General features: G+C 43.4%; 1 protein-coding gene across 4 annotated transcripts; it reads right to left on the reverse strand.

The window, feature by feature from the left end:
- Nucleotides 1-2,361: 2,361 nt before the first annotated feature.
- On the reverse strand, nucleotides 2,362-29,022 carry eef1db (eukaryotic translation elongation factor 1 delta b (guanine nucleotide exchange protein)). Of its 4 annotated transcripts, none has more exons than XM_043690869.2 (9): nucleotides 28,943-29,022; nucleotides 20,296-20,431; nucleotides 15,405-15,476; nucleotides 12,214-12,288; nucleotides 10,066-10,144; nucleotides 7,142-7,254; nucleotides 5,995-6,198; nucleotides 3,069-3,263; nucleotides 2,362-2,451 (listed from the first exon to the last, which is right to left on the reverse strand). In XM_043690869.2, exons 2-9 carry the CDS (start codon nucleotides 20,425-20,427, stop codon nucleotides 2,413-2,415), a joined length of 909 nt encoding a protein of 302 aa, XP_043546804.1. In that variant the 5' UTR covers nucleotides 20,428-20,431; nucleotides 28,943-29,022; the 3' UTR covers nucleotides 2,362-2,412. The 4 variants fall into 4 exon arrangements, with proteins under 4 accessions (XP_043546804.1, XP_043546798.2, XP_043546801.2 ...); XM_043690863.2 differs by lacking the exon at nucleotides 28,943-29,022 and adding an exon at nucleotides 24,368-25,428; XM_043690866.2 differs by lacking the exons at nucleotides 12,214-12,288; nucleotides 28,943-29,022 and adding an exon at nucleotides 24,368-25,428.
- Nucleotides 29,023-72,089: the final 43,067 nt, after the last annotated feature.

The following is a 72,089-nucleotide window of genomic DNA, read 5'->3' on the forward strand; positions in this document are numbered from 1 at the left end:
AGAACTTTCCTCTGACATCTGTCTTAAATCTATCACCCCTCAATTTGTAGTTATGCCCCCACATACACGCTGATGTCATCATCCTAGGAAAAAGTATTTCACTGTCTACCCTATCTAATCCTTTGATCATCTTCTATGTCACTATCAAACCCCCCCTTAGCCACCATCTTTCCAATGAGAACAGACCCAAGTCTCTCAGCTTTTCCTCATAAGACCTTCCCTCCAGATCAGGCAACATCCTGGTAAATCTCCTCTGCACCTTTTCCAATGCGACCACATCCTTCCTGTAATGGGGGAAACCAGAACTGTACACAATATTCCAAGTGGGGCCACACCAGCGTTTTGTATAGTTGCAGCATGATATTGCAGTTCTGGAACTCACTCCCTCTACAAATGAAGCCTAACACATTGTATGCCTTCTTAACAGCATTATCCAACTGCGTGGCAACTCTCAGGGATCTATGTACATGGACTCCAAGATCCATTGACCCAGTACTCTGCCTGTTATTCTTCCCAAAGTGCATCACCTCACATTTAGCTGCATTGAACTCCATTTGCCACCTCTCAGCCCAATTCTGCAGTTTATCCAAATTCCCCTACTATCTGTAACATTCTTCCACATTGTCCACTACTCCACCGACTTTAGTGTCATCTGCAAATTTACTAATCCATCCACCTAAGCCTTTTATAAAAATGACAAACAGTAGTGGTCCCAAAACAGATCCTTTGGCACACCACGAGTAACTGGACTCCAGACTGAATATTTTCCATCATGATTTTATAAACCCCTATACAGTCACCCCTCAGCCTCCGACGCTCCAGGGAAACGAGCCCCAGCCTATTCAGCCTCTTACTTCGCTCAATCCCTCCAACCCTGGCAACATCCTTATAAGTCTTTTCTGAAGCCCTTCAAGTTTCACAACATCCTTCCTATGGAGCTCTTGCCAAATTTAATCCCTTGCCCCGGTTATTTAATTCAAGAGCTTCTCTCTCCTTTGTTACACAGTTGGCAAGAACATTGGTCTCAGCAATTTATAGGTGGAGTATGATCTGGTAGCCAGTTACTCGTGGTGTGCCAAAGGATATATGATCTGGTAGCCATTACTGACACATGACTGCCAGATAAAATGGCCTGGGACCAGAATTGTGAAGAGCATTGAAGGATAAAGGACACAGAGCAACAGCAGGGAACTAGGGAAAGGCAATGGGTGGATCTATTAGTTAGTAACAGTAATAGCACAATCGAGAGGAATGACTTCTGTCTGAAAGCAAAAATATGAGAACAGAGGAACTTACGTAGGCCATTCAGCCCATTGAGCCTGTTCTGCCATTTAATACAAGGATGGCTGATCAAACAGTTCAATGCCTTTTACCCCCACTGGGTGGCATGGTGACTCACAGTGCCAGGGACCCAGGTTCAATTTCAGCCTTGGGCGATAGTATGTGTGGAGTTTGCACATAGTTTCGCCCCACAGTCCAAAGATGTGGAGGTTGGGTCGATTGGTTGTGCTAAATTGCCCATAGTGTCTAGGGATGTGCAGGTGATGTGGGTTAGCCATAAGAAATGCAGGGTTACAGAGCTAGGGGGTGGGTCTATGTTAAGTACTCTTCGGAAGATTGGTGCACTCAATGGGGCGAATAGCCTACGTCAACACTGTTGGGGTTCTATTATTAACCTTCTGCATCAGTGGTGATCAGAAATATAGTGATCCCTCCCTTATTCTTCTGGGACAGGGAATTTCACATTGTTCCGACTAAAGATAATTCTGATCTCAATCCTGAGTGATATTCTCCCTCTTATTCTAAAATTATGCCTCTTGGTTCCAGAATCCCTGTCGAGGAGGAAGTATTTTGTAGAGAAAGAAATAGGAAAAGACTTAGGAAAAGAAAACAAAAGTGTTGGACATGATGTGAAGTTGTTGAAGTGACTGCTGGGAAGTCCCCTCACTGCCGGGGGGGGGGGGGGGGGGGGGAGGAAGAGCTGCTGCTGTTGGACATGATGTGAAGTTGTTGAAGTGAGTGCTGCGAAGGCTGGCAAGTCCTCTCACTGAGGGGGAGCTGCTGCTTTTCCTCCAGCTTGTACCTGACTTCACAGGAAGCACACATATCGACAAACGTGAGCACCGGACAAGACCGTGTATAGAAACAGCAAGCAGCCTAAGGTCATGGTCATGCCAGTCTCCCAGTCCGTTTGCACTGTCTAATATGGGAAATAAGCTGAACACAGCATAGCAGATTGAAAGTAGCACAGGTAACTCCCAGCCTCAGCTGGAAGGAGTGTGTGGGGCCTTGGACAGTGAGGGGCATAAAAGGACAGGCATTCCATCTTCCGAGAGTTCGATAAAGATATGACAGAACAGGTATCTCAATTCGCCTTTATTCTTCAGTAAGTTTGCAAAAACTCAGCAGTCTTTAGATCTTGTTAAAAGCAGCAATATCAACGCTTTGCACCTGAAAAAGAAAGAAAAGTTTCTGATTAGAAGAGCCAGTCACACCAACTTACCGCCAGGCTGCTAGGGCAATACAGCACTGGGGTAAAATGTGCAGATGCGAACCCCAGATTAGATTTATCATGCAAATGCCAGAAGTAGGAACATGGTAATGGGGAACAAGAGCGTTGTGTCAGCATAGAGTCCAGAGGACATCGCTGGGCTGCAGCTCCCTGGAGGATGGGAGATGGAACATGTTCAAGGACATATCACAGTTGGGTGGATAGGGCCCTGAATCAACCCGCAGACATTCACAGTCCCACCAGAGGGTCTGGTGTTGAGGCAAGGCTGGCATTAACTGCCCATCTCTGGTATCCTCAACCTGGTGGTGTTGGCTGCTTTCTATGATTTGTGCAATGCAGCTATTCTGAGCGGGCCAGTAGGGAAGGAATTCTGTAATCATGGCCCAAGGATATCGAAGAAATAGCTGATTTATAGCCTGCTTTGGAGAACATGTGAGGGAAGTGATGTGAGGGAGACACTCCATCCTACCATGACAATTCTAACTGACCCAGCGGCAGCAATGTTTCGAGCTCCCTCAGCCCCCCACCACAGCCAGCGTTACAGTTCAATACTCACGTAATCCTCAAACTTGGTGATTTCTTCCTCCAGCAGATCTGTGCCAACCTTGTCGTCCTCCACCACACACTGGATCTGGAGCTTCTTGATGCCATACCCGACAGGGACGAGTTTGGAGGCTCCCCACACCAAGCCATCCATCTGGATAGTCCGCACACACTCCTCCAGCTTCACCATGTCTGTCTCGTCGTCCCACTGCAGAGAACAGGCCCGCACCTCACTCCGGTGACACTTCAAATCACACTCCCAGAAAAACAACATTGACTGTCCAAAACAGCTGCTCTTGTCTGAACGTGTCCATCTACCATCTCAGTTGCGCAGCAGCCCTCACTGACGTCACTGGTCTGCCCCACCCCACCCCCTGCAGGGAGCCAAATGCCCATCTGTCTGTCATAAACCTAGTTTCAGTCCAGGCAAGAGCTGGATTTCCTGTATGGGCTGTGACTGGGAAGTTAAGCTCAATTGTACATCCATGTTTCCTGCCAACATCACTAATGTCGACTGTGTATACTAAATTGTATGCCTCACTGTGTCTAAGTACCTTACGATCTGTTTGTCCTTGTTGCTACGATTTGCCATTACTGCTTGCAAAACAAAACTTTTAATGTACTTAGGTACACTTGACTAGCATCAATCAAATCAAAATTGCAATTGGGGCCGAGGAATCTCCTTGGGACTGCATCACATCTCCATTACTTTATTAATAAAATTTCAATTGAAATCCATGCTCCCCCACCGTTTAGGCTATGAAAACGTTAAACAATATCGGAACAAATACGGATTCCTAAGAAATGCTTTTAAATGAACAGAAATTACAAAAGAGACTTCGGTAAAGTTTTAAAAGGCTAGAAATAAAAATAAGCTCTATAAAACCAGAAAATGACTTACCTGCTGCTCCTGGTTTAATTTCTGGGATTACATCTTGGACAGTGTACACACTAGAAAATGATGCTTTTTTTGGGGAATGGGAGTCTGTGAAATCAGGTCAAGGTGAGATTCAGAGGTGGAGATCAAATGACCAATAGACTTCTGATGAAGGGAATTACATGTTTCTGAGTGGAGGTATGCAGATTTGACCCAGAAATACTTACAACTGCAAACAGGATGGAGTAAGGGAGTGAGTGGTGGTGAAAGATTGTGAAGAGATCAGAATATTGTGGAGAGATCCCCAGAGCCTACTTCAGGATATCACTTGGTAACATAGCCAGCTTCACTCCCATTCATAACATGAACTGTTCATTCAACTATATCACAAAGGGATGCCTTCTTTATAAAATTAGGCAGAGTGAGTGGGGAGAAACTGTTCCCACTCATTGAAGGTAACAGGCAAAAGAAGCAACTAGGGGCTGAGGTCTCCATGGAGGCATAGGGGGAGATTTGTGAGAATGCAAAGATGATCTTGATTTGTAATAGGACCCATGCCACGCAGCTAAAGATTCTGCATTGGATCCATCTGGCCCCAGACCATGTCTCAAAGTTTAAGCTGGGAGCACCCCGTTTAGTCCTAAATTTAAGATAAACACCGGTACTCTCACTCATTGTTTATGGAATTGCCACAGGCTCCATACCTATTGGAGTTCTGTAGCAGGGATTACAGAGAGGGTCTTCAGGGCCAAGTTTAAGATGGACTGTATCGCTCTTCTCCTGGGCCTACCCAATATTCCCTCTTTGGATGCTCATGGGGAAAACTTTTTAATATCCTCACTTTCCACACTAGGAAAAATATTTTAATATGTTGGGTTTCTGAAAACCCCACAGACCTGTTGGGTTGGTACAGGCTTATCATGGAACATATCCCTCTGGATTTTTTTATGAGCATAGTTCATCAGAAAACAGAAAATTTTTAAGTAATATGGCAGCCCTTTCTGGACTACTTGGATGCAGATTTATCTGTCATTTTAACTAGCTAATTTCGTGTAGCTATGACTTAGTGTACTTGATGTCCTTGAAGGAAGAATTGAGTACTTTGTGTGACCTCTTGGAGGTCGAGAGCTAGTGTTTTGTTGTGCTGAACTGTTCATTAACTACCTTCACTGATTTGTGTATTTTGCACATGGGTTTAGTAGTGTTTCAGTTGTACTGTTCATGCTTTTTTTTCTTTTTGTTGTTATATGTATATAGAATAAGGTTCTCTGGTGTTGTAATTTCTTTTTGAATGGTTTTGTAAAGAAAGAAAAGTTTAATAAAATTCTGTTTAAAAAAAACAACAAAAGAAGCAATAGCAACATGAGAAATGATTTTCATGCAGTGTGGTTAGAGTCTGGAATGCACTCCTGGACACAGCTTTAATGGTGATATCCAAAAGGGAAGGTTAAAGGAGGAACGTGCAGGGTTACGGGAAGAAGACAGGCGAGTGACATGAAATGAATCGCTCATTGGGAGAACTACTGGCCTCCTTCTGAGCCACAATTCCAACGTTTTAAAAATTTCAAGTCTTGATTTGACAGAATCTGATAGCACAGAAGGTAGGCAATTAGCAATGTGCCTGAACCAGTTTCTTGAAAGAGTTTCTCAATCACTGTCCTCCTTTTCATGGAGAGATTGTATTGTGTGCTGAGTGTTATTAATCGATTTGCTTCCGATCCACATTACAACAACCCGCAGTGCAAAGTTTAGTAACCTTTTGTCAACCTGCTGTGCTCTCCAGCAGTTTTTGTTTCAAGTTTCCCATAGCCAGAGCTCTGTGTTTATTACAATATTCATTCTGCCTCTGCTGCTTTTGTCAATATCCTTCAATTTGTTTTCCTCTGGTTACCAACTCCTTGGTTAGTAAAACATTCACTCTGTGTACACTATGTTAGTTAGTTGGAAGGACATGGGATGAAGTGCACTGTGCGCGCGCGTGTGTGTGTGTGTGTGTGCAGGCATGCGTGTGCGTGTGTGTGGGAGAGGGGATGTTGGATTGGCTGAAGGGAGGATCACTTACTGGTTTCACATCCAGGAGGATGGAGGACTTGGCGATGACGGCAGGTTTCTTAGATTTCTTCTCTGCGTACTGACGTAAGCGTTCCTCACGGACTCTATCCTTTTCTGCCTTCTCATCATCATCACTGCTTCCGAAGAGATCAATGTCATCTTGATCATCATCGTCATCTTCATTCTTCTTAACCTCGGGCTTCGTTGTGCTGGGCTTTACACGCAAGTGGAATGGCCACAGGTTTATTGACAAAATTCAGTACATAGCAAGACAGGAGAAAGTCTACCAACTTCACACTGAGACTTATACAAAACCAATAAACTGGCCAGTGAGAGGCAGCAACCGCAAGTTATGAGGTAGGGTCAGGAAAATATAGGGTGGGGTAGCATGGAGAAACCATGACAGTGTCAAGGGGTGGTGGTGAAGACAGTGAATGAGACAACAAGCTTCAAACTGTGTCAAAGGTTTGCTGAACATTTTATACCCATTCCAGAGAACAGATGGCCTGTGTTAACATCTCACCTGTAAACTCTGCCAGTGCCACACTCCTTCAGCACCTGTCTCAGCCCTAAATCAGAGGGTCTGCAGCCTACAGTTCTGAAGCTGCAGGATTATATTAGAATGTGGAATATTCCTTATTGTCATTATGAGTTGACATCTATAGCACTGTCAGGTTATTTACTGAACTCTTCCCCATTCACTGTGCGTCTCGACATTTCCCTCAATAAATCCCTCACTCCGCTAATCTCCCCATTTTCAGGTCACCACCCCTGCTACTCCAACTTTATTCCCCAATTAAATGTCCACAACCAAAACTCTCCTATTTACAGGGACTCACTGATAATTCCCCCCCCCCTTGTTTTCTCCTAAATTATTCACAATCCCTGAAGCATAATGGAATTTTGTGGAAAGGTAACCCTTTCCACAGTTTTCCTAAAGGTTCTGTGCATATAGTCACCACATGAAGCACATGGACAGAGTCAGACATAGTCCTACATGATGCTCACCATGGTGGAATAGCACACTGACATTCAGGCTGTCAGGTGAGATACTGAATCCATTCTCCTACACTGGGTCCAGCCCATGTTCTGGGGCAGTGGGGGTTAAGAGAGAGATAGAGAAGAGGGGAGGAAGAGCAGAAGGTAACAAGATTTACCTTGTTGTGTTGGGCTTGTGGGCAGATTGCAGGCTGTGTCCTGACCAAAGATTTCTCCAACGTGGACACACGGGCTTCCAACTTTGACATTGCCAACCGCAGGTCTTCCACCACTAACAGGGAGCGAAGAGGAAATGCATCAAGTGCAACACACCCACAGGCATATACTGGGAACATAGAACATTACAGCACAGTACAGGCCCTGTGAAAATAACCTGATGCCCATCTAACCTAGACCGTTCCATTATTATCCATATGTATGTTGAATGCCCATTTAAATGCCCTTAACATCGGCGAGTCTACTACTGTTATAGGCAGGCCGTTCCAAACTCCTACTACTCTGAGTGAAGAAACTACCCTAATATCTGTCCTAAATCTATCACCTCTCAATTTAAAGCTATGTCCCCTTGTGTTAGCCTTCACCATCCAAGGAAAAAGACTCTCACTGTCCACCCTATCTAGCCCTCTGATTATCTTATATGTCTCGATTAAGTCACTTCTCAACCTTCTTCTGTCCAAATAAAAAACAGCCTCTGGTCCCTCAGCCTTTCCTCATAAGACCTTCCTTCCATACCAGGCAACAACTAGTAAATCTCCTCTGAACCCTTTCCAAAGCTTCCACATCCTGCCTATAATGCAGTGACCAGAACTGTACACAATACTCCAGGTGCGGCCTTACCGGTGTTTTGTACAGTTGAAGGATGACCTTGTGGCTCGGAAATTTAAACCCCTACCAACAAATGCCAACACACCATATGCGTTCTTAACAACCCCTATCAACCTGGGTGGCAACTTTCAGAGATTTATGCACCTGGACACCAAGATCTCTCCGTTCATCTACACTGCCAAGAACTTTGCCATCAGCCCAGTACTCTGTATTCCTGTTATTTCTTCCGAAGTGAACTACCTCACACTTTTCCACATTAAACTTCATTTGCCACTTCTCAGCACAGCTCTGCAACTTATCTATGTCCCTTTGTAACCCACAACATCCTTCGGCACTATCCACCCAACTCTGCCTACCTTAGTGTCATCCGCAAATTTACTGACCCATCCTTCTATGTCCACATCCAGATCATTTATAAAAATGACAAACAGCAGTGGCTCCAAAACAGATCGTTGCAGCACACCACTGGTAACTGAGTTCCAGGGTGAACATTTCCCATCAACCACCACCCTCTGTCTTCTTTCAGTTAACCAATTTCTGACCCAAACCGCTAAATCACCTTCAATCCCGAAACTCCGTATTTTGTGCAATAGCCTACTGTATGGAAAATTATCAACCACCTTACCTTCATCTACTTGTTTTGTCACCTTCTCGAAGAACTCAATAAGGTTTGTGAGGAACGACCTACGCTTCACAAAACCGTGTTGACTATCCCAATTCAAATTATTCCTTTCCAGATGATTATAAATCCTACCTCTTATAACCTTTTCCAACACCTTATCCACAACCAAAATAAGGCTCACTGGCCGATAATTACCAGGGTTGTCCCAACTCCTCTTCTTAAACATTTGCTAGCCTCCAGCCTTCTGGCACTACTCCTATCGACAATGATGACGTAAAGATCGAAGCCAAAGCCTCTGCACTCTCCTCCCTGGCTTCCCAGAGAATCCGAAGATAAATCCCATCTCACCCGGGATCTTATCTATTTTCAGATCTTCCAAAATTGCTAAAACCTTCACTTTGTCAACCTCAATCCCATCTAATCTTGTAGCCTGTATCTCAGTGTGCTCACTAACATTGCCTTTTTCCAATGTGAATACTGACGAAAAGTATTCATTAAGCACTTCTCCTATGTCCTCAGATTCCACACACAACTTTCCAATACTATCTTTGATTGGCCCTAATCTTACTCTAGTCCTTCTTTTATTTCTGATATACCTATAGAAAAGCAGTGCATCTCCTGTTACCCAGGGAAAATAGCTCCTCCTTGGGGAGTACGGCAGATTGGTGGGTTTTTGAAAATGTATTGATTTTGGTCTTGTGTGAAGTAAAGGCTACATCGTGGACCACAGCAGTGGAGACTAAGTACCAAATAAACCTATTTCAAACTTTCTTGGGCCATGAGGTGGATGCTTTTCAGGAGTTGACTATGGTTAGCAGGAAAACATTGGCTAAAGGGCCTGGTCCAGTGAGAATTCAGACAGATAACGAAAGCAGTAAAAATGTGGATGATTTGTTCAAGTTTCTATTGGACTGGAGAACAAATGAAGTTAAGTCAAATAAACTCTGCTCTTTCTGAACACCAGAATAGACACTCAAGTTGCTCAACCTCTGATCATATAACCCCAAATAAAAAGCAATCTATTGCAGATACTGGAAATCTGGGACCAGCACAAAGAGGATGGTGGAGAAACTCAGCAGGTCTGGCAGCATCTGTGGAGAAAAAAAAAAAGAGTAAACCTTTGGAGTCCAGCATGACTTGCTCAGAACTCAGTTCTGAACAGAGTTCTCAGGTGGACTGCAGCGGTTCAAAGCAGCAACTCACCATCACCTTCTCAAGGGCAACTAGGGATGGGCAATAAATGCTGGACCAGGCAGCAACGCTCACATTTAATCAGATACAACCTGTTTTGTCATCACTATCCTTTCCATCTAGATAGTGATGGAACAGAGATTTAGTTCCAAGTCACAATGGGATGGCTCACAGGAAACTTCACTAGCTTTTGGTGCCATGTCTTTCCCAAACGATAGACACCTTCAAGTTATCATCTTGATTATTCCACAACAAATCCCAAGGCACAGCTTGAACAGCAACAAATGGATTGCTCACAATATTCTGGCCAATGCAAGAGCATGTGGCTGAATCACTAACACAATGCAGATAGCTCAGATAGGAGTGACATATCTCCACATCACTCTCTTCTCCTTTTACAGTCACAGCACACTGACCAAACTGACGAAAGAAACTCCCACTTACCCTGGTGCAAGCTCTGATTCTCCTTCTCTAGGCTGATGACCCGGGCACACATCTCGATATCTGAACATTGCACAGCACTCTGAGGAAAGAGCACACAGGAATTAGCCTTACACGCACATGTAGAGAGAGAGTGTGTGTGCGTATATGTGTGTGTGTGTGTATATGTGTGTGTGTGTATATGTGTGTGTGTGTATATGTGTGTGTGTGTATATGTGTGTGTGTGTATATGTGTGTGTGTGTGTGTGTGTGTGTGTGTGTGAGTGAGTGAGAGAGTGACAGAGACACATGTTCAAACAGCAGCAAGTGAACCCATTCTTCCTCCAGCCCTCCTCCCCATTTGGCAAGTGGTCGAGTGACAGTAGGTGTTCTGATTAATGATAAACTGCAAAATCAGAGTCTTACCAAATGGGTGCAACAGAAAGAGAAACCAGGACTCCCCTGGAAATGAACAGAAAGCACTCTCTCTCATACATACATACTCAGGGCAAGCAAAGAAAGGAAACCCCGAATGCCCACACATTTGCTGATTCATGCATTTGTTATGAAATTTCTTTTAAGGGATAACTGATCAATAAAAAAAAAAGCTAGTTGAATGCTCAGTGCATCAGGGGCTTTTCCCTCCAGGTTAGAAAGAGCCATGAAGCTTGACTCCATGCCAATGTGTTGTTACAGGTCTGAGAAGCTCCCCGAGGTCACTATTTGATTCCATTCCAACCAGACTAAATGGACTTTGCAGTAATGCATGGGTTCAGGGCAGATAGTTCTCCCACTCCCATGACTGAATACTGGGCTGTATGTAGATCCACATTCCTTTATTGGGAATAGAGAGAGCTGCTCGGAGGTAAACACTGGGAATAGGGAAACAGGAACTGCCCCATGGTCCAAACTCAATAAGCACTGGTGAGAAAGTACAGTCATTTCAGGGGGAAGCAGAACCTCAGTGCAGAAATCCATTCGTCATGTACAGCACCTCTCACTGTATGGTAAAGCTGAGGACAAGGATTCATGTAGGTGATCCCCAAGGGAGAGTGCAATATAACAAGCAGGATGTTTCAAATGTCACCTGGGACAGAACATTCAGTTCTATGCACCACACCTTATTAAGGTTCTTTTGGCCTTGGAAGTGGGGGCAACACAGATTCATCAGCACGCTCAGGCTCAAAGAGGGTAAAGGGCAGCCCCGACTTGAATATGGAAGGCCAAACTGTGAATGGCATGAAGCTGGCAGACAGCAATCACGAACTGTTACAGGCCAACTTGCAGATTCACTCCGATGGGGCTTACCATGACACTGGGCAGCACCCGTGTCCGAAAGCTTACTGAGAGACAGGGTGCTGTGAATGAAAAAAAAACTGAACCTGGCTATGGTGGGCATTTAAATGCTTCCCTTAGCAGGACACACCACCAGACAAACTAGAAATGTGCGGCTCAGCTCTGCATGCAGCAAGTGTGAAAAAGCCACATTTTATGTCATTAAAGAAAAGGCAAATTTGAAGAATCGCTCAACTACAACCCACCCCCAAACCAAAAAAGCTGCAGCACTGTACTTACATTCTGATGACTTACAAGCAAGACATTCTTCTCAGGAAACAAAAACAAGCAACAGAGCTTTAGTGCTGTGTCAGCAGACATTATTAAAACTCTTTGTTTCAATTCCCATGCAGCTACAAAAACTGGAAACAACTCAGGAACAGCATGGCCCTTTTCCATGAGAAATAGTGGGTATTTTATGGAGGTGAGTGTAACGTGGAAGCTCACGAAGGTGAAAGGATATTATGATTCAGTGATCAGCACTTTACACTCCAGTGTTAATTATAGTCCAGCACAGAAGAGATCAACACCCCAAAGTGCACATGCGTGCACACACACACACACACACACACACGGATGGATTGTGATAACATTGGAGAGGAGAAATACTCAGATATAGTCTCATCTTTGTTCATAAGACAAGAGAACCAAGACAAGAGAACCAAGACAAATATACAATGCACAGGTCAACTCAACGCACTCCAAAATGTAAGATGGTGTAATTTAGTAAGTTTACAAACAGCAATACAGGTAATGGGTTTTAGTGAAGTTAGTGATGTGCTGGGAGAGGTCAGCATGCCACCCAGAATCCACACTGGTGTTGCCATGGAATCTCACGTGGCTTGAAGTTGGATCGACGTTATCCTGGATTGTTTCTTTGGGATTATCACTGGCCTCCCAAGTGGATTGGATCTGATTATGAAAATACATTCACACACTGTACTGTGGTGGTCTCAAAATACACCAACTTTATCTCCACGCAGACTAAAACACACAAATTCACATTACACTAACTCAGCACTTTAAGACAGGAACCCAAATCAGCCTTATTTTTTTTTGCTACTTTTGGGCTGTTTTCATGAATTTGCTTAACAGTATGGTCCAGTTTAACAGTGTGATACCCATTTAATTGTCACTAACCTTGGTGTCAATTCAGTGACTTTTTAAAACCCTGATCTGGGGGTCAGTTTCATTTACTCCCTTCAGTGCACTTTGATTCCCTATTCTTTCATGGGAGATAGTCTTTTTTTTAAATTGAGAAAAGCCCCCTCTTTAAACAAGCACCAAAGCTTCTAGTGATCTGAACGGGCAGTTCTCATTCCCACTGCTTTAAGATGCTTCAGAACACAGTCAAGTTGAAGCAGAATTTTCACATCAATTTATTTATGAAATTCAAATTGCCAACCTCGGCTGAACCATCCAGGGAGAGTGGGGATATGCCTGACCAGAGTGTGAATATTTCCTCTGGCATGCATGAACTCGAGTGGTCACTCTCCAAACTCAATTCTAATACGAACACCTAATGTGGCAGCCATCTTTCACAGATATGCACAGAAATATTTGGGAGGGGGGAGGTGGAAGAGAATAAAATACTTAAGTGAATAAAATGTTAAGTGATTTAGCAAAGGACTGACTGAGATGGAAGCTATTTAAGATGCAAATGAGACGTGTCATTGTCTGTAAATATTAAGCCCACAATTGGCTCTCTCCACAGTACGTTCTGCATAACTGTTGTGTGGGAAAGTTCAGATCCCTTTCTCACAGGACCAAGATTAATGTAGAACATCCTGGTTCAACTCTATAAGACATGAAAGGGCATGGGCCTGATCACTTTACAACACAGAAACAGATCACTCAGCCCAAGGCCACTTATGCTGCACTTGGAACTTATTAGCACAGCCCTATCAGCATAATCCCCAATTCCCTACTCCCTCACATCCTCACCTGTCCCCATTCCTCAATCGGGATTTGTGATACTGAGCTCCACATTCTGACCACTCTCAGTGTAAACAGGCTTCTCTGAAATTCCCTATTAGATTTCTTGGTGACTTTCTGATACTGATAGCCGTTAGATACACTTTTCCTCACAAGAGGAAACATTCTCTCTGTATCCACTCAATCAAAACCTTGCTTAATTTTCAAAAACCTCCAGCATCCCAGACTGGAAAGTGTTTTAAAAAACTCTCCAGTGCTTCTATATTTCTTTGTAATAAGGCAATCAGAGTTATACACAGTATTCCAGATGAAGTCTTGCCAAAGATCAATGCAAATTTGGCAAAACGTTTTACATTTCATTCATACAAATACTTGTTTTAGTGGCGTCAGGTATTGTGCACATCATTTTTGAGAGATTAGCTGCACTTACTTAACTAGAGTGATCCTGAGAACACTGCACTGGATGTTCAGTGTACAGAGAGTTAAACCAGCTAACTGAAACAAAAACAGCCCCATCTAGCGTTCTCTCAGCTGCATCAGGAGAAATTAAAATGTACACGTGCAACACATGCACATCTAATTCAGATCATCAGGGAATTCTGTACAATTCAGTCCAGCCCAAGGAACTAGCAAGAAGTGCAAACCAGCTTCTGTAAGGAGTAGATCATGCTTACTGACGCTGACCGAATTCTACATACGAACTAAGTCGGATTTCTCCTTCTGGAATTCGGAGTTAATAACTATTCAAATTGATATGAATAGAAGTCTAGAATAAAGATGACTGACTCTTCTCACCCTCCAGTTCCCTCACCACCATCCCAAACAATTACACAAACTATAGCTGTTAGAGGGTTATGGGTGATTTAACAATTTTCCAAGATATTAAGAAAAGCTAGGGTTCAGTTCTTTGCACAGTTGAGAATGAGGGAACGTGGCCTAAAAATTAGAGTCAGATCTTCCAGTAGTGAAACTAGGAACAAATAGCATCAGACTCTGGGTCAATAGATCAAGATTGATGGCATTCTGTTAACCTATGGGTAAAGAAGGATATTCTGTTTCCGCTAGTTGGTATGTCAGTAACTAGGGGTCACAACTTCAAGTCTGTCAGCAAGAGAGCCAGGAGTGAGAAGAGAAGATACCTCTTTACTAGAGAGCTGATAGGATTTGGAATGCACTGCCTGGGAGAAAGGCGAAGGTGGATTTCACAGGAGGGTTCAAAAGAGAGCTGGATATATATTTGTAAGTGAAGAAGTTAGAGGGCTACAGAGAGAGAGCTGGCAAGTGGGACTAACTGAGTAGCACTTTGGGAGGCAGTACAGACACAATGGTCAGATGGCCTCCTTCTGTACTATAACATTTTATGCTTTTATTCTATATAAGATTAAGGCATTTAGGGACAAAGTTGGATATATGGAACTTTATTGCATATCAGAGCTCAGCGAGTCACAGAACAGTCTCAGGGGCTCAATAATCTCCTCCTGTGGAATCCAGGTCCTGTATCTTCCACGAATCACATCATTAGCTTCCCTCCACCCACAGCAAAGATCAGATACAATAGGCATTACCCTTGGTTACAGAGAACAGAATCAAAAGCAAACTGCCTATTTTATACTATTACTCAGTTGGAGAGTTACACAGGATAATGATGGCTGCATTTATTTCAACAATATAGTAAGTAGCTACCAACGGGTTAAAAGGGACAAATAGGCCTGTCTTCTGTCATTTCTTATACCAGGAATTTAATGAATCAGCTGAATGTGACTTTATTTACAATTTGTTAAGTCAATCCTAAAGTTTCATTCAGACTTAATTGAAAGTTAATTTTGGTAATTAGCTATTTAGTTAAATTATGCTGCTTTATTACTGTCACATATTTAAGAAAGTTCTTTTTGTTAAAATACCCAATTCTATTCTTAGTCATGACGGGAAAAGACACCAACTTGCGCAGACATTTTAAACAGAATGCAGAGCAAAAACAATTTAAACCATTGCCTAGCTTTCAAACAGTTTACTGTCATTTTTTGGGAAATTCTTTATGTACAGCTAAACGGGCATCTCAAGTCTGCGGCCAGCTACGAGGAGCAGGTACTCACTCCGGCCAGTGACTTCTGGATATTCTCCCTGGCTCTGGCAATGTCTCGAAGGATGTTACTCGCTCCATTCTCCTAGGCAGTGCAGAAAAAATTGAGTCAACAGCTTGATCTCTGGTCAAACGACAGCAGAAATAAAAAGAAAAATCTGTGGGTTATAATCACTGGTTCAGGAAGAAAATTGCAAACCAGTAAAAATGCAAGAAACAGGTAAACTTAGTGGACCCCCAGTCAACCAATAGGAAGGATGGATAGAGACGCACGTCCAACCCATAAGGCAGTGATTTCGTTGCCAGAGAGTAGCTAGACTCTAGCTGGGTTACTCCTCCTCCAATTTTCTACGTTTACAGAAAGAGTGTGGGCCGTAGAGAAAAAGGACAGCCTCGCCAAACAGTAGTCGGAATAAAATTGCAATTTATTTGTAGAAGTCAATTCTCCTATCCCACCCAAATTTCATTCATCATCCAACAACTGAGATAAAGAGAATGATCAGAACAAACAGCATCAGCATTCAGAAACAGAGACCCTGCAGGCAAAATGGAGCACTAACATTTCTGTCATGTGCTATTTAAAGCTCTATCCCATAATTAATAACATTTACAAGTGTAAGGAGTGCGTTTCTATGCACCAATGCACTTTTTAAAACATGCATTCTGACAATCTGAAATGCACTGCCTCAGAGTGGTGTAAGTGTAACTTTCAAAAGGAAATTTCAAAGATACTGGCAACGCACAGTCAGCTGCGCAATACCAAAATACTGCTCTTGCTGGAAATCTTGTGTCAACGTTGGACACCAGAAACTGAGATTTACAATTATCATGTTATCATGTGCAATGGCTTTTGGTGTGGCGGAATGGATTAGAAAATTCCAATTCACAGAGAATGCTGGAAAAATTCTGGCAGCGTCTATGGAGAGAAAACACAAGTGAACGCTTCCAATATGACTCTTCTTCAGAACTATTTCTTCATAACTCATAGCATTAACTCTGTTTCTCTCTTCCAGATCTGCAGAGTTCCTCCAGCATTCTGTGCATTTGTTTCAAAAGTCAGCAGTGTATTGGGCAACAAGCAACGGAGGTAAGTCTTACTGGATAGTTCTTTCAAAGAGCCAACATAGTTAGGTCAGGCTGAATGGCCTCCATTTGTGCTCTTCCATTCTATATTTCTACAAGATGACTACTGATGGCTGTTGAGTTTCTACAGCACAGATTGAAGGGCTATTAGAAGCAAACGCATCAGGTGGCTCCCTCTCTACCTTTATCCATTGTCTCTCACTCTGGCTTGTGATTTGGCACTGGAGACTCCCCTGCACCCTGACCCAGTGGTACGCTTTGTCCACTACTTAGTCATACCCAACAAAGTGAGACATCGAACAGGGCCCACTTCAACTTCCTTCTCTCACCTAAAACCGACGGGAGCTGAGGGAGTAACTCCACCTCCAGGGGCTAACACTGGGGGGAATCAATTTCAGAATGCCTGAATGATCTTAAGATCAGTATAACATGCTAGGGAGTTCTCAAATATATTTTCATACAATTACACCAGTTTCCTGCTAGCTTAAATTTACTCCAAATACCTCCAAACAAATTATCAGCAAATTCAGCAATTAAGATTTAGATGATTCAGTAAGAACCAAGAAAATGGTAAACGACGGGGAGGTGTGGCATTGTTAATAATGGACAGTATTACGGTGCAGAAAGGATATTTGAGGACTCATCTACTGAGATAGTATGGGCTGAGGTTAGAAACAGGAAAGGAGAGGTCACCCTATTGGGAGTTTTCTATAAGCCTCCAAATAGATTCAGAGACATAGAGGAAATGATAAGATTATTCGATAAGAGCGAGAGTGACAGGGTAGTTATTATGGGGGGGGGTTTAACTTTTCAAATACTTACTAGGAATACTATAGTTTGAGTACTTTAGATGGGTCAGTTTTTGTCCAATGAGTGCAGGAGAGTTTCCTGACAGAACGTAGACAAGCCAACAAGGAGTGAGGCCACACTGGATTTGGTACTGGGTAACGAACCTTGCCAGATGTTAGATTTGGAGGTAGGTGAGCACTTTGTTGATAATGACCACAATTCGGTTATGTTTACTTTAGCGATGGAAAGAGAAATGTATATACTACAGGGCAAGAGTTATAAGCTGGGGGAAAGACGACTATGGTGCAACTAGGCAAGACTTAGGATGCATAGGATGGGGAAGGAAACTGCAGGAGATGGGCGAAATTGAAATGTGGAGCTTATTCAAGAAACAGCCACTGCGTGTCCTTGATAAGTATGTACCTGTCAGGCAGGGAGGTAGTTGTCAAGTGAGGGAGCAGTGGTTTACTAAAGAAGTTGAATCTCATGTCAAGAGAAAAAAGAAGGCTTATGTTAGGATGAGATGTGAAGGCTCAGTTGGGGGCGCTTGAGAGTTACAAGTTAGCCAGGAAAGCCCTTAAGAGAGAGAGAAGCGAAGTCAGGAGGGGACATGAAAAGTCATGGCAGATAGGATCAAGGAAAACCCAAAGACTTTCTATAGGTATATAAGCAATAAAAGAATGACTAGAATAAGAGTAGGACCAATCAAGGAAAGTAATAAGAAGTTGTGCATTGAGGCAGAGGAGATGGGAAAGCGCTACATTAATAGTTTTTGTCATTATTCACACTGGAAAAAAATGATATTGTCAAGAAGAATACAGAGATACAAGCTTCGAGAATAGGTGGGATTGAGGTGCACAAGGAGGTGTTTGCAATTCTGGAATGTGTAAAAATAGATAAGTCCCCTGGGTTGGATGGGATTTATCCTAAGATTCTCTGGGAAGCCAGTAAGGAGACTGCCAAGCCTTTGGCTTTGATCTTGATATCAACTTGTCTACAGGAATAATGCTAGAAGACTGGAGGATAGCAAATGTTGTTTCCTTGTACAATTATTTCCCGGAAATAATGATTCATTTCCACATTAAGAACCCAGTCTTCGAAGGCAGGATCAAAAAAGTCAAGCTTCCCAAATAACAGCATAACACTTAATCCCCCCAACTTTCAGACAACCGTTGCAAGCAAATTTCTTCAAGATCATATTTTTCTCTATCATCACCACTGAAAAGTGGCAGCCGGCATCCTGTCACCGAGTCACCCTTTACTTACACGTGCATAGTATTTGACACTGGGTCGAGCCTGCTTAGAACTAGCTTTCAGGGTCAACAGAATCTCTGACATGCCTGTTTTTTAAAATTTCTTTTCCTCCTCAGTAGAAAGACACCAACAGCAATAAATAACATACACTGACTGTGGGGTTCCAGGTTGTCCAACATCAGTCCCCTCTCCTCTTTAAAAAGAAAAAAGTGGAGAGTCCTTCATTCACAGATTCAGCTCCCTCAGAGCCAGCTCTCAGAATACATAGAATGGCTAACACTTTTTTTGAAAAATTGAAGGGGAGTGCACGGATTTAAATCAAAATAGAGTTAGAGGGGGTGGGGAGTTGGTTGTAGTACACTCCATTCCCTGCAGTGCCCACCTTTCCCTGAAAATCATGAGGGTATTCATGCATGTTTATTGCTGTCAGCCAGGGCTCCCTGATTGGACCAGATTGACAGCCCAATCAGGGAACTCATTCTATGAGGTCTTCCTGGCTGACCTCATTACAATCACTACAATTGTGTGTTAGACAGTTAGGGCAACAAGGTACAACCAAGTTAATCTTCAGCAGCCTGTTATAATCAGCCAGTACTGCCAAAACAACAGCCTCTATTCCAACACTTGCTCTGTGGTATGAGGAACATTGCAGTGGCAAAGATAGAATTTGGTATCAAGATTAAACAGAAGTTACCAGTTACTTTTGAGGATATGGGTGTAATGTTCCTCACAAACTGGACAGCTTTGTCACATTAGCTCAAAGATAAGGGACTGCAGGAGAGTCCAAACATTAGCACCGTACAATTTATAGGTGCGAATCACAGAGAAAAGTGAGACTTTAGGTTTGAATTCAAAGGAACTTTCATGTTTCTCCAGAAGATGAACAGAATGAGTAGTCTAAGTAAAAAGAAGACAGGATTGTGTTTTGGACACTCTTGATTAAGTGCTGCTTGTCACAAACCTAACAAAATGCTGCTGCAAAATCCATCAATCTGATCATGGGTGATATGGTCCTGGGGCTCTGTGACAGTCAGGACTCCCAGCTGTCTGACAGCACACTGAAAAATTTCTGATGTTCCCTAATTAAACCTCTGTCTCCTCCTTTGAAAATCTACCTCTCTGACTAATGTTTTGATCACCTGCCCTGATGTCTCACTTTGTGTCTCAATATTCAAACACTCTGTTATCTAAGCATTGTAGGATGATTATTAAGTGCTATTAAATACAAATTCTTGATGTTTTACATCAAAAAGGTTCCGGCTGTTGGAATCTATTAGGGTGACTGCATCAATGTAGTCAGACCTGCCGGGGATGAAAAGAAAGCTTTGATCGGAAACAAGTAGTAGTAGTAAATAGGGGGAAGGACAGCAGAACATGCAGCACCTGACAGGAAAAACATAAGGAGTTACAAGCTAAAGCTATCAAGCAGTTCATCTTCAGCCACTGACTGATGTTCTGTGCATGCTTCTGTTTTCAATCAAAACAGCCACATTTTGATACTGACTTTTAAACAATGGAAGGTCATGTGGATCAGGATCTCAAAGTCAACTCTTAAAATGGAAAACACGATCCACTGACAGCAGTGGTTCGAGAAGGCAGCTCACTACCACCTCCTACTGGGCAACTAGGGACGGGCAATAAATGCTGGCCAGCTAGTAATGCCCATGCCCTTTGAGTGAATAAAAAAAAGCAAAACCGTCACTACTTGAAGGGTTAATAATGTCTGATTAAACAAGTTACACAACACAAGGGGTTAACACTAATGCTTTGTAACGTACCTGCTTGGCTGGTGAATTCTGTACTTTGTCGGAGACTGGGCAGTTCAGTTTAATGTAGTATTGCGTCTCGGCATCATCATACTTGTATTTATCGAACCAGATATTTTCCTCTGCAAGGAAGTTAACTGCCATGTTCCTGTAAGGTAGGAAGGCAGACATTAGGCACAATTAGACACAGTAGTTCACAGTACAGTAAAGAGATACCATTCATAACATTTACACAACACATCACTATCAACAGACTGGAAGATGGCAGCTCAATAGGAGGGGTCAGGCGGCGGGAATTTGCACTTTGTCTTACCTCTCGATGTTGCCTAAAACAGATTTGTTGTTCCCCCGATGCACTGTATAATAACTAAGGGAGTAAGTAATTATAACATATTTACTGCACAATTACACAACATTTGCCCCTCAACATCAAAACGAAATGGCGGTGAGATGGCATACACAGCTCACTCCATATGGGAGTACCACATCTCTACAGTGAGCTTTATACCAAGTGCAAAGAGGTCACTACAACCTACCAACATCACCCCATCCTCTCAAGCAGAGGAAAGTCCAACTTAATCAGGCTCTTTATTTGCATGGATTCCATAGAACCTTGACATGGGTCGGTTTAGCTCAGTTGGCTGGATGGTTGGTTTGCGATGCAAATGGACACTAACAGCGAAGGTTTAAATCCCATGGTGATTACCAGGAAGGACTTTCCTACTCAACCTCTCCCCTCATCTGTGGGGTGGCAACCCTCGGGCTACATCTCTCTCTAATGAGAGCTCAGCCCTATGGTCTGGTAAGAATGTGGTGACTTTACCTAACACCTACAGCCTACTCCTCTAATCCAACAGGATGCCAAGTCACAGTGGTTCTGCAAGAGTGATCATCTCGCTGTGTATCATGTCCACATATGAATTTTGGCTGTGAGCTATTGAACCATGGGGTGCATCACAGTGCTCTCTTGTGCCCAGGAACTCAATTCAGCTTGGGAGCTGAAAGGACTAACCCTTTCTCATTGTACTGGGTAACTGCTCGGTGGCCCCTCACTCCACGTTTCCCCTTGTAAAGCAGCAGCAAAAAAACTAAACAGTGCCACAAAACAAATCTGAGAACCATGCAACATGCAATGACAGAAATGAGCAGCAGAAAGCCAACCCTCTAGGCTATCCCCAATAGCCTGTCCAAGGAGTCAGAAAAACCACAGCCTCTATAAAGCCTCCCCACTCTCAGAAAAAAACCACCCCAACATCTACAGCAACACAAGCTGCAGCCAAACACTCCTTTAAAAAAGTGCTCAGTTACTTATTCCTCTCAGCCCGATTAACTGAGGGAGACTGGAACGTGGGAGAAGTGGCTAGCCAGGGAGCATGCTGTTAAAAAGCACTGTTGAATTACAGCATGTTCACTGTGTCTGTTAACAAGACATCAGCCACCTGTGGGAGAAAGGAGTCATTAAGAGATGCTCATTTTAAAATCACCAGGGTGAGTAATTTTAGTTGTTGTAGCTCAGTTGCAGCTTGTGGGAAAAGGTTTAGAGAAATTTACAGACAGTAACAATGAAACTATGCAATATTTAAAGCAATTCACAAAATAAGGAGCAGATTAAAAGGATTCCATTTGATGTGAATGGGATGAAAAAGGAGTGGGGACATTGGAAAGGGAGACTGGGGTAACATTGAGCTGGTGTCCTACATCAGAACTTGCTGAAGGCACCATTCAATAAAATATTGACTTTCTATTCCTTGTGTCACATGACAATGGAACTATCTGCTGCCAGGGAGTTTATCATACAGAGCATAGACATTGGGGAGAGTGTGCATGCACAGATGCAGAGAAACAGAATGAGCAAGTATCCACAAACATACCTACCAACCATGGGCAGCATGAGCCCACAGGCTTCACCCATGCAGGGAAGGCCAGAGATGACAGGGATATTAGGAAACAAAAATGTTACTGGGGACAGAAAGCACTGACAAATAACAGGAAGGATAAGGTCAGTTTCAAGGAAACTTACTGTCCTTACCCTCTCTGTCTTAGTCAAGGCTTTTTAAAAATTCATTCATGGGATATGGGCATTGCTGGCTGGGCTAGCATTTATTAGCCGTCCCTAGTTGCCCTTGAGAAGTGGGGGTGAGATGCTTTCTTGAACTGCTGCCGTCCATGTGCAGCACAATGCCCTTAGGGAGGGAATTCTAGGATTTTGATCTAGCAGTAGTGAAGGAATGGCAATATATTTCCAAGTCAGGATGGTGAGTGGCTTGGAGGGCAACTTGCAGGTAGTGGTGCTCCTATGTTTCTGTTGCCGCTGTCCTTCTAAATGGAAATGGTCATGGGTTTTAACAGGTGCTGTCTGAAGGCTCCAGCCCTACTACCACATGCAGGCACATCAATCAGCAATTCATAAAAACACACCAAAACCCCCTCAACGCAACCGGCGCCAGGGTGAGATTTAAATTCAACATAATAAATCGGGAATTACAAGCTAGCGTTAGTGACAAAGGCAATGAAACCATTGTATAGATCATAAACACCCTCTGATTCATTAATGTCCCTTAGGGAAGGAAATAGATAAATAGATAGATACCCTACAATATGGAAACAGGCCCTTCAGCCCAACAAATCCACACTGATCTTTCGAAAAGCAACTCACCCAGAACCATTCCCCCACCTTGTATTTACCCCTGACTAATGCACCTAACACTACGGGCAATTTAGCATGACCAATTCACCAGGCCTGCACATCTTTGGACTGTGGGAAGAAATCCATGCAGACACAGGGAGAATGTGCAAACTCCACACAATCGCCCAAGCAGGAATTGAACCCGTGTCCCTGGTGCTGTGAGGCAGCAGCACTATCCACTGAGCCAACATACCACCCTTTTGCCATCTTTACCTGGTTTGGCTGACATGTGACTCCAGATCCATGGCAATATAGTTGACTCAACTGCCCTCTAAACAGTGCATTTTAAGGGCAATTAGGGATACACAACAAACCCTGACATTGTTAGTTACATTCTGGATTAGTGGTGGCTGGAAGAGCACAGCAGTTCAGGCAGCATCCAAGGAGCTTCGAAATCGACGTTTCGGGCAAAAGCCCTTCATCAGGAATAAAGGCAGTGAGCCTGAAGCGTGGAGAGATAAGCTAGAGGAGGGTGGGGGTGGGGAGAAAGTAGCATAGAGTAAATGACCTGGGAGTTGCAGTGGGAGAGGGACTCCCTGAGATTCTTGTAGAGAGAGGAGGAAAACTTCTTCAAGGCAGGCATCCTTGCAAGAGGATTCGCAGTAGGGTTAAAATCAACAAGGTAAAAACAATGACTGCAGATGCTGGAAACCAGATTCTAGATTTTACCTCATTTGTTAGTTACACCCACACTCCATTGAAAAATGCACCACAGGGCAGGAATGAACATAAAATTAACGGTACGCAGGTATGAAGGCTACATTAAAAAAACATAAAAAGGCACGGAAATAAACATAGCACTACCAGTAAATTCTTTTCTGCACCCGTCATTATTTTAGAATATAACATGACAGATCCTTCACCCACATCAAATACAATGGTATATGTAAAACAACTCTGCTTCACCCTCACTCCTCCATTACAGTCAGAGTCCCTAGATCATATCACTCCCTCACAACAAGTTGGAACTTTGTCGTGCACAGACTGGAAACTGGCAACACCCACATTCTAACTCAGAAAATTCATCACCCCACCAATGTGTAAAACTGCCTCTGAATTCTATTACTCCCCCCAATCCCTGTGGGTGGATGCTCATGTGGAGTCCAAAAATGAGTAGTCAGAACATACCAGCCACAAAAATCCACTCAGATCAAGGGTAACAAGGTTCGAGTGGGGCTCAGCAAGACTTAACATGGCCCTGATTAACTGGAGGCAGACATGATCCCACCCAAATCCACTTGCCTTCATAGTGCTGGCCCTACTTCATGAGGATTGAGCGAGAGACATAAAGCCAAAGCAGATCCAACGCATGCTGAAAGATGGCTCAAAAATCAAAACTAACTTCACAGCTAAAAGAAGGGGAACGGTTAGGAAATATTCAATATGTGTCAAGCCTACTTATCGTGGAGCCTCAGGCAAGGTGGTGCAGGAGCAGCTCTCTCCACTAGTGGCGCCTGCAATGGTTCTAGTTTCTGAGGCTGGTCGGCAGCTCTCTGCATTTGAGCCAGATGATAACGTAACTCGGCGGCATCATACATGGGTTTATTAAACCACACCAGCTCACTGTCCTCATGAACAAGGTGCTGAGCAGCAGCCAGAGAATCCTCGTTTACTGGGGACAGCAAGCAGTGAGAACCATTGCGATGGGCAGAAGCAAGGCTGGGGGCAGCAGGTCTCTGGCCCTTTGGCTGGGGACAGCCTTCTTTGACCAGGGCTGGGCCACCATGCAGCTTCTCATGGTAGAGTCGCTCAGCATCATCGTACAGCGGCTTTTCCAGCCAAACCTGGAGTGCCAATGGGCAGTGGCTGGCATTTGGGAACATGCCATTGACCAGAGAACTGGGGTCTCGTCCGGTGGGGAAACCGGGAGTGATGGGGGTGGCAGGGGTAGCGCTGATGTAGCCTTCATCTGGAGTTGCCCACAACTTTGGGGCAGTGGTGACCCCAGAGGTTGGGATGGGGAGGGAGCGTGGGATGTCACAGACTCGTGACCGTAGGATGAACAGACGCTCGGCCTCGTCGAAAGTGCTCTTGTTGAGCCAGACACCGTGCACCAGTTGATGCCAGGCAACTAGGGAGCGTGTCTCACGGCTGGGTTTGGCATCCCTGCCAATTGCTTTGGTTGTGGTTATTGTGTCCTTCACTAGCTCTGGACCAGGAATCATAGGAAGCCCGGTCATCTCCAGCTGGTGTGAACGCTCCACCTCTTCTGGCCAGGCACGTTGTGATTGCTTCCTCCGTTGCGTCATTCCCGCCTCTTGTTCCTGCCTCTTCGTGGCCACATCCCAGGTAGATGGTGCCAACTCAGTGCCCTGGACAGCCTGTACCACAGCAGAGGCAGCAAAGGCCTGCTGGCCCTCATGGAACAGTCTCTCTGCCTCATCGAACTTGTACTTGTCCATCCATATAGTCTCCAGCAGGTAGGGATGCTTCCTGATCCTCATCGTCTGCAGCGTCCAGTTCAACACAGCAGAAGGGAAAGAGATAACACAGTAAACAAAGAAATAAACAGAGATGGCACACTTCAAATAGTTATTAACAAATGATACAGACTAGGTGAACCAGGCAGGAAAGTCCTGATAGCTTTCAGTTAAACAGCAGAGCCTACATTCAGACGGCCTGTGTTTCAGATATCGCTGCTTTCTGAGGATAACCATATGACCAAATGTAACCTCCTCAATGTATAGCGTAACCAAGTAACATTTAAAAGAAATCTGGAGATTCTGAGCCTGAGTGATCAGGGAACAGTGTCCTAGTCCCACACTGTAAAGAGTTCTGGATTCCCTTGAGTCGGGGAGGTTAGAAAGCAGGCCCCGTGGCAGAGTGAGGGAACCCGGTGGAGATGAGTAGGGAAACTAGACCACCAGTTAGTACTGTATTGGGGACAGAGGTGCACACAATGAAATTTGCCTGGTCATTAGCTTTGTGCTGGAAGCCACAGGCGTCACTTCAACATGTAGCACACAGCAGCTTCATCAGGGATCAGAGAAAACTTGGCAACCAGCAGGCAGACCCGGCTGCTTGGTTTCCATATAGTCAGTCCGTGCTCTGGGAATGCTTCATTCACACTTGGTCTAACAGCCAGATGCTGTGAGGGCACATGGTTTAATCTGACAGCAAACTCTGGGCTGCTCAGAGCTACAAGTCTCTACAGGATAAACCCTGCAACACTGGGTGCTTTAGAGAAGACCCCAAAAGGTAGGGAGGGACAGGGAGAGGAGCTGAAAGGATGCTGTATAATGATAGGTACTCACCTTGTTATCCTACAATTGACAGCATTGAAGAAAAAAAAAGAGAGAACATTTAAAAAATGATTGCCACAAATACAAACATACAGCATTACAGCTCACCACCTCAAGGACAGATCAAAAAAGCAGTGCCAGCGCCAAGGCAACTGCTTACTCCCAGAGCTCAACTGGAGTCCCTGCAGGAGTCCCCATTGGCAACGAGAAGAGCGTAAGCTCTCCTGATCTGAACTCAGTCTGAGCACTGAAGATAACTTAGCAAGCAGCACTCACACCTAAATCAGAAAGTTTGAGTCTCACTTCTGACCTGACCAACCAGTTGATAGAGCTCTGTATTATCCGAGGTGCCATCTTTCCAGTGAGATGTCAAATGAAGGCATCGTTAAAAGATTCTATAATGGGATTTCAACGATCAAGGAAGCACACACACTCAATGTAATTAGAAAAGATCAGCTCCTTGATATATTGATCTTTGCGTGAGCTTGCTGTGTACACTGATTCCTACATTTCTACACTGTAACAGGGACTTCACTTCAAAAACACTTAATTAGCTGTAAACACTTTAGGATATCCTGATTTCATGAGTGGCACTTATATAAATGCAAGCATGCCTCCTGTTTGCTGACCAACAGTACTCTAGTAACACAGACTAATCCACTGTGAGCCCTTTGCATTAGGGAGCAGCAGCTGTACTGGACATCCACGTTCCCTGGTACCAGTGACACATGCTGGCATCAAACAATCAGACAATTCACAGTGAGCAAGAACCTCCTGGTCCCACTCCATCACCAACCCGGTCATCAAAACACTCTCCTGTTATATCACAGCTGTCAGCCCCCATTGACAGTATCATAGCTGACAAGTCTGACAGTCCAACATTGTACTTACAGTTCGATTCAGCTCTCACCATTCTCCGCAAACTCAGGCAAATCTTTCTGAGTTTACCCGTTTTGTATGAGGACTCCCTTGGAATCAACCATAGCCATAAAGTTACTGTCTGCTGACAGACATGCCACCCCTGATGACAACGAACACCCGCGCTCCAAAATACAGAAGTAGACCGTTTAGCCTGTCGAATCACACCTAGAATTAAGTGGAATGTACTTCGCAGGAACAGGCCATTTAGCCCCATAGTTTGCGCTAGTGTTTATTTTCCACACAATCTTCATGTCATTTTGTGTATTCTGTGTAGTGGCCTCAAATAAATCTTCACAGGGCCACAGTGGGAAGCGCTGAAGGTTTGCCTGAATGTAATCAGGATGCAGTCAGAAACTGCAAAAGTTAGCTGCCGCCACGGACCTGAGGCAAACATTGAGACAGTGAGGTTACACTTCATGCAGATTCGGCATTTTAACCCAACCCAACCCTTTTGTACCGATTCTCCGCATTAGGATGAGAAGGAGGTCATTTAGCATAATCGCGTCCTTTTCATTGTCTTGCAAAATACCAATGATCTGTAACCTCAAAACCAGGAGTCACAGCCCGTGCTCACTTTATGCTAAAACCAGAGAAACTGTTTCTATTGGTTGATGGCACACAAAATGTGAGGAATATGCAAGGAAGAATCTTGCTTGTCACCTCCAAATCCCACGACGAGTTGCAAAAGCAAAAATTACAAATTATGACAATCACTCGAGGGAAAATAAACCAACAAGGATGGAGCAAGCCAACAGAACCAACGGGATTACTCCAAAGACAGTATGGACTCAATGGGCCAAATGGCCACTGTCTGAGACATAAATACACAATGGCACACCCACAGCTATTCAGCTCATTCCATTCCCTGTCCAGTCCCCACCCAATTGTTTGCCTTTCAAATGTGTTTCCAATTGCTTTATCACAAAGAACTGAAATTAACTTAACTGATTAAAGAAAATATTTTTTAAATCTTCTCAATATCAAGTTTAAAATTAAGAACTAATTGACTATGTATTTGAGGGAGGAAGGTTTAAACGTGTCTCAGTTTTTCCATGCTCCTGACCTTTGCAGCAAAGCGTCTGTGGATTAGGAGGGTCAATGAAATGACCTTATTCACTAATGTCAAGAATAGAATGGTGCTGGAAAAGCACAGCAGGTCAGACAGCATCCAAGGAGCAGGAAAATCGACATTTCGGGCAAAAGCCTTTTATCAGGAATCAAAACCAACACTGCATTGTATAGAATCTTCCAAAAGGCAACCCAGGAAGGTCTAGAGTGGGGAAAGGAGGAATGTAGAGCTCTTGTAGCACACAGTCCCCTACCTCTGAGCCAGTAGGCCCTTGACCATCAGAAATTGGGGCAGAATTAGGCCGTTGGGCCCATCGAGGCTGCTGCGATATTCAATCATGGCTGATGAGTTTTCCCAACCCCATTCTCTTGCCTTCTCCCCATACCATCTGATCCCCATACTAATCGAAAACAAATCTATCTCTGTCTTAAAGGCACTCAGTGACTTGGCCTCCAAGCCTTCTGTGCCAGTGAGTTCCATAGATTTACCATCCAGGGACTGGGAGCTTCCTGTGCCCCACGTGGACAGTGGACGCTGCAGTTCACAACCGGTGCCTCCAGGGGGCGGATCGCGCGATCTACCCCCGCCCCCCCACAATCCCGAAAACAAACTCAAACTCTTCATTTTAACGGTCACCCACAGCAGGCACTCCCTTCTTCCCTCTCTCCACTCCCCCCGCCGCCGCGTCCGGGCCTCTCCTCGGTGTAAAGCGGAGTAAGGGCCGCTCTATCGGACACTCACCGCGATATCTCCCTCACCGCCCAGCGTCCCTGCCTTCACCCAGTGCCGGAAAGACCGCGCCTGCGTACTCGCGGCCCCACCCCCCCTACTGAAGAGCATCCGCATGCGCCGGACCGGACTGCACCACCGAGTCCAGCACCTAGGGGAACCCGACGCCCCCACCACCCCCCCGTTATTCGAAGATCAGATGGTATCGTCGCAGTGGGGAATGTGTTCATTCAGTGACAATCCCAGATTTAGGGTTCCTCCTCACTACCCAAGGTCCCAGTGCTTTTCCTGCACCGTACTTCAAAATAAATCTGGTGTTTTATAATCTGGTGTTGTATGATTTTTAACTTTGTCCTCTCAATCTAGCCCATTGCATTGAAAAGTGCTGGAAATCACACCGGTCAGGCAGCATCCATGGAGAGAGGGAGCAAGCTAATGTTTTGAGTCTAGACTGAATTGTATTGAATTGAATTGAATTGAATTTATTGTCACATGTACCGAGGCACAGTGAAAAGCTTTATCTTCTGACCAATACAGGCAGATCACATAGATAAGTAAATAATAGGTAAACAGCAGCAAAAACAAAAACAGAGGTATAGGCGTATGTTAAGAATTTGTGAGTCCATTCAGTGTTCTAACAACAGTAGGGTAGAAACTGTTTCAAAACTGGCTGGTGCGTGTGTTCAGGCTTCTGTACCTTCTCCCTGATGGTAGAGGTTGTAGGATGGATCGTTGAGAATGCTGGCGGCCTTGACAGCGGGCCTGGTAGATGGATTCTATAGGCGGGAGGTTGGCCTTTGTGATTGTCTGGGCTGAGTTCACCACTCTCTGTAACCGTCTCCAATCTTGAATGGTACAGTTGCCATACCAGTGGTGATACATCCAGACAGCATACTCACGATGGCGCACCTATAAAAATTGGTAAGAGTATTCGTCGTCATGCCAAATATCCTCAGCAGCCTGAAGAAAAAGAGACGTTGTTGGGCCTTTGTAACCAGTGAGTCCACATGAAGAGTCCAAGAAATCTTGTTGTGGATGACGACACCAAGGAGCTTGACACTCTCCATTCATTCCACCTCTGTCCTATTAAGGCGACATGTGTTAACATCCTGCCAAAAGTCAATAATGCATTCCTTGGTTTTGCTGGCATTGACGGCTAGGTTGTTCTCAGTGCACCATTTTTCCAGGTCTTCCACCTGTAGTTTGTTTCATCGCCATCTGAGATTCGACCATCTATGGTGGTGTCATCAGCGAACTTGTAAATGGCATTAGTCTGGTATTTGGCGATGCAGTCATGGGTATACAGTGAGTACAGTAAGGGTTGAATATGCATCCCTGGGGGGCTCCAGTGTTGAGTGTTAGTGAGGATGAAATATTGTCCCAAATCTTCACTGATTGTGGCCTGTGGGTCAGGAAACTGAGGATCTAGTTGCAGAGACTAGGGCTTAGTCCGAGATCACGAAGTTTAGTAATCAGTCTCGAGGGGATAATAGTATCCATACCTCAGGAGATATGGGATACAGGGAGATTTGGCTATCTGGATTCAGAATTGGTTGGCTGACAGAAGGCAGAGAGTGATTGTAAGTGGAGAGTATTCTGCCTGGAGGTCAGTGGTGAGTGGTTTCCCGCAGGGCCCTGTTCTTTGGCCTCTGCTCTTTGTAGTTTTTATAAATGACTTGGATGAGGAGGTTGAGGGGTGGGTTAGTAATTTTGCAGATGACACAAAGGTTGAAGGTGCCATTGATAGTATCGAGGGCTATTGCAGACTGCAGCACGACATAGACAGGATGCAGAGCTGGGCTGAGAAATGGCAGATGGAGTTCAACCTGGAAAAATGTGAAGTGATGCATTTTGGAAGGTCGAACTCAAATGCTGATTATAGGATTAAAGTCAGGATTCTTGGCAGAGTGGAGGAAAAGAAGGAATTGGTGTTCAAGTACATAGATTCCTCAAAGTTGCCACCCAAGTCATAGAGTCATTGGGATGTACAGCATGGAAACAGACCATTCGGTCCAACCCATCCATGCCGACCAGATATCCCAACCCAATCTAATCCCACCTGCCAGCACCCGGCACATATCCCTCTAAACCCTTCCTATTCATATACCCATCCAAATGCCTCTTAAATGTTGCAATTGTACAAGCCTCCACCACATCCTCTGGCGGCTCATTCCATACACATACCATCCGCTGCGTGAAAAAGTTGCCCCTTAGGTCTCTTTTATATCTTTCCCCTCTCACCCTAAACCTATGCCCTCTAGTTCTGGACTCCCCAACCCCAGGGAAAAGACTTTGTCTATTTATCATATCCATGCCCGTCATAATTTTGTAAACCTCTGTAAGGTGACCCCTCAGCCTCTGACGCTCCAGGGAAAACATCCCCAGCCTGTTCAACCTCTCCCTATAGCTCAAATCCTCCAACCCTGGCAACATCCTTTCTGTGTTTCTCTCATTTTGGGTTACCATTTCAACAGATGGGCCAGTCAATGTTAATTATTCCTCTTTTATCTTTCTGAACAACTTTTACAATTGTGTGGCTTGCTGGGCCATCTTAAATGGATCAACAGTCACTTACAGACAAGATCAAACAACAATAGCCATTTGTTTTTCTTCAATGCTGTTACTGAGCCAGTTAGTACAAGTATCTGATAGTTTCATGCGAGTGTCACTGATACCAGCCTTTTCTTTGAGATTAATTTAATTAATTCAATTCCAATCCACTGAAAGCCTTGATGTGATTTGAACATACACCTCCTGAGTATTAGTCCAGCCTCTGGCTAATCAACCCAGTAACATAATCACTATATCACCACACCCGAGACTAAACACAATGAGATCAGTGTTAAAATCACACAACGTCAGGTTATAGTCCAACAGGTTTAATCGAAAGCACTAGCTTTCAGAGCGCCGCTCCTTCATCAGGTGGTTGTGGAGAATAAAATTGTAAGACACAAAAGTTTACAGTGTGATGTAACTGAAATTATACATTGAAAAAGATCTGGATTGTTTGTTAAGTCTCACATCTTTTAGAATGACCATGTTGGTTTCAGTTCTTTCATACGTAAATCACAAAATGTTTTTTTAAAAATTACATTCTCAAGTGAACTTTAACAATTGGTGTCATGTTGACCCAGATAATGTCATAGACTCATAGAGATGTACAGCACGGAAACAGACCCTTCGGTCCAACCCGTCCATGCCAACCAGATATCCCAACCGAATCTAGTCCCACCTGCCAACACCCAGCCCATATTCCTCCAAACCCTTCCTATTCATATACCCATCCAGATGCCTCTTAAATATTGCAATTTTACCAGTCCCCAACACTTCCTCTGGCAGCTCATTCCATACACGTACCACACTCTGCATGAAAAGGTTGCCCCTTAGGTCTCTTTTCCATCTTTCGTCTCTCACCCTAAACCTATGCCCTCTAGTTCTGGACTCCCCCACCCCAGGGAAAGGCCCCTCATAATTTTGTAAACCTCTGTAAGGTCACCCCTCAGCCTCCGATGCTACAGGGATAACAGCCCCAGCCTATTCAGCCTCTTCTTATAGCTCAAATCCTCCAACCCTGGCAACATCCTTGTAAATCTTTTCTGAACCCTTTCAAGTTTCACAACATCTGGAAAGGATAGGAAGGAGACCAGAATTGCACGCAATATTCCAACAGTGACCTAACCAATGTCCTGTGCAGCCGCAACATGACCTCCCAACTCCTGTACTCAATACTCTGACCAATAAAGGAAAGCATACCAAACGCCTTCTTCACTATCGTATCTACCTGCGGCTCTAGTTTCAAGGAGCTATGAACCTGCACTCCAAGGTCTCTTTGTTCAGCTACACTCCCTAGGATCTTACCATTAAGTTTATAAGTCCTGCTAAGATTTGCTTTCCCAAAATGCAGCACCTCGCATTTATCTGAATTAAACTCCATCTGCCACTTTTCAGCCCATTGGCCCATCTGGTCCAGATCCTGTTGTAATCTGAGGTAACCCTCTTCGCTGTCCACTACACCTCCAATTTTGGTGTCATCTGCAAAATTACTAACTGTACCTCTTATGCTCGCATCCAAATCATTTATGTAAATGACAAAAAGTAGAGGACCCAGCACCAATCCTTGTGGCACTCCACTGGTCACAGGCCTCCAGTCTGAAAAACAACCCTCCGCCACCATCCTCTGTCTTCTACCTTTGAGCCAGTTCTGTATCCAAAGGACTAGTTCTGCCTGTATTCCATGAGATCTAACCTTGATAACCAGTCGCCCATGGGGAACCTTGTCAAACGCCTTATTGAAGTCCATATAGATCACATCTACTGCTCTGCCCTCATCAATCCTCTTTGTTACTTCTTCAAAAAACTCAATCAAGTTTGTGAGACATGATTTCCCACGCACAAAGCCATGTTGACCATCCCGAATCAGTCCTTGCCTTTCCAAATACATGTACATCCTGTCCCTCAGGATTCCCTCCAACAACTTGCCCACCACCGAGGTCAGGCTCACCGGTCTATAGTTCCCTGGCGTGTCCTTACCATCCTCCTTAAACAATGGAACCACGTTTGCCAACCTCCAGTCTTCCGGCACCTCACCTGTGACTATCGATGATACAAATATCTCAGCAAGAGGCCAACAATCACTTCCCGAGCTTCCCACAGAGTTCTTGGATACACCTGATCAGGTTCTGGGGATTTGTCCACCTTTACCTGTTTTAAGTCATCCAGCACTTCCTCCTCTGTAACCTAGACATTTTGCAAGATGTCACCATCTATTTCCCTACAGTCTATATCTTCCATATCCTTTTCCACAGTAAATACTGATGCATAATACTCATTTAATATCTCCTCCATTTTCTACGGCTCCACACAAAGGCCGCCTTGCTGATCTTGGAGGGGCCCTATTCTCTCCCTAGTTACCCTTTTGTCCTTAATGTATTTGTAAAAACCCTTTGGATTCTCCTTCACCCTATTTGCCAAAGCTATCTCATGTCCCCTTTTTGCCCTCCTGATTTCCCTCTTAAGTATACTCCTACTTCCTTTATACTCTTCTAAGGATTCACTCGATCTATCCTGTGTATATCTGACATATGCTTCTTTCTTTTTATTAACCTGCACTCCAAGGTCTCTTTGTTCAGCAACACTCCCTAGGACCTTACCATTAAGTGTATAAGTCCTGCTCAGATTTGCTTTCCCAAAATGCAGCAACTCACATTTGTCTGAATTAAACTCCATCTGCCACTTCTCAGCCCATTGGCCCATCTGGTCCAGATCCAGTTGTAATCTGAAGTAACCCTCTTCACTATCCACTACACCTCTAACTTTGGTGTCATCTGTAAACTTACTAACTGTACCTCATATGCTCTCATCCAAATCAAGTGGATAAGGTTGTTAAGATACCATATGGTATTTTGGCTTTCGTTAACAGGGGGATCGAGTTTAAGAGCCGCGAGGTTTTACTACAGCTCTACAAGTCCCTGGTGAGACCACACTTGGAATATTGTGTCCAGTTCTGGTCACCCAATTATAGGAAAGATACAGAGGCTTTGGAGAGGGTGCAAAGAAGGTTTACCAGGATGCTGCCTGGACTGGAGGGCTTGCCTTATGAAGAGAAGTTGATTGAGCTTAGACTTTTCTGTCTGGAGAAAAGGAGGAAGAGAGGTGACCTGATTGAGGTATACAAGATAATGAGAGGCATGGATAGAGTCGATAGCCAGATACTTTTCCCCAGGGCAGGATTGACTGGCACGAGGGATCATAGTTTTAAGATATTAGGAGGAAGGTATAGAGGGTTCGTCAGAGATAGGTTCTTTACGCAGAGAGTTGTGAATGCAGGGAATGCATTGCCAGCGGTGGTAGTGGAAGCAGAGTCATTAGGGACATTTAAACAACTGCTGGACACACACATTGCCAGCAGTGAGTTGAGGGGCACGTTAGTTAAGTTACTATATTTTACATGAAGATTAATCCTCAGCACAATATCATGTGCCAAAGGGCCTGTTCTGTGCTGTACTTTTTGATGTTCTAGTGTTGAAGGCTGAACTGTAGTCAATGAGTAGGATTCTTACGTAGCTGTTCTTGGTGTCAACATGTTCTAGGGAGGAGTGAAGGGCAAGTGATATGGCATCTGACATGGATCTGTTGGTCCGATAGGTAATTTGGAGTGGGTCAAGAGTAGTGGAGAGGTTGGAGTTGATTAATGCCATGACCAGCCTTTCAAAGCACTTCATGAAGTTAGGGCCACTGGTGGTAGTCATTGAGACATATGCATGATCCTTCAAGATGTTGGGCCGTCTTGAAACAGGTCGGGACAGTGGCCTGCTGAAGGGAGAGGTTGAAGATGTCTGAGAAGACCTCTGCCAGTTGATCTACGCATGCTGAGAGTGCATGGCCTAGTACACCATCTGGTCCCATCACTTTGCTTGGATTCACATGAAGGAAAACTGATCTGACCTTTGATTCAGTGACTGTTGGATAGGTTCATCAGGATTTGTCGGAATAGGTGTTCGGGGGAGATAGGAGGAGGTGTCTGAGAGCTGGCGGTCACCCTTTGCAATGTAGAGGGCAGTCCACTAGAGACAATATTGTCAGCAGTCTATTATGTCATATAAGATGCTTAGGTGACTTGACAGAGTAGAGGCTGACTCTCCCCTTGTGGGAGAGTCTGGAACCAGAGGATATAAGCTCAACATCGGGGTCACACATTTAAGACAGGGATGAGGAGGAATTTCTTGTCTCAGAGGGTAATGAATCTGTGAAATTCTTTACCACAGAGGGCTACTGAGGTTGGAGCAGTATATTCACGGTTGAGATGGACATGTTTTTAACCAGTAAAGGAATCCAAGGTTATGGGGAAAAGGCAGGAAAGGGAGTTGAGGTTTATCAAATCAGCTAAAATCTCATTGAATAGCAGGGCAGACTTGCCAGGTTGAATAGTCTACTTCTGCTGTTATGTCTTATGGACCAGTGGATGATCCACATTGAGCATCCAAATGCTGCAAATTAATGAAACAGAAGGACGTTCCAGTTAATACCTTACTCACCCACAGCCGTGCTTTTCAGATCTTCTCCATGTTGGTTGCTGTTAATCTGATCTCAGGACACAGTGGAGAATGTCATAACATTTGATGAGTTAAGAAGCCCCTCCCTCAGCTTAGAGAATTTTTATTTCCCCAAATATAGTCCAATGATTGTTCAGAATGAGACTCACCATCTCTATAAGCCAATTAGATCAATAGAGTATTATTTATGTGCACGGGATCTCAATGGTGAAGCTGAATTGCTCGGTTCTGGATCTTAGCAGTCTCTGATTGATGTCCAGGATGTTCATCTGGAGTTGCTATCAGGTTATTGTTTATGCACAGTCTGACAGTGGCCATGGTGGGGTCAGTATGTGAGCTAAATACACTAAAAATTGAGCTCACCTCCATGGCTCTGGAAAACAACACCCCTCAGATCTGCACTTGTGGGTAATGCTCACTTTTTAAAATTTCTTCTGATTACTTAAGTGTCTGTTCCCATACGTATAACTCTACCACCCTTGTTCTCAGTATTACTTGGTTTATTCCTAATAGTGATCACTACCTGAGCAAATGAAGTAAACTAATATTTTAAATTCCTGTTCATTCTTCCAGTCACACAGAAATTTTAGCAACCAATGAGGCTGTGTGGCGGCTCAGTGGTTAGCACTGCTACCTCATAACGCCAAGGACCTGGGTTTGATTCCACCCTCGGGTGACTGTCTGTGTGGAGTTTGCACATTCTCCCTATGTCTGTACGGGTTTCCTCTGGGTGCTCCAGTTTCCTCCCACAATCTGAAGATGTTCAGGTTAGGTGAATTGACTACAGGAATTGTAGGGGAGTGGGTCTGGGCGGGATGCTTTGCAGTGGGTTGGTGTGGGCTGAATGGCCTGCTTCCATGCTGTAGGGGTTCTTTTTCTCCCCTGGTTGTGGTGGGAGTGCTTTCTGTGTTTCTCTCATTTTGGGTTACCATTTCAACAGATGGGCCAGTCAATGTTAATTATTCCTCTTTTATCTTTCTGAACAACTTTTACAATTGTGTGGCTTGCTGGGCCATCTTAAATGGATCAACAGTCACTTACAGACAAGATCAAACAACAATAGCCATTTGTTTTTCTTCAATGCTGTTACTGAGCCAGTTAGTACAAGTATCTGATAGTTTCATGCGAGTGTCACTGATACCAGCCTTTTCTTTGAGATTAATTTAATTAATTCAATTCCAATCCACTGAAAGCCTTGATGTGATTTGAACATACACCTCCTGAGTATTAGTCCAGCCTCTGGCTAATCAACCCAGTAACATAATCACTATACCACCACACCCGAGACTTAACACAATGAGATCAGTGTTAAATCACACAACGCCAGGTTTAATCGAAAGCACTAGCTTTCAGAGCACCGCTTCTTCATCAAGTGGTTGTGGAGAATAAAATTGTAAGACACAAAAGTTTACAGTGTGATGTAACTGAAATTATACATTGAAAAAGATCTGGATTGTTTGTTAAGTCTCACATCTTTTAGAATGACCATGTTGGTTTCAGTTCTTTCATACGTAAATTACAAAATGTTTTTTTAAAGATTACATTCTCAAGTGAACTTTAACAATTGGTGTCATGTTGACCCATATAATGTCATAGACTCATAGAGATGTACAACACGGAAACAGACCCTTCGGTCCAACCCGTCCATGCCAACCAGATATCCCAACCGAATCTAGTCCCACCTGCCAACACCCAGCCCATATTCCTCCAAACCCTTCCTATTCATATACCCATCCAGATGCCTCTTAAATGTTGCAATTTTACCAGTCTCCACCACTTCCTCTGGCAGCTCATTCCATACACGTACCACACTCTGCATGAAAAGGTTGCCCCTTAGGTCTCTTTTCTATCTTTCCTCTCTCACCCTAAACCTATGCCCTCTAGTTCTGGACTCCCCCACCCCAGGGAAACGCCCCTCATAATTTTGTAAACCTCTGTAAGGTCACCCCTCAGCCTCCGATGCTACAGGGATAACAGCCCCAGCCTATTCAGCCTCTTCCTATAGCTCAAATCCTCCAACCCTGGCAACATCCTTGTAAATCTTTTCTGAACCCTTTCAAGTTTCACAACATCTGGAAAGGATAGGAAGGAGACCAGAATTGCACGCAATATTCCAACAGTGACCTAACCAATGTCCTGTGCAGCCGTAACATGACCTCCCAACTCCTGTACTCAATACTCTGACCAATAAAGGAAAGCATACCAAACGCCTTCTTCACTATCGTATCTACCTGCGGCTCCACTTTCAAGGAGCTATGAACCTGCACTCCAAGGTCTCTTTGTTCAGCAACACTCCCTAGGATCTTACCATTAAGTTTATAAGTCCTGCTAAGATTTGCTTTCCCAAAATGCAGCACCTTGCATTTATCTGAATTAAACTCCATCTGCCACTTTTCAGCCCATTGGCCCATCTGGTCCAGATCCTGTTTTAATCTGAGGTAACCCTCTTCGCTGTCCACTACACCTCCAATTTTGGTGTCATCTGAAAAATTACTAACAGATACCTCATATGCTCACATCCAAATCATTTATATAAATCCTTGTGGCACTCCACTGGTCACAGGCCTCCAGTCTGAAAAACAATCCTCCACCACCACCCTCTGTCTTCTACCTTTGAGCCAGTCCTATATCCAAATGGCTAGTTCTCCCTGTATTCCGGGAGATCTAAACTTGCTAACCAGTCGCCCATGGGGAACCTTGTCGTACACCTTACTGAAGTGCATATAGATCACATCTACTGCTCTACCCTCATCAATCTTCTTTGTTACTTCTTCAAAAAACTCAATCAAGTTTGTGAGACATGATTTCCCACACACAAAGCCATGTTGACCATCCCTAATCAGTCCTTGCCTTTCCAAATACATGTACAGCCTGTCCCTCAGGATTCCCTCCAATAACTTGCCCACCACCGACGTCAGGCTTACTGGTCTATAGTTCCCTGGCTTGTCCTTACCATCCTTCTTAAACAGTGGCACCACATTAGCCAACCTCCAGTCTGCCGGCACCTCACCTGTGACTATCAAAAATATAAATATCTCAGTAAGAGGCCCAGCAATCACTTCCCTAGCTTCCCACAGAGTTCTAGGGTACACCTGATCAGATCCTGGGGAGTTATCCACTTTATGCATTTCAAGACATCCAGCACTTCCTCCTCTGTAATATGGACATTTTTCAAGATGTCACCATCTATTTCCCTACATTCTATACCTTCCACGTCCTTTTTCACAGTAAATACTGATGCAAAATACTCATTTAGTATCTCCCCCATTTTCTGCGGCTCCACACAAAGGCCGCCTTGCTGATCTTGGAGGGGCCCTATTCTCTCCCTAGTTGCCCTTTTGTCCTTAATATATTTGTAAAAACCCTTAGGATTCTTCTTAACTCTATTTGCCAAAGCTATCTCATGTCCTTCTGATTTCCCTCTTAAGAATACTGCTATTGGCATTTTGAAATCCATTGTACAGGAGAACCCCAGCTTCTGTTGTGACACTACACATTCCTTACAGAAACTCAGCACCCATGAACTAGTCGAACCGGGAACATTTCTCGTCACAAAGGACATTTTGGCACTCTACACCAGTATCCCCCACAATTACGGCATCATGGCAACAGCCTCAGTACTCAACACCAACAACTGCCAATCTCCAAACACCATCCTACAACTCATCAGCCTTAGAATTAGAGGGGGTAAATTCAGAACAGAAATGCGGAGACATTTCTTCAGCCAGAGAGTGGTGGGCCTGTGGAATTCATTGCCACAGAGTGCAGTGGAGGCTGCGACGCTAAATGTCTTCAAGGCAGAAATTGATAAATTCTTGATGTCATAAGAATTAAGGGCTACAGGGAGAATGCGGGTAAGTGGAGTTGAAATGCCCATCAGCCATGATTGAATGGTGGAGTGGACTCGATGGGCTGAATGGCCTTACTTCCGCTCCTATGTCTTATGGTCTTATGGTCTTATCCTCGATCACAACGTCTTCACCTTTGACAACCAGTTCTTCATCCAGACACATGGATAAGCTATGGGGACCAAATTTGCACCCCAATATGTCATCATTTTCATGCACAGGTTTGAACAAGACTTCTTCCTTCAAAGGTCCTCCAACCAACACTATACACCAAATATATTGATGGAATTTTCTTCCTCTGGACCCATTGTGAGGAATAATTGAAACAACTATACAGTGATATCAACGTGTTTCATCCAACCATCAGACTTACCATGGACTACTCTTTAGTATCTGTCTCATTCTGGGACACATGCATCTCCAGCAAGGATGGACACCTCAGAACCTCACTCTACTACAAACCCACAGATAATCTCACGATGCTCTACTTCTCTGACTTCCACCCTAAACATAATTAAACAGCCACCCCCTATGGACAAGCCTTACGCATACACAGGACCTGTTCAGAGAAAGAGGAACATGACAGACATCTCAAAGTGCTCATGGGTGCCCTCATAAGAACAGGGTATGATGCTCAACTCACTGACCGTCAGTTCCGACGTGCCACAGCGAGAAACTGTATTGACTTCCTCAGGAGACAGACACGGGCTGCAACCGATAGGATACCCTCCTTTGTCCAGTACTTCCCAGGAACCGAAAAACTACTCCACGTTCTTCACAGCCCGGAACACATTATCAATGAGGATTACCACCTCGCAAAGACCTTCCCCACACCTCCACTGCTCGCCTTTAAACAACCACCAAACCTCAAACGGATCATTGTCTGGTGGCAAACTGCCCAGCCTTCAGGACAACATTGAGCCTATCACAACAACCTCTGCAAGGTGTGTCAGACTGTTGACATGGATACCACCATTACATGTGTGGACACTTTCCACCATGTAAGCAGCAGGTACTCATGTGACTTGGCCAATGTTGTCTGTTTCATATCCTGAGGCATGGTACATGGTACATGGAACTACAACAACAGGTGAATGGGAAAGGCGCAACAATCACCAGGCAGGAGTATTCCCTCCCAGTTGGGGAACACTTCAGCGGTCTGAGGCATTCGACCTCGGACCTTCGGGTGACCATCCTCCAAGGTGGACTTTGGGACAAGCAACAACACAAAGTGGCCAAGCAGAGGCCTTTAGCCAAGTTCTGTACCCATGGGGATGGCCTCAGCTGGGTTCTTGGGTTCACGTCACACTACAGGTGACCCCACTACACCATACAGTCTCTCTCACACACACATACACACTCCTACATACTCACACAAACCTTTCTCATACACAAGCTCTCCCTCATATGCACATACATGCACCCCCTTCCCCCTGCAATCACACCCACGCACGCACCTTCACACAGGCCTTATACCCCATCACACTTACACACATCCTTGACCAAGCTTATACACACACATACACATACTTTTTCACATGCATTCACACCCACACACTCACATGCACACAGTCACTGTCCCTCCTGCACACACACAGATAATGTTTATGGAGTGAATTTGTATTTGCAGAATAACACCTTATTTTGCTCAAAAACTGCATAAATCTATGTAAGATTCTGTAAGTCCCACTTTAGAAATAGAAACAGTCTGACTCAATATTGGGACACAGAAAGAATTTAACCTCACACCTTTAAGGCACTGCCTGAGCAGAGATGGCACTTACTGTTGGAAAAGCTAAAGCTACCTTGAGAATGTAACTTAAAAGGAGTCCTGAAATTTACATATTAAATAACTGAAACTAGCATATCCCATGCTAAAAGATGAAAGACTTAATCTAAATTTGTTTAATATATCATTACAGCTCCATGACACTGTAACCTTTTTGCTATAAATTCTGTGTCTTATGATCCTGTACTCCACAATCACCTGATGAAGGAGCAGCACTTTGAAAATTAGTGCTTCGTAATAAACCTGTTGGACTAAATCCTGGTGTTGGTGTGATTTTTAACTTTGTCCACCCCAGTACAACACCGGCTCCTCCAAATCATGACTACTATCAAGTTTAGAAAAGAGAGTCATAGTAGTTATGAAGAAGGTAGACTTTCATATCCCGAAACATTGGTCAGTGGATGAAATGCTTAACCAGGCTGAAGAATGTACAAAAAGAGTTAGAGATTGGAAACTCTTTGGACAAGGTTTGGAATTAATAGGTAGTGCTACAGAAAGAAATGATAGGAAAGAGAAGAAATAGAAATGAAAGGAAATGTGCATGATAACTCTAAAGATAGGATTAAATTAAAGAGGCATAGGCATGGGGCCAGAAAACATTACGTAAGGAACAAAGTAAAGTTTATGAATACTCAAATATTATGTAAATGTAGGTGACAACAACTGGCTAGGGAATTAATGAGAGCACCATTGAACAGTTCTTGTCCACTGAATAAAGAAGATTTAGGGCAGGTAATTAGAGAGAAATTATTCATACCAAATGGAAAAGCAAATATTACTAGATCCACTACCTATAAGGACTTAACTCGGAAAGATTGACTTATGTAACCTGTTAGTATACAGGAGATTGGGGTAGCTATCAGTGGATTAAATCCAAAAACTGCAGCAGGACCAGTTGGAATGAATTTTAAAGATTTGCAATCTATTTATCAGGAGGCTGATAGTTGACGTCCTAGACTCTTTTCCTTTTGGATAAAGACAGGAGTCATTCCAGGCTGTTTAATAATGAGTAGAACTACATTAATTCCAAAAACTAATGATGCAAAAAATTTTAAAAATATAGACAATTAGCGGCCGATCACAATTGGATCACTCCTACTTAAGATTTTTTACTAAAAGTTTAGCTAAAAGACTAAGTGAAGCAGTAGACATAAATCAACAGCAAAAAAGGGTTTTTATCCAGAGTTTCAGGGTACAATGAAAATATTAAAATTCTTGATAATATTACTAAAGAAGCGAAAAAGAATAAACAGAAGTTAGCTGTAGTCTTTGTTGATCTAGCTAAAGCCTTTGACTCAGTTGGGTATAAACGTTTACTAAAATCACTCCAACATGTATCTCTCCCTGAAGAATTTACTAAATTAATAGCTTATTTATATACAGGTAATATCACAAGTATAGAAGGATATAAGTGTAGGACGCCACTTATTAAAATAACACAGGGTGTTAAACAAGGTGATTCTTTATCACCCGGTTTATTCAATATAACTATGGATCCCCTGATCTGTACACAAGAAGAATTTAATTGGAAAATAGCTCGAATTAAGTGGAGAGATTCATCATTGTGCATCTTTAGCATTTGCTGATGACATTGCTTTGTTAAGCGGTTCATATACTGGAATGGCAGAGAATTTGAAAATAGTGCAGAAGTTTTGTGATAATACTGAGTTGAAGGTTAACATAAGAAAGACCAGGGATTTCATTTAATATATAAGAATAAAACTTGTGTTTATAATTATCAGAGAGAATGGAAATTAGGTATGCTAGATATCCAATATATTATCCCTGGTGAGATCAAGAAATATTTTGGTGCTAAATTTGATCCATGGGTGAGAGCAGATATGATAGATTGGGAGACTAAAGGAATGGATTTTAAATTTAAAGAAAGTGGTATTACGAATATGCAAAAAATAGAATTCTTTAAAACAGGTTTTGTCTCGCAGTTATATTATCATTTAGCTTTTATAGAGGCTTCCCAAAATTTATTACAGGAGTTAGATTTGATTATAAGGGGTTTTATTAAAGAGATCTACATCTATCACCATATATTTTGGATGGTATTTTGTACACACGGAATAGGGATTGAGGATTAGGAATTCCAAATTGGGTGTTCTAATACCTATTGCTATTATGAGAAGGCTTTTGGACATTCATTGGACAAAGTTATGCGTGCCTCCTTTAAATTTAATAAGGGAGATATTTTAGAGTAATTAATGGAATTAGGTCAACTACATTGTCTTCGATCCAGCAGTAAGTGGTTTGGATTTGAGGCATGAAATGAATTCAGATGAAAAAGAAGAAATTATAGTAGGGGTATTATGTTAACTATGGAAGTTGGAGACAGAAAGAGATGAGTAAGTGGATGTCTCTCCCTTGTCAAGGTCTAGGGACGCAGTATTTTAAAAATGATAAATTATCAAACGCTTGGATTTAGAACGCTGTACATATTAAGACATCTAAATTGATAAATATAATTCTATAACAAACTAATCTATATTCTGCAAGAACAGTTTTGACTCATGTAGACCACAGGTCAATAGGATTGTTGTAAATGTGAATTATCTCTGGAGACTGTACCCCATTTTTCTCAATGGTGTGTTAAGCATGTTAAGATTAAAATGCATGCTAGTCATAATAAGATCGTCGAGAAACTATCAGATTTTGTTGGTAAGCATGGATTGAAGATATAGTTAGAACTTCAATTGCATAATGAGAAAATCCAGATACCGGATTTGATATTCTAAAAATAAAAGGAAGTGTTAGTCGTGGATATTACTATAGATTTCGAAAATGAATCCGATTCATTGGAGAAAGCCTGGGATAAAAAATTGAGTAAGTATAGACATCTTGAGGAGAAAGTGAGGTCTGCAGATGCTGGAGATCAAAGTTGAAACTTTATTGCTGGAACAGCACAGCAGGTCAGGCAGCATCCAGGGAACAGGAGATTCGACGTTTCGGGCACAGGCCCTTCTTCAGGAATCCTGAAGAAGGGCCTGTGCCCGAAACGTCGAATCTCCTGTTCCCTGGATGCTGCCTGACCTGCTGTGCTGTTCCAGCAATAAAGTTTCAACCTAGACATCTTGAGGAACAAGTGAAAGAATTAACTAATGGTGAAATATTCTCATTTTATGGCTTTGTTATGGGAACAAGGGGGAAATGGGCCATATGAACAATAAATTGATCGAACACTTGGGAATCCAGAAATTTAAAGTATTTTCTGAGGAGACCTCTAGCCTGACAATATCATTGACTCTGGAACTACTTTGAATATTTAATAACTTTTAGGATTTTATATAAATGGACTTCTTAATTGCTCTTAGGTTATTAGTTTTAGATATATTTTAGGAGTAATATTGTGATTTTATATTTGATATTTTAATATTTAATGTTTTAGTATTGCTTAATTGTTTGTATATATTTTAATTGATATTAATTTTAATCAGTAAAATTTAGGATTTTAGGTCACTATAAGGGTGATGTGTAGGGGGATATAATTGTAATTTCACTAGACACATCAAATTATGTTTTTCTGGGTAAAATAACTTGCCTAGTGGTTCTATAACTTTGGCTCTGTGTCCCTTCACTCGGTGGATAGTACCATCTCTGAATGTAGGTTTGCTTGCTGAGCTGGAAGGTTCATTTTCAGACATTTCATCACCATACTAGATAACATCATCAGTAAGCCTCCGGAAGAAGATTCATCCAGAGGCTCATTGAAGGTGTTACCTAGTATGGTGATGAAATGTCTTAAAACGAACTTTCCAGCTCAGTGAGCAAACCTACATTCAGTACCATCTCTTTTACATCTAGCTGTGGTTTCAGCATTGTAGTCATTTGCCGCCGACAAGCAATGTTAATACTCTGAAATTGCACTTTGTATTTTTATATATTTTAGTGTTTCAACATGCCAAGACTCTCTCCGCTATTGCACACTTGAAGCAGCTGCAGGGGGATCTAATGGGTGGCACCGTGGCTCAGTAGTTAGCACTGCTGCCTCACAACACAGGGTCCCAGGTTCGATTCCAGCCTCGGACTGTCTGCACGTTCTCCCTGTGTCTGTGTGGGTTTCCTCTGGGTGCTCCAGTTTCCTCCCACAATCCAAAGATGTGCAGGTCAGGTGAATTGGTCATGCTAAGTTGTCTGTAGTGTTGGGTGATTAGTCGGAAGGAAATGGGTCTGGGTGGGTTACTCTCCGGAGGGTCAGTGTGGACTGGTTGGGCCAAATGGCCTGTTTCCACACTGTCGGGAATCTAATCATCTAACCATGTAGAGACTGTCACAGATCTCCTGCAAAGGAAGTCTGGAAAGAGATGTAGTTGTTTTTGTTGAGGTTCATCCCGAGCAGCTCCATGACACAGGACTCTGTGCTGTACAAGCTGTTACCTGGGACACACACTGAGACAAACACTGACTGCGCCTGGAGCAGACTGGCACAATCCAAGATCCATGACTACTTGCTGAGGGACGCGCTAAAGCTTAAGGCAGCTGCCACCAAGAGGAAATAGGGAAAGACCATCATCTAAGGTCTTTCTGTCGAAGTACAATGGAGATTCATTCAGATATCAATGCCTCAAACATGTACATTGTATCTTACACAATTAAGATATGCCTTTGGGCTTGTTGCAACTGTCGAGAAAGCCAAACCCCAATGTTTGTTTGTTCTAATGCAAAGACTACAGAACTGAACAACTTTACTGTGTATATATACATAAAGCTTTCTTTATGAATAAAGCATATTTTTGCAACAAAAAGATATCCCCCGAGTCCAGCCAAAATGCCTGCTCTTCAGAAGGAGGGATTAGGATTTTATATAAATGGACTTCTTAATTGCTCTTAGGTTATTAGTTTTAGATATATTTTAGGAGTAATATTGTGATTTTATATTAGATATTTTAATATTTAATGTTTTAGCATTGCTTAATTGTTTGTATATATTTTAATTGATATTAATTTTAATCAGTAAAATTTAGGATTTTAGGTCACTATAAGGGTGGTGTGTAGGGGGATATAATTGTAATTTCACTAGACACATCAAATTATGTTTCTCTGGGTAAAATAACTTGCCTAGTGGTTCTATAACTTTGGCTTTGTGTCCCTTAAAACCAAGGTTAATTGGGGAGAAAACATTTCTAGGAAATCTCTTCAATCCCCAAAGGCAACTGAAAACCAGTCCAGAACTCTGCTCCAAATAAGGCCATTGTGTGCAAGGTGGTTGCTTTTTACAGTCCTAGCAAAATAAATCCTCGGATCCTGGCTTCCAAAAGTCTCTACCATTCAAGTCCAACTTCCTGAACGTTTCTCAATTGTTCAAAAGCTGTTAGTGATTGTTCAGAATCCCTATTTTTTGTGACATTAAAAAACACTATTCCAAATTTTTTCTTTTAAATCTGTTACATCTTTAATTCACTGAGATCTCATTGTTTGGTTAGAATCAGTCTGACCATTGTGGCACAGACAGCCTCCACAGGGAAGCTCACACCTTCAATACATGGCAGAGGAGCTGGTGTGTGGGAGAAGGATTCACATTTTTGGATCATTGGAATGTCTTTTGGGATAGAAGTGACCTGTACAAGAAGGACAGATTGCACCTGAATTGGAAAGGGACTAATATACTGGCAGGGAGATTTGCTAGAGCTGCTCGGGAGGATTTAAACTAGTAATGTGGTGGGGGGGAGGTGGGACCCAGGGAGATAGTGAGGAAAGAGATCAATCTGAGACTGATACAGTTGATAACAGAAGCGAGTCAAACCGAAGTTGGACTGAAGGGTCTGTTTCTGTGCTTTTTTTTAGATTTCCTAAGTGTGGAAACAGGCCCTTTGGCCCAACAAGTCCACACCGATCCTCCGAAGAACAACCCACCCAGACCCATCTCCCTCTGACTAATACACCTAACATCTTTGGATTGTGGGAGGAAAGTAGAGCACCTGAAAGAAACCCACACAGACACAAGGAGAATGTGCAAACTCCACACAGGCAGTCACCCGAGGCTGGAATCGAACCCAGGTCCCTGACACTGTGAGGCTGCAGTATTAACCACTGAGCCACCGTGCCACCCAGTGCTGTACATCTCTATGACTCTATTCCCTTGAAATAGTCAGAGGGGTTCTCATACAGGATCCTATTGCCTGATACAATGGGACATCCTGGTGTGTTGGCTTTGTGTATCTTCGGAAGACAGTAGAAGTCACCTACACGAGAAGTACATGGGATGAGGGCGTGTAGGGAACTCTGAAGGTCCGGGTCCAAAGTCCTGATTAATGTGTTTAGTTCACAGGTATGCTCTTTGGTCAGATCAGCCTGGTAGTGTTTCTGGTTGTTCTGTTATCGGTACACTTCCTTGCAGTAGTGTGTTCTATTCTGAATGATGGTGGCTCCAACTTTATCTGCCAGTTTGATGACAATGTTGCGATTGGTTTTGAGAGCATGGATGGCATTGCGTTGTGATTAGGTGATGTTTAGCTCTATTTTGTGGCTGATGAATCTGGCATTTACATACTACGTAAATGTATGTACATAGTTCATAGTACATAGATCGCCAGTCCCAATGTGCCACAGCGAGAAACCGTAACGACTTCCTCAGGAGACAGACACGGGCTGGTACTCTTTGTTGTCCAGTACTTCCCAGGAGCCGAAAAGCTACACCATGTTCTTCACAGCCTGGAACACATTATCAATGAGGATGAGCACCTCACCAAGACCTTCCCCACACCTCCACTTCATGCCTTTAAACAACCACCAAACCGTAAACAGACCATTGTTCACCGCAAACTGCCCAGCCTTCAGGACAACATCGACCACAACACTGTACAATGCTGTTATGGCAGCCGCTGCAAGATGTGTCTGAGTGTCGACATGGATACTTGGGGATGCCTCCCACTGTATATGCGGCAGGTACTCATCAGACTCAGCCAACGTGGTCTCTCTCATAAGCTGCAGGCAAGGATGCCCCGTGAGTGAGCAGAGGCTATGACAATGGATGAATGGACACAGCACAACAGTCACCAGGCAGGGATGTTCTCTCTCAGTCGGGGAACACTGAAGCGGTCTGGATCGTTCGGCCTCGGACCTTTGGGGTGACCATCCTCCAAGGTGGACTTTGGGACAAGCAGCAATGCAAAGTGGCCGAGCAGAGGCTGATAGCCAAGTTTGGTACCCATGAGGATGGCCTCAACTGGGACCTTGGATTCATGTCACATTACAGGTGACCCCACTGCACTATACAGTCTCTGTCTCACACATATAGACGTACTCTAACACTCACACAGACCCTCTCCCATATACAAGCTCTCTCTTACGCACACATATGCACCCCACACCCATACTTGCACCCTCACACAGACTTATACCCCATCACACTCACACACATACTTGATCAAGCTTACACAACATACTTTTTCACATGCACTCACACCCACACACACACACTCACTGTCTCTCCTGCATGCACACACAGATAAGTTGATGGGGTGATTCTGTATTTGCACAATAACTTTATTTTGCTCAAAAACTGCATAAATCCATGTAAGATTCTGTAAGTTCCACTTTAGAAGTAGAATCAGTCTGACTCAATATTGGGACACAGACAGACTTTAACCTCACACCTTTAAGGCATTCCCTGAGCTGAGATGGCACTTACTGTTAGAAAAGCTAAAGCTACCTTGAGAATGTAAGTTAAAAGGAGTTCTGGGATTTACATATTAAAGAACTGAAACTAGCATATTCCATTCTAAAAGATGAAAGACTTCATCTCAATTTGTTTAATATATCATTACAGCTCCATGACACTGTAACCCTTTTTCTATAAATTCTGTACTCTACAATCAGATGAAGGAGCAGCACTATGAAAGCTAGTGCTTCCAAACCTGTTGGACTATAACCTGTTGGACTATAACCTGCTCGTGTGATTTTTAACTTTATCTGAAATCAGTTCATTATCACCTTTTTTGATCTCTTCACTTACTCTTGGGATATTTCCCATATAGGGTCCTGTTCTTGTAGTATTGTGACCCTGGCCAAAATCGTTCTCTTATCAGAAATCTGCCTGGCAGTTTTTGTTGTTAGCTGATTAGCAATCTGTTGTTAATCTACCGACTACCTTCAAACTCAATCTCTAATCGACACAACATTGATACCTCCTCATGGTTCCAAATGCTCTCCTATTCTTAATCTCACTTTTCTTTTTATCAAAATGTATTACTTCAATTCTTTTTGATTCCTTACCACTGCATGTCTATGTCTTTCATAGTTAAAAATCACACATCACCAGGTTATAGTCCAACAGGTTTAATCGGAAGCACTAGCTTTCGGAGCAACGCTCCTTCATCAGGTGGTTGTCCTGATGAAGGAGCAGGTGGATCATGAAGGAGCAGTGCTCCAAAAGCTAGAGTTTCCAATTAAACCTGTTGGACTATAACCTGGTGATGTGTGATTTTTTTTATAGATATTTTTATTGAAAATTTAACATATTTTTACAAGTTTACAAATAAAAAAAACCCCAAATATAAACATTGATATACAATTAAATCTTAAATAAATAATAACCAAAATTTATCAAACAAAAAAAAGATACCGAGAGAAAAGAAACCAAAACTCAACTAACTACTAATCTAACCTACAACTAACCAGAGTGTATAATTAAGTCTCTTACATTATTCAAAGAAGAGAAAAAAAAACAATGGATAACACAGAAATTGGGTAGTGAGATACATGTTCGGAATGTATTAACATCAAATTGTAACAAAACCCGTACTCTTGCGGGATTCCTCTCCCAAGGGGCCCCAGACAGCCAGGTTCGCCATCTCAATTAAATAAAAGCCCTTGTTAGGATGGCCAAAATATCTGTATTTATGTAATTCAAGAAGGGCTGCCATATTTTATGGAATAATGCGGTCTTTTGGTGCACCATATTTGTAAAGAAGGCCTGAGTTCTGTTGCAGATGGTGATTCTTCTGGCGTTTTCCCAAATGTCATTCCACGTTTCTATAGAGATTTCTAGTCCCAAATCCTGATCTCATGTTTTAAGCAGATTGTCCATATCTCCCAATACTTCATCATGTAATAAATGATAAATAGTGCTGATGGAAGATACCCCCATTGGCCATAGCACTCTACGTTCTCTATCTGATTTATAAAGACTATCTAATTAACCTGTACCAATTCGAAGGTCCAGGGGGGCCCTCAGCCAAAATATTTTTCCTTGTACAGAAAGAGAGAATAGAAAATAATCTCTTCCCGTGCATATCCAGGGAGGGTAAGTTCGAAAAGCCCAAAAGGAGAGATACAGAGTCCACTCTAATTTCCGTTCCTAAGATTTCTGTCAGAGCACTTGCTACTTTAGTCCAATATCTACGGATCTTATGACAGGTCCATAAACAATGTACAAGAATGCCCACCTCTATTTTACATTAGGGACACATTGGAGATGCTCCTGCCTTAAACTTTGCCAATCGGTCCGGTGCTATATGGGCCCTATGAAGTATCTTCAACTGAATAGCCTGAGTTCTGTTGCAGATGGTGATTCTTCTGGCGTTTTCCCAAATGCCATTTCACGTTTCTATAGAGATTTCCAGTCCCAAATCCTGATCCCATGTTTTAAGCAGATTGTCCATTTCTCCCAATACTTCATCATGTAATAAATGATAAATAGTGCTGACGGAAGATACCCCCATTGGCCATAGCACTCTACGTTCTCTATCTGATTTATAAAGACTATCTAATAACGTAGTCTTCTTCTGTATGTAATCTCGAATTTGGAAGTATCAAAAGAGGTCTGCATTAGGTAATCCAAATTTCTGACGTAGCTGTTCAAAAGACATCAGGACCTCTTCTTTAAACAGATCCCCTAAACATGAGATACCCCTGGATCTCCAGAGTTTAAAAGTGGCATCTGTAAGCCCGGGTTGAAGTCCCCATGCTCCCACTATCGGAGCATAGGGGAATGTTTTATGTGAGTTGTTCTCATTTTGCCGCATTATATTCCAAGCTTTAATTGTGTTTAGTATTATAGGGTTTTTACATTTATCTGGAATGGTTTTCCTCTTGTCTGAAAATAAAAGATTAATAAGTGGGCATTTTACTTGAGAAGCCTCGATGTCCAGCCAGATTGATTGCGGGTCAGACAAGACCCAATCAGCTATGTAACTTAATAGGGAACTTAACTGATATTTCCTAAAATCTGGGAAATCCAATTCTCCCCTTGCCTGTGGCAGCTGTAGCTTCTTCAGCTTAATGAGGGGCTGTCTATGATTCCAGATAAAGGAACCCAGCCAGCCATATAATTTACGTAGTGCCAGCCTCAGCAGCATCACTGGAAGCATTCTCATAGGGTATAGGAGATGGGGCAGGACATTCATTTTAATTAGTGCTATTCTACCTAGCCAGGAAATTGGAAGGTCTCCCCATCGCTGGAGGTCCTGCCTTATCCTTTCCAGTAGATGCACAAAATTAGCCTTGTACAACTGACCAAATACTGGAGTAATAAAAATGCCTAAATATAAGAAACCCTCCAGGGACCACCGAAAGGGAAAGTGGGATCCGTCCAATAAGTGGGATATGCTAGCAAGGCCACCATTAGCATAGCCTCTGATTTTGAGAAATTAATTTTATAGCCTGAAAATACACTAAATGTATTAATAACTTGGATTAAGCGAGGCACGGACATCAAAGTTGTGTGATTTTTAACTTTGTACACCCAAGTCCAACACCGGCATCTCCAAATGATGTCTTTCATGTTGTCCCAATCTTATTCTTGTTGTAAATTTCATCTCACAGTGCTGACATTGAAATATCCTTTCAATCACCTCTATATTATTTCCTTTACGCTTGGGATAATGACGTTCTATAGCACGATATTCACCATCTTTATCACATTTCCGACATTTAGTGCTAATCGACCAAATGCCTCGACACTTCTTAGTATGTAGTCTAAATACTCCTCATCAACAATTGACATTTATCACATACAATTACATCTCCTGGATACCGAATGACGAATCCCTTCCCTTCATTATACACCTGAGACGGTGTTATAACTCTAGGCTATGTTTGTAAATGATCATCCCTCTCTCCTTTATCTTCCTGCTCTTGCTTTAGACTAAAATCACCATTTTATGCTTGTTATTATACTATGTCCTAGTCTTCAAAATACATTCTTCTGATGGATGGGCATTTCCATCAAGTTCTTTCCATATTAGTCCTTTCATCCTCAACCTCTCTAAAACCAGATTCCTTTAGCTTGTTATCGGACATCAGGAGGGGGAGGGAAATTATGGGTCTCATCTCGTCAATTTGTATAGAAATGGATTTCCTAAGCCAATTGGGGTGGTGTGGTGGCTCGGTGGTTAGTACCGCTGCCTTACAGCACCAGGGACCTGGATTCCAGCTTGAGGTGACTGTCTGTGTGGAGTTTGCACATTCCCCTCGTGTCGGTGTGGGTTTCCTCCCACATTCCAAATATGTACAGGTTAGATGAATTGCCCACAGTGTTCAGAGATGTGTAGGTTAGGTGCATTCGTCATGGGTAAATGTAGAGTAATAGGGTAAGGGAATGGATCTGGGTGGGTTACTCTTCGGAGGGTCAGTGTGGACTTGTTGGGCCAAAGGGCCTGTTTCCACACTGTAGGAATTCTATGGTTTAGTGCAAGTCACTACCACTAGTGAGCTTGCAGGGCAGTTGTTCATCCTGTTTTCTGTCCTGCCCGGATGTCAGGAGATCTGCCAACATTGGGCATATCTACTACTTTTTTGTTTGAGACACCACTAGGTGTTTGATCTTCGCAGGCCACCAGCCATCTCGTATCAGTTCTGTGGTCGTATTAGCAGGCCAAGGGTCAAGGAAAACCCATACAACTGACTATAAAACAAGCCTAAAATCAAAGACTTATGACATGATGATCTCACAGGTAGTGCCTTTCTCACCAGCAACCACGCAATGTTTTGGTGCTTGTTGGTAAGTTTTGTTAATGTGGCATTTTGGCAAATGCCTTTAACAGCCTGCTCAGGGAATAACCCAACAGGATACACCCTCTCTTTTTCCCTCAATCTTGAGCTTGCTACATGCTGACCGCTTCCTGTTGGACTTGTGGTCAGAGATGGTCTTCTTTCACAAATTATTCCACGCACGACAGGGGAGACGGAATGGTCCAACTGCTTGGTCTGTTCTGTGGCAGCGAGGCCAGAACCATCCTTTGTAACACTGGAGATAGGTAGACCCTTAGTATGTATTGACACTTGGTGTTTGTGTACTGAGAATCTGCACACAGCTTGATGCAGCCACACACAAAGATGGCCATCAGGATGGGTGCAGCATTGGGCACATTCCTCTCTACCTCCTTATTTAGAGATTTATACATGATATCCCTTTGGATCTGGGCCATCTTTGACCTCCAAATGAAGTGTAAGATGGCTCAGGGAATAGGTCAGCCGTGCGCCACATACAGCCTAAGCAACATTGCTGATGAAGGGCTTATGCCCAAAATGTCAATTCTCCTCTTCCTCGGATGTTGCATGACCTGCTGTGCTTTTCCAGCACCACACTTTTTGACTGTGATCTCCAGCATCAGCAGTCCTCACTTTCTCCTCCTCAAACCTGATGACCAAGTTGCTACATTCAAGGGAGAAGGAGCAGTCTTCCCATCTGCCAAGCTTCTGCCTCACTTTGGCAATACACTCCTCCCAAGTTTTGGCACACACCCACTGCCTTCAGGTAATAAGACCATAAGACACAGGAGCATAAATTAGTCCATTCAGCCCATTGAGTCTGCTCCATCATTCAATCATGGCTGATAAGTTTCTCAACCCCATTCTTCTGCTTTCTCCCCATAACCCTTGATCCCCTTGATACTCAAGAACCCATCTATCCCAGTCTTAAATATATTCAATGACCTGGCCTCCACAGCCTTCAGTGGCAATGAATTCCAGAGATTCACCACTCTTTGGCTGAACAAGTTTCTCCTTATCTCTATTTTGAAAGGTCTTCCCTTGATTCTAAGGCTGTGTCCTCGGGTCCTAGTCTCTCCTACCAATGGGAACATCTTCCCAACATCTACTTTGTTCAGGCCATTCATTATTCTGTATGTTTCATCCTTTTAAACTCCATCGAGTATAGACCCGGGGTCCTCAAACGTTCCTCATATGTTAAGTTTTTCTTCCTGGGACCATTCTCGTGAATTATCTCTCAACAAAGTCCAGGGTCAGTACATCCATCCTGAGGTATGGGGCCCAAAACTGTGCACAATACTCCAAATGCGGTCTGAACAGAGCTTTGTAGAGTCAAAGAGTGCAGCGTTGAAAAAGCACAGCAGGTCAGGAAGCTTCCAACGAGAGTCAATGTTTTGGGCATAAGCGCTTCATCAGTACTTAGGTGAAGGGAAGGCAAGGCAGAAACTTGGCAGGTGAGAGCACTGCTCCTTCTCAATTGCAGGTCGAAACTAGGTCATCGGGTTTGAGGTACTGTTACTTATGCTGCATGTGGCACAGGTCTGGGCTATTCCCTGAGCCTGCACCATTAGTCACCTGAGCCATCGTCCACTTTATTTGAAGGTCAAAATGGAGCAGGTCCAAAGGGATACCATGTGTAAATCTCTAAATAATGGCGTGGAGAGGTTCATGCCCAAAATTTCTTACTCTGCTGCTCCTTGGATGTTGCCTGAGCTGTTGTGCTTTTCCAGCTCCACACTTTTCGACCCTGATCTCCAGCATCTGCAGTCCTCACTTTCTCCAGAGCCTCAGAAGTACATCCCTGCTTTTATATTCAAGTCCTCTCAAAATAAATGCCATCGTTGCATTTGCGTTCCTAACTACTGACTCAACCTGCAAGCTAACCTTGAGAGAATCCTGGACTAGAACTCCCAAGTCTCTTTGCACTTCAAGCTTCTGAATTTTCTCCCCATTTAGAAAATAGCTTATGCCTCTATTCTTCCTACCAAAGTGCATGACCTCACACTTTCCCACATTGTACTCCGTCTGCCACCTCTTTGCCCACTCTCCTAACCTGTCCAAATCCTCTCCACCTCCTCAATATCCTGATGGTGAAAGGGATAAAGGATTGGTTGGTCCAGTTCGCAAAGAACATGACCTCGTTCTTGCCACAATTTACCTTGACATGCCAGGCCAGTCAAACTGGGTATGTCTGTACTATATCTGATGTTAATACATGATAATGCAGTTCAATGGTACAGGCTGAATGTCCATCATTTTCCAAATCGTCTTATCTTTTCAGGGTCACGTTGTTTCAATGATTTAAATTTGAAGCATTTAAGATCTGGAAATAAACACAGAAGTGTGTGTTTACTCTGATTTATTCTTGGATCATACCAAGGAACAGAAGATGATGAGATAAGTTCATATGGGGGGAGTTAGAGTGGGGACTGACATTGGGCTCAGTTACCGACTGGGTGAAGTTTCTCAACCAACACAACCAGCAGGGCCCAGATATACAGTCCAAATGTGTACAGAATTGGCAAAGAATCGTACTCATTCTGCACAGTAGGTAATATCATCATGCAGGCTGCTGTTCAAAAACCTGGTATACTGTCTTTGGGGATGGTACAGAAATATTACTGCTTTAACTAAACTCTCCACAATTCCTCCCCCATTTGAGAGACTTCCGGAGATTCATAGAACATTTCAAATTCACCATGACATCTTCATAACTGGCCGTGTTCACACAAAAATTTCCAAGTTCCTTCTAAGGGACTATCAGAGCCACAAATGCACTGCTCATTGCAGATCTTTGCTTGAGAGCACGAGGACTCTGACAAGTCCTACTGTCAAGTATCTGTTGGCCCAACCTCCAATCTCACTGACCAATCCCATTGCAAATAACTACACTGTTTCCAATCCTTTTGCAATTTTTAAAATAAATATATTTATTAGCAATTTTTTTAACTTTCAAACATATAAAATTATTGAAAAATACAATTCATAACAAATATCAGAATAATAAAAAGAAAACAAACACAAAAACAATACAACTACTGTCTCCTAACTATTAACCTACCCTCTAATACAAAACAAACCCTAACACTGCGCAAAGCAATACCATAACAAAAAGCAAACAAAAAACCCCCCACAAAATACAGAACAGCTATGCTCGGCACAAACCTCCCAAACAGAGGAACGAGAGCATAGTATATATACCTGTATTAACTCAGGAGACACCCTCCAGGTCTAGGGCTTGGTAAATCTAACCAGCCTGGTTAAACAAACGCCCTAGTTAAGACAGTTGACAAATCTGTTTCCAAATAACTCAAGTAGGGCTGCCATGTCTTAGAAAAATGTTCTGTTGTGTGGTGCACCACGTTTGTAAAAAAGTCCAAGTGAATGTGCTCCATAATTAATTTCTGCCATCCCAGCAAGCCCAGCAGGTTCTCAGACACCCAATTCATCAAAATATTCTTCCGAGCACAGTATGCAAGAATAATAAATAGTTTCTTCCCATGCCCATCTAAAGATGGTAAATTCGGTAGACCTAAGAGGAGAGATATTGGGTCTATTTTGACTTCAGTCCTCAATACCCTCCCTATCTCTCCCGCCACAGCACTCCAATAAACATGGAGTTTGTGGCATATCCAGAAGCAATAGGTAAGAGTACTTACACTTATTTTACATTTGGGGCACAATGAAGATGCCCCTTTTTTAAACTTCGCCAGACGGTCTGGTGCTAGATGAACCCTGTGCAGAACTTTTAACTGCGAAGCGCATGTCCGGTTACAGATTGAGAACTTTTGAGTATTCTCCCATATGTTCTCCCATGTTTCAGAAGAGATCTCCACTCCTAGCTCTTGCTCCCAGACCTCACATAACCGGTTAATATCCTGCCAGTCCCTGTCACCCAGCAGGCGATAAAGGGCACTAACCGAAAGGATGCTTGTGGAACGTAGCAACAGCCTCCCTGTATCGGGCTTATAGGGCTTAGTGAGACGCATTGTCTTCTTCTGGATGAAATCCCTAACCTGAAAAAAACGGAAAAGATCTCTGCTGGGTAACCCATATTTGCAGCTCAGTTGCTTAAAAGACATCATAATCTCCCCCTCAAACAAGTCTCCCAAACTAGAAACTCCTCTCGCTGCCCATAGTTTGAACCCTGAGTCCATCATCCCTGGTCAGAACCCTGGCATGCCAACTATAGGTGTAAGTGGCGAAGTCTTGGATAAACAACCCTCACTCTGACGCATTGCCCTCCAACCCCTGACTGTACTAATGACAATGGAGTTCCAGCAGTGGTCCATTACTGTCCTCATCTTATCCATGAACAATAGGTTAATAAGAGGGCACTTTGCCTGGGAGGCCTCGATATCCAGCCATATTGAGTTTGGATCATTACCTGCCCAATCACAGACAAAGGACAGCAGGGAACTCAATTGATACCTCCTGATGTCTGGGAAATCAACTCCTCCCCCTTCTTGAGGCAACTGGAATTTAGTAAGTTTGATAAGGGGCCGCCCACGATGCCAGACAAAGGAACCAAACCACCCCATAAGCTTCCCCAGCGTTGACTTGGGAAACATTATAGGGAGCATATGCATGGAATAAAACAAACGAGGAAGAACATTCACCTTAATGAGAGATATTCGGCCCAGCCATGAAATTGGATGAGCCTCCCATCTCTGGAGATCTCACCTAATATTGACGAGCAAGAGAGCAAAGTTAGTCTGAAATAACACATCAAACTTGGGGGTAATAAAAATGCCTAGGTACTGGAACCCTTCCCATGACCACTTAAAAGGGAACTTAGGGCCACCTTCAACTTCTGGTACATCCTTAAGGTTCTCCAAAGGCGTGGCTTCCAATTTTGCAAAGTTAATCTTATATCCTGAAATAGCCCTAAATGAATTGATGCATTGTATCAAATGGGGTACGGAGGTGATCGGGTTCGATAAAAACACAAGGACATCATCCGCATACTGTGTAATCTTGTGTGCCCTCGATCCCACTTCCGGAGTGGTTATGTGGATGTTCTGACGAATGGCCTCTGCCAGCAGCTCTATCACCAAAGTAATAAAGGTGAGAGGGGGCAGCCTTGCCGACTACCCCTACCAATCCTAAAATTCCCAGACTTCACCCTGTTGGTGATGACCGCGGCCAAAGGGTGGCGATATAAAACCTCCACCCACCTAGCAAAGACTCCACCCAACCCAAACTGTTCTAAGACATAAAAAAGATACGGCCATTCCACCCAGTCAAATGCTTTCTCTGCATCTAAGGAAATCACCAACCCATGAATCGATCGTTGCTGACAAACTTGGACCATATTCAGCAACCTCCTAATATTATTAGAGGACCTATGGTCCCTTATAAAGCCTGTCTGGTCCTCTTTAACAATATGGGGCAACATCCTTTCCAATCTCAGCGCCAGGATCTTGGACAGAATCTTGAAGTCTGAATTTAATAGAGAGATGGGCCTGTATGAGGCACAATCCTCAGGAACCTCCTTCTTAAGAATTAAGGAAATATCAGCTTCTCTCAAAGATGTTGGTAGGCATTCATGCATATAGGAGTGATTGTACATCTCCAACATCGGCCCTGACAGAATCCCTATAAACTCCTTATAAAACTCACCCGGAGACCATCAGGGCCAGGCGCTTTCCCACTCTGAAGTTGCCTAGCTGCCTCCTGTATTTCCTGAACTGTCAAGGGGGCATTAAGGAGAGAAGCCTGTTCCAAGGTTACCCCTGGGAGGTCCAGGTTCTTAAAAAAGGTCTCCATTTTAGCCCTCCTGTCTTCGCAACCTTCAGACCGATACAATTCAGAGTAAAAGCTCCGAAAAGCCTCATTAATCTTTTCAGCATTGTATGTAAGGACCCCGGTGCTGTCTCTGATTGCAGTATTGGATTGGGGAGCACGCTTTTTCGTCAGGTACGCTAAATACTTCCCTGGCCTATCCCCATATTCGAACAGCCTCTGTCTAGCAAAAGCAAGTTCTTTCTTTGCATTTTGTGTCAGTATTGTAGCTTAGTCACCGAAGGCCGTGCAAAATGTGCCGCCTCGGCGGCTTTCAACCGCATCTCAAGTAGACACTGCTGTTCCTCCTTCTGTCGTTTCCAGCTTGCCGAATAGGAAATAGCTAATCCCCTAGAAAAGGCCTTAGCAGTCTCCCATAGCATGGACGGACTACTAGCCGTGCCGGAGTTGATAGTCAAGAATTCCTGAAACTCCTTCAAAAAGTATTCCACAAATTTGGAATCCTTAAGGAGAAAAGGGTCCAAACGCCAGTGCCGCAAATCTTGCCCTAATCTCCAAATAAACTGGCGTGTGATCAGAGATAGCTATATTCCCAATTTTACAACCCACAATCGAATCCAGAAGGGCCGAGGGAGCCAGAAAGAGGTCAATCCTCGTGTGACATTTATGTGGGTTTGAAAAAATGATGAAGTCGCTGCATGTAGGGTGAAGACATCTCCAAATATCCACCAGCCCCAACTCCTCGCATAAGTCAACTACCTGCTTCGCCTGTGAAGAAATAGTTGGGGGCCTACAAGGCATCCTGTCCACTGTCAGATCCAAAAAACAATTAAAATCCCCCCCCCCATTATAATGTGCCATGTTCCAAAAGCACTCAACTTAGAGAAAGCACTAATCAAAAATTTTGAGGGGATGCGCCGGAGGACAGTAGACGTTTAAAATGCCATATTCCTCCCCATGTGTCTGGGCTATAAGTATCACAAACTGTCCCTGCTCACATTTCACCTGCTCTAATAATGTGAATGGAAGATTTTTCTGGATAAGTACCGCCACTCCCCTACTTTTAGTAGTAAAGGATGAAAAGAATACCCAGTCATAATCCCCCTGTTGTAATTTCAGGTATTTCCCATCATCAAGATGGGTTTCCTGCAACAAAGCAATATCAACCCTTTCCCTCTTAAGGTTAGAAAGGTGAATGACTTCCCTTAATGTTCCAGATGCACCATTTAATAAGACACTTAGCCATATCCCCTTTCAGACACCCTTGAACCCCTCGGAGGGAAAACCCTGCTTACAAAGTGCCTAGCAAAAGCAAATAAAGACTCATAGAATTGAAAAACTATATATACAAAAATGACTCTATCATAACTATAAACAACTATTACTACCAAAAAACTACAAAGAAAACCAACCATAGAACCTTGAATGGAAGACTCTTCCCCCTGCCCATAGGGGCCTCTCACCCTACCCATCCCCTCCTTCACAGCTCCTTCAAACCCGGACTGTGCCCCAGCCTTAGGCCAGAAAAAAAACCAAGGAGATGACCTTTAAATCAACAGAAAAAAAGTCAAAGTCATGATGAGCACTCCACCCATCCTGGCTTCATGTCACCCCTACTTGTGAGTAAAAGAGAAGCAGAACAAACAAAAAAAAGGGGAGAGACAACAAAGAATATGAGGAGCAATTTAAAATGTTGTTGTCTGCAAAAATCACAAGGCTGAATCATGAAGGAGGAAGTGGGGTGTAGGTTAAGCTAGATAGGCTTGTACAAACAGTTATAAGCATCTGTTTCCCGCTTCTGCAAAAACAAAAAAAACCACAAGTAAGAGGTCATAAGGCTCAGTGTGGATGAAGAATAGGAGGAAATGTTGCTTTAGCAAGCAAGGAAGCAGATGGCAGTGAAGGAGGATATACGCTAACAATAGACCACAGAGGGATGTGGTGAAAAGGCCAAGCAAAACCTGCACTTTGTCACACACAAGGCCGAAAAGGCAAGAGATAAACAAGAGTAATGGGTGCCAGGTTTAGAGTAGTGGGAGATGTAAACAGGGGAGGAGCAATGGGAGGAGGAAAGGAGAAATGAATTATATAATGAGATTGGATTTTGGGTAATCCAAGATGGAGGATGTGAAAAATTTTTGGCTGTAAGAGTTGCTCCTTTTTTGAGGTATTTTAGGTGTTGGAGGTGATTTCCTTGAATTCCAGGAGAAGAAATGACTGTTTTATATGCTGTTGCATTGTTTTGGAACTTTGGGAAAAAAAAGTCAAAACAACAGCAGTTTAAAAGGGAGAAGACCAGACAAAGGAAGCACATGGTGAGGACAGTGCAGGAGAGCGAGAGTGTGAGTGTGAGTGAAAGAGAAATTTGTGTATCGCTGGACATCGGAGTGCATCTGGGAAAATTAACAAACAGTGAAATTCACAACTAATCTTGGAGGATCTGTTGGGCGAAGTTCACAGCACAGAATCAGATAAGTTAACTAGTTTTAAGTCTGTCCAAGAGAAAGGCTGCAGTAGTGAGTATAGTGGATTCTTTCTTGATTATATGTTTTTGGAGATAAGTCTGTTGATTAAACTTAAAATATAAGCCATAGATATTAATTTAACCTGGGGCAGTGTTTGTAAAGAAATAAAACGGTGTTATTTTCTGGGTCTGTAGATTGTGAAGGAGCAAAAATGGCCTTTGCAGTGATATGTACTTCTTGTCAGATGTGGGAGTTTAAAGAGAGTTTAAGGGTTACTGCGGATTATATCTGCCATAAATGCTGTTGGATGCGAATATTATCAGATCGAGTGGATCGGTTGGAGAGACAGATAGAAGCAATGAGGAATTTGCAACAGCAGCAGTATGTGATGGATGGCAGTTATAGGAAGGGAGGAAAGTCTCAGATACAGTCACATAGATGAGTTAACTCCAGGAAGGGTGAGAGAGGTCCACACCTAGGGCAGGAGTCTTTTGTGGATATACCCATTTCAAACAGGTATGCTGTTTTGGAAAATGTAGGGGGTGATGGATTCTCAGGGGAACGTAGCACGAACAGCCAAGTTTCTGGTATTGAGACTGGCTCTAATGCAACGAGGGGTACATTGGCTTCCAAGAGATCAATTGTGTTAGGGGATTCAGTAGTCAGAGGTACAGACAGACGTTTCTGTGGCCAGTAGAGAAAAAGCAGAATGGTGTGTTGTTCCCCTGGTGCCGGGATCAAGGATGTCTCAGAGAGGGTGCAGAATGTTCTCACGGGGGAGAGGGGCCAGCAGGAGGTCATTGTCCACATTGGAACCAACATTGGAAGGGAAAAGGTTGAGACTCTGAATGGAGATTACAGAGAGTTAGGCAGAAATTTAAAAAGGAGGTCCTCAAGGGTAGTAATATCAGGATTACTCCCAGTGCTACGAGCTAGTGAGGGCAGGAATAGGAGGATAGAGCAGATGAATGCATGGCTGAGGAGCCGGTGTATGGGAGAAGGATTCACATTTTTGGATCATTGGAATCTCTTTTGGGGTAGAAGTGACCTGTACAAGAAGGACAGATTGCATCTAAATTGGAAGGGGACTAATATACTGGCAGGGAAATTTGCTATAACTGCTTGGGAGGATTTCAATTAGTAAAGTGGGGGGGGGGGGGGGGGGGGGGGGGGGGGGGAAGTAGGACCCAAAGAGATAGTGAGGAAAGAGATCAATCTGAGACAGGTACAGCTGAGAACAGAAGTGAATCAAACAGTCAGGGCAGGCAGGGACAAGGTAGGACTAATAAATTAAACTGCATTTATTTCAATGCAAGGGGCTAACAGGGAAGGCAGATGAACTCAGGGCATGGATAGGAACATGGGACTGGGATATCATAGCAATTACAGAAACATGGCTCAGGGATGGGCAGGACTGGCAGCTTAATGTTCCAGGATACAAATGCTACAGGAAGGATAGAAAGGGAGGCAAGAGAGGAGGGGGAGTGACATTTTTGATAAGGGATAGCATTACAGCTGTGCTGAGGGAGGATTATCCCGGAAATACATCCAGGGAAGTTATTTGCGTGGAACTGAGAAATACGAAAGGGATGATTACCTTATTAGGATTGTATTATAGACCCCCAATAGTCAGAGGGAAATTGAGAAACAAACTTGTAAGGAGATCTCAGCTATCTGTAAGAATAATAGGGTAGTTATGGTAGGGGATTTTAACTTTCCAAACATCGACTGGGACTGCCATAGTGTTAAAGGTTTAGATGGAGAGGAATTTCTTAAGTGTGTACAAGACAACTTTCTGATTCAGTATGTGGATGTACCAACTAGAGAAGATGCAAAACTAGACCTACTCTTGGGAAATAAGGCAGGGCAGGTGACTGAGGTGTCAGTGGGGGAGCACTTTGGGGCCAGCAACCATAATTCTACTCGTTTTAAAATAGTGATGGAAAAGGATAGACCAGATCTAAAAGTTGAAGTTCTAAATTGGAGAAAGGCCAATTTTGACGGGATTAGGCAAGAACTTTTGAAAGCTGATTGGAGGCAGATGTTCGCAGGTAAAGGGACGCCTGAAAAATGGGAAGCCTTCAGAAATGAGATAACAAGAATCCAGAGAAAGTATATTCCTGTCAGGGTGAAAGGGAAGGCTGATAGGTATAGGGAATGCTGGATGACTAAAGAAATTGAGGGATTGGTTAAGAAAAAGAAGGAAGCATATGTCAGGTATAGACAGGATAGATCGAGTGAATCCTTAGAAGAGTATAAAGGAAGGATGAGTATACTTAAGAGGGAAATCAGGAGGGCAAAACGGAGACATAAGATAGCTTTGGCGAGTAGAATTAAGGAGAATCCAAAGGGTTTTTACAAATATATTAAGGACAAAAGGGTAATTAGGGAGAGAATAGGGCCCTTCAAAGGTGGCCTTTGTGTGGAGCCACAGAAAATGGGGGAGATACTAAATGAATATTTTGCATCAATATTGACTGTGGAAAAGGATATGGAAGATATAGACTGTAGGGAAATAGATAGTGACATCTTGCAAAATGTCCAGATTACAGAGGAGGAAGTGCTGGATGTCTTGAAATGGTTAAAAGTGGATAACTCCCCAGGACCTGATCAGGTGTACCCGAGAACTCTGTGTGGGAAACTAGAGAAGTGATTGCTGGGCCTCTTGCTGAGATATTTGTATCATTGATAGTCACAGGTGAGGTACTGGAAGACTGGAGGTTGGCAAACGTGGTGCCACTGTTTAAGCCAGGGAACTATGGACCAGTGAGCCTGACCTCCGTGGTGGGCAAGCTGTTGGAGGGAATCCTGAGGGACAGGACGTACATGTATTTGGAAAGGCAAGGACTGATTCGGGATAGTCAACATGGCTTTGTGCGTGGGATATCATGTCTTACAAACTTGATTGAGTTTTTTGAAGAAGTAACAAAGAAGATTGATGAGGGCAGAGGAGTAGATGTGATCTATATTGACTTCAGTAAGGTGTACGAAAAGGTTCCCCATGGGAGACTAATTAGCAAGGTTAGATCTCCTGGAATACAGGCAGAACTAGCCATTTGGATACAGAATTGGCTCAAAGGTAGAAGACAGAGGGTGGTGGTGGACGGTTGTTTTTCAGACTGGAGGCCTGTGACCAGTGGAGTGCCACAAGGATCGGTGCTGGGTACTCTACTTTTTGTCATTTACATAAATGATTTGGATGCGAGCATAAGAGGTACAGTTAGTTAGTTTTCAGGTGACACCAAAATTGGAGGTGTAGTGGACAACGAAGAGGGTTACCTCAGATTAAAACACGATCTGGACCAGATGGGCCAATGGGCTGAGAAGTGGCAGATGGAGTTTAATTCAGATAAACGTGAGGTGCTGCATTTTGGGAAAGCAAATCTTATACACTTAATGGTAAGGTCCTAGGGAGTGTTGTTGAACAAAGAGACCTGGGAGTGCAGGTTCATAGCTCCTTGAAAGTGGAGTCGCAGGTAGATAGGATAGTGAAGAAGGCGTTTGGTATGCTTTCCTTTATTGGTCAAAGTATTGAGTACAGGTGTTGGGAGGTCATGTTGCGGCTGTACAGGACATTGGTTAGGCCACTGTTGGAATATTGTGTGCAATTCTGGTCTCCTTCCTATCGGAAAGATGTTGTGAAACTTGAAAGGGTTCAGAAAATATTTACAAGGATGCTGCCAGGGTTGGAGGATCTGAGATACAGGGAGAGGCTGAACAGGCTGGTGCTGTTTTCCCTGGCCTGTCGGAGGCTGAGGCGTGACCTTATAGAGGTTTGCAAAATTATGAGGGGCATGGATAGGATAAATAGACAAAGTCTTTTCCCTGGGGTCGGGGAGTCCAGAACTAGAGGGCATAGGTTTAGGGTGAGAGGGGAAAGATATAAAAGAGACCTCAGGGGCAACTTTTTCACGCAAAGGGTGGTATGTGTATGGAATGAGCTGCCAGAGGATGTGGTGGAGGCTGGTAGAATTGCAACATTTAAGAGGCATTTGGATGGGTATATGAATAGGAAGGGTTTGGAGGGATATGGGCCGGCTGCTGGCAGGTGGGACATCTGGTCAGCATGGATGGGTTGGACTGAAGGGTCTGTTTCCATGCTGTACATCTCTACGACACTATAAAAGCCATGTACTCGTTAAACTCGGGGTGCCTACCTTGTAGACACCACTCTTGCAAGAGCGTAATAAATGATACTGCTGCTTCAGATCTTGTCTCGGACTGAAATTATTGAAGTGAGTGGGTTTTATTTCCCACAATTGGGGGCTCATCTGGGATATCTTCTCTTGCTGGGAGGGAGTGGCCAGCCCTGGACACTGAGAAGATGCGTCCCGTTCCTGGTTGAGGACTGGTCTCGTGTCTTGGATTGGTCTGCTCCCTTGGGCAACTGGTAAGAATCCTTGAAAGGAGACATCTGAACCACACAGTGGGAAGAGTAAAGCCGGCTCTGAATGCGGAGAAGGGCCAGGCAACTCCGTGCATGGACCAAGGAAGGAAAATTGACCTTTAAATACTGCTTTGGTGGCTGGGATTGAGTTTTAGTAGTTAATAAGGGACTAATGAAGAAACTCAATATGTGCTGTGCCGAGGGTAAGAAAAAAGCCTATGGGAAAAAAAAGGAAATTGAAATGTAGACGGGGTCCCTGACAACATACCTCCAGAAAGTCCGTTGGGCAGGATGTTGTGGAATTGGAAAAATAATACTTGTACAAGGGGAAAAGATAGGAAAAATATGATTAAATATTGTTGCTTTGTATGGACTAAGAAATCGTCCCACCATCTTCTGGCCAAAGTATGGGTCGGACAAAGACTGGGTTTGTAAATATTTGAATTTATATGTCACCGGAAAACAGCCTTACAGTCAGGAGGAATCAGATTATGCTTCGTGTCGGAAGGGCTAGTAGCTGAAGGGCTACTGAGGGTACATTTTGTAACTAAATCACAGCCAGACATCCAGAAAAATATTCAAAAGATAGAGGGGTGAAGCGAGAAGCCTCTAGAGGAGTTGTTGCGGGAAGCTCAAAGTGTGAGAGATGTGGTGTGGTGTGTGTGTGAGAGAGAGAGAGAGAGAGAGAAAAGAGCTGTACAGCTGGTAGAAAGTTTAACTCTTTGTTATTCGGTTTGAATGCACATTTGTTTGTTGGCGATTGGGTGTTTGTGCTTTGTTCCCTGGAGCTTGAGATGCGGGACTCTTTGGAATCTGATTTCTATTATGGAAATTTAACATGATTTCTTTTAAAGTTAAGGATTTTACAGTGATTATGAAATAAAATGTTAACTCCTTTTCTTTTTACAGGTCATGACTGCCTTACTATTAGTTTCTAACTAATCTCTTTTTTCTTTACATAAAAGCGATTTATGAAGGACAGTTGAAGTTTCAGTTCAACATTAGATTGCAATAAAAAAAATCCTACAGTTAATATCTGTGACCTTGGATTCGGCCATTATTCATGAATTAGAAGTTTTTTTTTAAACTTGAATAGACAAATCCTTTTAAGACAGCTCCAGGTATTTCACGACCTATAGCATTGTAATTGAGAAATGACTGGTCAGGACTACTTAAGAAAACTAATTTTGGATTTAAATTAAGGGACTAAATTATAGTGGATTTCAAAGTTGGTAACTGTATGCATTTTACATTTTAAATATTAAATGCTGAATAAATGAATTTATAATATATATATATTTACAAGTAAGGTTCCAAAAAGTATAGTTAGGAACTGGCTTTAAAGTTAGACAAACATAAATTGAGGAATTGGTATTTGAGGTTACAGGGAGCAAGAAATATTGCAATATTTCTTTAAAAAATTCAAGGTCTAAACAAAACATTGGGTGATGAAGAATGGCCATTAGGCGGCCCTAAAGCTGTTCAATTAGTTAAATCGGCTCAGCAATTCATCTGGCAACGTAACATGAGAAGCAGAAACAAAAGGCAAAAATAATGACAGCAATGGTTGATGAGGTAATAAAGAAAAGGACAAAACTAAAAGGAGAAGGAAACTGGAATGGTGGCGGGCAGCATGTTGAAAATAAAGGGAGGAGAAGAGATCGGGGAGGAGATGTTAAGGGGTCTGGTGGATCGAAGTGGAAATCCCCACAGGCGGGATGTTACTACTGTGGAAAGACAGGTCACTTTAAGTGGGAGTGTCCGGATCTGAAAAGGGAAGAGAGGGCGATACCACTTATGAACTTTGATGAAGAATAGGGGTATCTGGGGTTCCTGCCCCTGGAGATCCACTAGGAATCCTCGATAAATTTAAAGGTGGGACCTTACAATTTCCTCGAGGAGAAAGTGAGGTCTGCAGATGCTGGAGATCAGAGCTGAAAATGTGTTGCTGGAAAAGCGCAACAGGTCAGGCAGCATCCAGGGAACAGGAGAATCGACGTTTCGGGCATAAGCCCTTCTTCAGGAATGAGGAAAGTTTGTCCAGCAGGCTAAGATAAAAGGTAGGGAGGAGGGACTTGGGGGAGGGGCGTCGGAAATGTGATAGGTGGAAAGAGGTCAAGGTGAGGGTGATAGGTCAGACTGAGGTGGGGGCGGAGAGGTCAGGAAGAAGATTGCAGGTTAGGAAGGCGGTGCTGAATTCGATGGATTTGATTGAGACAAGGTGGGGGGAGGGGGAATTTGAACTCGGATTTCACCAGTTTCCTCATTCCTGCCGATGACCCTAAAGTGGTAAAAATTATAGAGGTAAAGGACTTGAAAGAGACCATCAAAATAGAAACTGGATACAGGATGCAAATGCCTGGGTTGAATGGATAAAGTATACTGTAAAACGTCTGAATAAGAGCAATTGCTATGAACGTGCCTCCGGTAGGTCAGTGGCCCAGGTGGTTCCCTTTCCGCTTGGGTGGAAGCAAGACAGGAAGGGCATGAAATGTATGATATAGGGCTATCAGGATAAGACTGCATTGAATGATAGGAGCTGTACCTCCCTATCTCTAATGTTCCCTCCCTTGGAGAAGAAAGACTTAAATGCCCCCCTATGTTTTCAGCTGCAGTCGGAAATCACACATCGTGCGTGCGTAGATGCGATACAAATCGGTCTAGAGACTTGGGGGAGCTGAAATTATGTGCAGAAATTAAGAATGTCACTGAAATGGACAAGGGAGGGAACTATTCAGCACTAAAGGTTCCCCGAGCGGATCTGTGATGGTACTGTGGAGGCAAAATATTGAGACCCACCCTACCTCCAGATTGAAGAGGGATATGTGTAATTGTACAATTGGCAATTCCATTTACTCTGGCATTTGAGAAGGAAAAGATAGTAAGGGAAAAAGGGAAGGAGTAAGAGATCACTGTTAGACACTTCTTTTGATGACAGGATTTATCTCGATTCTATAGGAGTCCCAGGGGGTACCTGATGAGTTCAAGGCTCGCAACCAGATTGCAGAAACAATTGAACGTAAAAAAAAGGAGTGGGTTCTATTTTCCACAAAGAACATTCACAAAATTTCCCATCAGAAAATCCAGCTCTTAAAAAAAAAAGGAACAACTTATCCCAAAGTCTTTTCCCCCTTTCCAAAAAGGAAACTATTAGGGAGAAAGAAATGAATAAAAAAAGGGAAAACATGGGGAAAGATAGAAAAGAGAACAAACATTAACCATATTCTTCAGGCCAATCCCATCTATTTTAAGGTGTCCACAAAGTTTTTAACCTTATCCGCCGAGTCAAATGTATAAACTGAGTCCTCGTGGCTGAAACGAAGCACTGTGGGGTATCTCATGGAGTACTGGATGTCCAGGTTCCTCAGCCTCTTTTTAACTTCATCGAAGGACTTCCTCTTTCGAATTACAGCTGCTGAAAAATCCTGGAAAAACATGATTTTTGACCCCTTCTACAGCAGTGCCTGTGGATCTTTTCCCAGGGATCTGGAAGCTTCTATGACTTTTTGCTTGTCCTTATATGAATGGAAGTGCACTAGGACCGAGCGGGGATGCTACACCGGCCCTGACCTGTGCACTGTAATCCGATAAGCCCTTTCAATCTGAAGCCTGCTGGACTCGATGTGAAGGCCCAAAAACATCGACAGCCAGCTTTCAAAGAAGCTGACTGGCTGCTCACCTTGAGGGAGCCTGACAATTCGGAAATTTATCTTCCGACCTCGATATGGTTTCGCAAGGCCTGCACCTCTCGCTCCAGCACCTGGATCCGACTGGATGAGTACTCCACCACAGCTTCCGGGGCCTCCACCTTCTCCCCGAGGCCCTGGATCTCCTGCTTCTGCAGTGTGGATGTGATAGGTTGGACCTGGGCACGAACCTCCCCACGGATCTCCTCAATCGCAGCTGCAACTTTCAAGGTAAGTCTCTCCATCACCGCAGCCAATTTCCTATGAGTCTGTCAAGTCCTGGGGTGGGGGGGAGGGGGTTTGGTCAGGAGAGGCATCTGCTGCAGTCTCTGGTGTTTTAGGTGCTGCAGGGGAGTGTCCTCCCTGCTGCTGTTTGCTTGCTCCTTTTCCCTTTGGCATCCTTCCCACTCCCAAATATTAACAAATATGTGTTCTGTAAGGTTTTAAACTAATAATTCCACCACATAAGTTGGCCAGGGATGGCAAAAAACACCAGTATGCCTTGGCTGTTAGGCAGAGCTGTCCACAGCAGTTCTACAGAATTGTCACCATCTTGCCGAGTCCCCCTTTTGCATTTTAAAAGCATCAATTATATCATTTCTCAGCCTATTCAGCAGCTGCCTGATCTTGCCACTGGCCGTCTCAGGTTATCTGCTCCAACTCAGGATGACTGCCATTGACACCGGGGACCTCTCTTGCTGTCACATTGGGTTTACCTTTCCCATTGGCAAGGAAAATGGAATGTTGCCTTCCTTTCAAAGGAAATGGAGTCTCAAAGAAGGGAGGTTTTACTAGTCAGATCACATCTAGAATGCTGTGAACCCCTATATAAGCAAAGATGTACTGGCATTAGTGGCAGTCCAAAGAAGTTTCACTTGGCTGATCCAGCTATAGAGTGTCTGTGTTATGAAGAGATTGGATGTGTATTCATTGGAGCTTAGAAGAAGACACCTCATTTTTACAAGATTCTTAGGAGACTTGACAGATGCTGAGGGGATGTTTCCTCTATGGGCGAGACTAGGACCAAACGGCATAATCTCAGCATAAGAGGTCACACTTTTAAGACTGAGATGAGGATAAATTTTGTCTCTGAGGCTACTGGATGTGGTGTTTTTTTCCTGTAGAGGGCTGTCGAAGCTAGGCCATTAAGTACATGATGGCTGAGACAGAATGTTTTAATCAGGAAGGCAATCAAAGGTCATTAGGAAAAGGCAGGAAAGTGGAGGGGAAGATAATTAAATTAACAATGATCTCATTGAATGGTGGAGCAGACTCGATGGGTTGAAGTCTTATGGCTTTATGACAAAGAGGCAAGTCCTGAATTCACTCCAGCTGGAATGGGTTTCAAATCCTGGTTGTTAGCATCAATCTAACATACACTGGCCATCTGGCCGACTTTTGAAATCACTATTTGTGCTTCCATGGGCCCTCTTCACACTTCAACTGCACATATTCAAAATGTCAAAGCTGTGTTGTCCAGTCCCTGTATCATTTTCAAGTTCGCATCTACCACATGCAGGCCTGTCATCATCGTGTACTCTTCGATCATATCTCCCCTCAACCTTCTCTGCTCCAAGGACAATAACACCAAGCTTTTCAATTTAATTTTGTAATCATGGAATCATTTTGGCAAACCTCCTCTGCACCCTCTCTAGGACGTTCACATCATTCCCATGATTTGGTAACCAGAACTGGATACAATACTCTGGCTGGACCTCATCAGAGCTTTACAAAGATCTTGCATAATCTCCCCACTTTGACAGTTTATATTAGATTAGATTCCCTACAGTATGGAAACAGGCCCTTTGGCCCAACAAGTCCACACTGACCCTCCGAAGAATAACCTACCCAAACCCATTTCCCTATATTTACCCCTGACAAACGTACCTGGCAATATGGGCAATTTAGCTTGGCTAATTCACCTGACCCACACATCTTTTGGAATGTGGGAGGAAGCTGGAGCACGCAAAGGAAACCCACTCTGACAAGGGGAGAATGTGCAAACTCCACATGGACAGTTGCCTGAGGCTGGAATCGAACCCAGGTCCCTGGCGCTGTGAGGTACTAGTGCTAACCACTGAACCAGCGTGCCACCAATTAATACTTAAAGCCCACGATCCAAATATTCTGCTACTTTGAAACAATATCTCAATTTTCAAGTTCTGTAAAACAAATTGACAAACTCTAAATATTCCAATGTTGCTCTGCATCTCTAAACACATACACCTAGTATGCCCTCAATAGGTCTCA

The sequence above is a fragment of the Chiloscyllium plagiosum genome, unplaced genomic scaffold (assembly GCF_037043375.1).
Source record: "Chiloscyllium plagiosum isolate Xiang-an unplaced genomic scaffold, Cpla_swu_hap1 HiC_scaffold_5, whole genome shotgun sequence".
In the NCBI taxonomy this organism is placed as follows: Eukaryota; Metazoa; Chordata; class Chondrichthyes; order Orectolobiformes; family Hemiscylliidae; genus Chiloscyllium; species Chiloscyllium plagiosum.

Bases quoted from the DNA above. Each gene is read 5' to 3' on its own strand.
- eef1db (XM_043690863.2), bottom strand. From the start codon at position 25,413: ATGAGGATCAGGAAGCATCCCTACCTGCTGGAGACTATATGGATGGAC. The intron at 3,264-5,994 runs GTAAGTGATCCT...TGTTCTCTGCAG, and splicing joins TCCTCCTGGATGTGAAACCA to TGGGACGACGAGACAGACAT. The intron at 2,452-3,068 runs GTGAGTATTGAA...TTTCTTTTTCAG, and splicing joins TCACCAAGTTTGAGGATTAC to GTGCAAAGCGTTGATATTGC.